Source organism: Ranitomeya variabilis, chromosome 5, assembly GCF_051348905.1.
Source record: "Ranitomeya variabilis isolate aRanVar5 chromosome 5, aRanVar5.hap1, whole genome shotgun sequence".
Lineage (NCBI taxonomy): Eukaryota > Metazoa > Chordata > Amphibia > Anura > Dendrobatidae > Ranitomeya > Ranitomeya variabilis.
The window spans coordinates 99,334,994-99,407,082 of NC_135236.1; the positions used below are offsets into that span (position 1 = coordinate 99,334,994).

Sequence of the window (72,089 nt, forward strand, 5' to 3'; positions counted from 1 at the left end):
CAAAGGGACCAGGACGACTGATCCCTTTACACAAAAGAATGAATGGGGCCATGTATTGTGAGATTTTGAGTGCAAACCTCCTAACATTAGCAAGGGCATTGAAGATGAAACGTGGATGGGTCTTTCAGCATGATAATGATCCCAAGCACACCGCCAGGGCAACATACGAGTGGCTTCGTAAGAAGCATATGAAGGTCCTGGAGTGGTCTAGCCAGTCTCCAGATCTCAACCCCATACAAAACCTTTGGAGGGAGTTGAAAGTCTGTGTTGCCGAGCAACAGGCCCAAAACATCACTGCTCTAGAGGAGATCTGCATGGTAAATACAATGCACACAACATGTTCACACTCCAGGCCAGAAGGGGGAGCTCTGAACCCAGATTAAGGGTGAACTTCCCTGATATAGATTCTGGTCTGAAGGGAAAGTCAGACAGTTCGTGCCAGACAGCAGACTGGAGCAGTCTGAGGCAGAGAGACATGGGGGCCATGCAGCCAGGGTTTCTGCAGCTCCGGGATTGAGAGATAACGAAGGAAGAACAGTGTTAGTGAGCGTGCAGGAGAGTGGAGCACAGGAGAGAGACACCAGGGGAGAATAGCAGCGTTTGGACTACCTCCCTGGCAGAGCGCAGATTTCGGTAGCCGGAAGACCGAGGTTGTGTCGGACTCTAGGAGACACAGCAGAAACCGGCAGGACAGCTGGATTACATATCACCTCTCTGCCCCAATACCCAGCAGGCACAATGGCACATAGAGCCCGGGTCATGATAGAGACCATGTAAAAAGGCTCGAGCCACCTGTCATATGGGTTTGTGTCCCACCTTTATGGAGGACAGAGAGAACTGTGAGGACCTTGCCAGAAGCCATTGGCAATAAGGGACTCCAACATCACTGAGCTAATAGGAAGGCTTCTAACTCCACCTGGTAAAGGGGACTCTGGATGCGCTTCCAAGCCGGCCGGACCCTGCCTGTACCTGTGATCTGGTGCCCTGGACTTCGATTGCCTGAAGCTTCAGTAAACCAGGTAAATAGAATACAAACCTGTGTCCTCCGTTCTTACTGCACCCCTCACCATCTCCAGCTACACACCGGGAGCCCTGGAGACCACCTTCACCTATGGGAAGATATACCATCTAGCTGCCATAACATCACCCCAGAGGACCCCTTTAGGCAGCGTCGGTCCCCTCTGACCGAATACCACAGGTGGCATCACGAACACAAACTTTATTCACCAATTCCCTTTTACATGGGGCCAAGGGCCACAGACCAGGTTGCTGCCGTGACACATCCCCTTAAGTACCGGACCCGGTACCGAGTATCCCCACTGCCCTGGCGGGCATTTCACTTGCAGCAATCCATAACTTGTCAGAAAATGTGATACATGGCTACGTTAATAAATTAATGTGCCATCTGACAAGTTAGGAGTTACTATATCTGTATTTATATAGACCATTATACAATTTTAATTATATAATTATAAAATTAAGCATTGTAGCTTGAACAATACAAACATCATGAAATATACTCATTGTCAGGATCTGGCTCTGCATGCCTGTCCAGAGGTGTTTAAATGATCACTCATATGTCATTTTCATTCTTACAGCAACAAGACAACTAGCTTCTCTACCTGCTTCTCTCATTAAAGCAGGCGCTACAGTTTTTCACTTAATGTAGAGAGAATTCGGAAGGGCAGCTAGTCGGCACATGACTGTAAGTATGCAAATGGCATATGAGTGGTCACATAACTACTCAAACCGCTTAAGCTGTGTTAGTGGAAGGCACCAAACTAAATTTTTGTCTCGGGTGCAGGAAAACTTAAGATTAATCTATGTGTTCTGTCTTCATACACGTTGATACGGTGTGTGATCCAACATACAGCATAAACCACTTCTGTCTTCCAAATAAGCAGACTGTTCTCTGTAGTCTAACTTGTTTATTGATAACAGGTATTGAAATACGGTAAAACTATAAGAATATAAATGATACGTATAAGTATTGAGCCAAATAATAATACAGCTGATACTTTACAACTAATAGAAAAGTATACAGGATGATGTAACTTCTACATATAACTACATACAGCAAGTGACTGGTAATAGATTTCCTAAGTACTAGCTGCTATGCAATAATCACATTGATGAAACATCGGAGTGCATTTATAAACCCTGAAGTGTCCATGGACTCAATTACTTCGATGTGGACTGCTCTGATGGACATACAGGTGAACATAACCGCCCAGCGTTTGGCGTTGGCCTGGACTCTTCTAGTGTTCCGTGCAACCACAGACCATGGCCCGAATATGTCCAGTCCGATGTTGGTAAAGGGAGGTTCTGTACTAAGTCTGTCCGATGGGAGATTGGCCATCTTCGGCTTTGGAGTCCCGCCACGGAGTTTGCGACAAATCACGCAATTGTAAATGAGTTTACTCACGCATCGCTTTGCTCCGACTATCCATAGTCCAGCAGTTCATAGATTTCCTTCGGTAAACAGTCGGCCCTGATGTTTCACCAAGACGTGGTGGTGTTGCACAAGCAGGGTCGTGACATGATGATGTCCAGGAATTATTATAGGGTGTTTCTCCCCAAATTCCACTTCAGCTTCTTGAAGACGACCTCCAATTCTTAACAGCCCATCCTGGTCAATGATTGGATCAAGCTTCGTCAAGACACTATCTCTAGAAACAGGTTGGCCTTTATTGAGGTTATCTAATTCTTTGGCATAACACTCACGTTGTATGGTGCGAATTATAACGTTCTTGGCATTTTCCATGTTTGGAATGGTAAAGGCAAGCTTGCAGTGATGCCAAACCTTGCAAGGTTTCTGAATGGCGGGTGACGTTGACTTATAGGACCGAGCCACATAAATCAAACAAACGAGGGCACGAACAAGCGAGTTCCAAGTTGAGAACTTATTGAAATGGTGGGATTTGAGGTGATTGTCTTTAGTCACCGTACGTAGAATGGATAACTGAGGGCGGATTTCCTCATCTGTCTCTGGATCTACCAGTTCAAAGATGTTTGACTCGTCCACGTATGGCGTCGAACGGTATAAGAATGTAGGGCCAGTAAACCAGGTTGTGTCCTTAAGGTGTCTTGCTTCAACAGATCTGGTTGCGTGGTCCGCCAGATTGTGGTGCGTGGACACATAGTGCCGCTGTTTAGGGTCGGTGGATCTCCTGATCCTTAGCACCCGATTGCTGACATAGACATAAAAGCGACGAGTTTCATTGCAGATGTACCCCAGCACTACCTTGCTGTCAGTGTAGAACTCGACTTCTTTGACTTCCAGGTCCATTTCTGTAGAGATAAGCTCAGCTAACTCTACTGCTAGCACAGCTGCACAGAGTTCCAGTCTGGGTACTGTGTGTTCACGAAGTGGGGCCAGTTTTGTCCAGCTCATAACAAGCCTTACGTGGCATTGTTCGTTGATGTCAGTAGTTTTCAAATACGCCACTGCTGCAATTGCTTTGGTTGAGGCATCGCAGAAGATACAAAGCCTTTGCATCTTGATTTCTGTTGATGACACAGAAGTATATGGTCGAGCCACGTAGAGACTTGACAGGACTTCTAAAGAATTTTTCCATCTTTCCCACAATTCTCTTTTCTCGCTGGGAAGCGGGTCATCCCAATCGGACGTCTCTTGGGTGAAGTCTCTCAACATCATTTTACCTTGGATAGTTACAGGGGTTACAAATCCCAAAGGATCATACAAGCTGTTTACCACGGACAGGATGCCTCTACGCGTGAAGGGTTTCTCTTCTTCGCTGATCTGGAAGGTGAATGCATCCTTTTTCAAATCCCAGAGTAGACCCAGGCTCCGCTGCATGGGAAGAGAGTCCGTGCTTAAATCCAAGTCTTTTAAATCGGTTGAGTAATCTTGAGAGGGAAAGGCTGCCATTAGTTTTTGGCTGTTGGAAGCAATTTTGTGCAACCTCAAATTGGATGAAGCGAGCATTTCTTGTGCCCTTTTCAGGAGACTGACTGCCGACTCATCTGTGGGTGTGGATTTCAGGCAGTCATCTACATAGAAATCCTTTTCCACAAACGATCTTACATCCGATCCATACTTTGCTTCACCCTCTCTGGCTGAATGTCTAAGGCCATAGATAGTGACAGCAGGGGAAGGGCTGTTCCCGAAGATGTGTACCTTCATACGATATTCCGCGATGTCCTTGTAGGGGTCATTATCGCGGTACCAGAAGAACCTCAAGTAGTTTCTGTGTTCTTCTTTAACAAGGAAGCAGTGAAACATCTGTTGTATGTCGGCCATAAATGCTACTGCATCTTTGCGGAAACGAAGAAGTACTCCCAGAAGTCTGTTGTTGAGGTCTGGACAAGACAGGAAGACATCGTTTAAAGAAACACCTTTGTATCTGGCACTTGAGTCAAATAACACTCTTATCTGACCTGGTTTCTTCAGATGATACACGCCGAAAATAGGTAAGTACCAACATTCCTCGGAATCTTGAAGTACAGGTGCAATTTCCGCATGGCCACTCTGGAATATTCTCTCCATGAAGGTAAAGAAGTGTTCTTTTGTTTCTGGTGCCTTCCGCAGTTTGCATGTAAGGGAGACAAATCGACTGTAGACAAGTTCTCTGTTGTTGGGTAAGCGTTGCCTCTGTGGTTTGAATGGTAAAGTGCGACCCAACTCTTTGATTCATCTCTTACTATCTCTCGCTCCATGATGTCCAAGAACAGTCTGTCCTCTATGGACGTTGCTACCTGGTTGTCTTCTCTTGTCCTGTGGAAAACTGTGCACCCTATATGATCTTGCTCACCGTCGCATGCATGGTCTTCACAGGAAGGATCAGCTAATGGACAAGGTGGAGGGGCATGGTGTGGCAATTCTTTAATCAGGAAACTGCTCTCGCATGGCTGGAAGAGAGACGGACGTCCATTCACGAGGGTATTGGTGAGCATGCTGTTGACTGAAGTTGGCCTGTGTGCTCCACCCAAACAGACGTCTCCCACAATGACCCATCCTAGGTCAAGTCTCTGAGCATATGGGGCATTTTGTGGGCCGTTAATCTGTCCTCTAGCCTTGTGGACCTGTAGTATGTCTCTTCCGAGGAGTAAGACGATAGGAGCTCCTTGGTCAAGCTCCGGTATCAGGTGAGCTATACATCTCAAGTGGGTGTGATGAGCTGCTACCTCTGGTGTAGGTATCTCAGACCTGTTGTCGGGAATCTGGTTGCACTCCAGTATTGATGGCAAGGATAAGCAGGTTTGACCATCTATAGACTCTACTTTGAATCTGGTCGCTTTTCTCCCCGCCATCTCGACAGTACCTGCACATGTCTTCAAGGAGTATGGAGAGCCGGGACCAGCAATGTTGAAGGTGTCGAAGAGAAAGGACTTAGCTAGAGACCTGTTGCTCTGATCATCCAAGATTGCATATACCTTGATTGCCTTATCCCGTTGGCTCGCTGGGAATACTCTGACAAGACAGATCTTTGAGCAGGATCTTCCTGCTACGAGTTCCTTGCAGATCTCTGTACACTGAGAAGTGACCACTGGGGTGTCCATGTCAGTGTCCATCTGTTTTTCGGCAGTCTCTTCTAATCTCAACAATACCCCTGAGGGTGGTCCAGGATGTAAGGCCGTGCTGTGCTCCACACTACTACATTCTGTGCATTTCACACTGGTTTCACAGTTCTTGGCGAAGTGTGAGGTCGTCGCCCAGCATCTGAAGCATATCTTGTTTTCCTTTAGGAAACTCTTACGGTCTTCTAGAGAATTCTCCCTGAAGGCTCTACATTTTAGTAGAGGATGAGGTTTCTTGTGTAGGGGGCAGTGTTTACTGAGATCCTGCGGTTTGTCCTCTTCTGGAGAGGACTTACTTGCCCTGTAAGGAAAACCTGTGGAGGTAACATTAGTTTTGTGGATTGCCACTGGTGTTTTACTGGGTTTTACACCGGAGGCAGTGGTACATGACATAGTGAAAAAGAAACTGGGGTCATTTCTAACTTTAGCTTGCTGAGCAACAAAGTCTACAAACACCCTGAAAGGAGGAAATGGTACCTTATGAGCCTGTTTGTAACAGGACCCGTGACTGACCCTCTTTTCTTGTAAGTTGTAAGGGAGCTTTTGGACAATCGGGTTGACACCCCTGGCAGTGTCAAGGAATGCCAACCCCGGTAGGTCACCTTCTGCCTGAGCAGCATGTACCTCCATTAACAAGTCGCTCAGTTCCCTGAGCTTTTGATAACCCTTATTTGCTATCTTGGGAAAATCATCAATTCTCTTATACAAAGCGTTTTCTATAGCTTCTATTGACCCATAACATTCTTCGAGTCTCTCCCACACCATGCGAAGTCCTGTGTGTGGGTACTTTATGTTAATGTTCCTGATTCTTTTGGCGTGTTCAGCTGACTCGCTCCCAAGCCACTTAACCAGTAGATCTAACTCTTCACTACTGGAAAGATGCAAGTCTCTGATGGCATTCTGGAAAGAGGCTCGCCATGCTCTGTAGCTTTCAGCTCGATCAGTGAACTTTACAAGTCCCTTGGTCACCAGCTCCCGGCAGGTAAAGAACCTTGCAAAGTTCATAGTGGCTGAGTCAGTGCCAACGTGAGCTGGTGTGCTGTTGTCATGCGGTGTGTGTGGTGCATCCTCATACCTGGTAGGAGCTTCTGGCTTAGGAAAGTCTGTATAAAACCGTTTCGAAGCGAAGGGTGTCCCTGTCAGTCTGGGAGGAGGCCGTACCTTCTGTTCCGTAGGACGGTATTGGTGGTCGACGTCGTTTCGCAGTATACCTTCCTGCTTCCAGTACGGTGTTTGGAGGAAAGATCTCTGGTAATCTGCATAGGCTGGTTGGTGTAACGGATCAGAGTTATCGTCAATTTTAGGATGTTGGTGGACATATTCTGAGACACGTTGGGCTGGGTCCTGTCGATCAAGGTCTGGTCCACGTACGTCGCTGCCTCGCTCGGATCCAGGAAACTCCACGGCTTCTAAGAACTCAGCTTTGGCTATTGCGGCTGCTGCTTCTTTTTCAGCGGAAAGCCTTTCTAAGGTCGCTCGCAGGCGTGCTGTATCTGCGTCTCTATCGGCTTGCAGGCGAGCTCTTTCTGCTTCTTGCTCTGCTTGCAGGCGGGCTCTTTCAGCTTCTTGGCGGGCTCTCTCTGCTTCTCTATCTGCTTGCAGGCGAGCTCTTTCTGCTTCTTGCTCTGCTTGTCTTAACTTTAACTGCATCTCTTGTGCAGCGAAGGAGGACCTTACTTTCGCTGCCTCAGCTTCTGCTCGGGCGAGGGTGACAGACCTTTTCGAGGAAGACTTGCTAGAGCGGCTTGTTTGGGACCTCGTCCTGAGTGAATATGCTCGACTTGCAGACATTTTATGTCCGTTTGCAGGCTGTAGGACGTCTCAGAGTGGGTAGGGATGACTTCAGCGTGGACTGAGACGTGTGGTGTTTGGTGGGCTGCACTCTCGGTACTTGTGACTGTATGGCGGCCGCTGCAGTATCTGCAGGCAGTGCGGTGTGGTACAAGCGGCTGCGTAAGTGGTATTTGCTATCGCTGGCATCTAGCCTCCTTTACTGTCATCACCGGCGTCTAGCATCCGTTTTACTAGCCTCCGCTGGTATTTAGCCTCCGTTTTACTGGCCTCTGCTGGTATTAAGCCCCCGTTTTACTGTTCTGTTTTCATACACGTTGATACGGTGTGTGATCCAACATACAGCATAAACCACTTCTGTCTTCCAAATAAGCAGACTGTTCTCTGTAGTCTAACTTGTTTATTGGTAACAGGTATTGAAATGCGGTGAAACTATAAGAATATAAATGATACGTATAAGTATTGAGCCAAATAACAATACAGCTGATACTTTACAACTAATAGAAAAGTATACAGGATGATGCAACTTCTACATATAACTACATACAGCAAGTGACTGGTAATAGATTTCCTAAGTACTAGCTGCTATGCAATAATCACATTAGTAGAACACTATATTGCAAGAACAGGGATAACAATCTTACCGGATAAACTTAACCCGGGTGGCAAGTAAGTGAAGTAGTTCCAACACAGCAGATTAACACGAGTGTACAGGAAAATACACAGAGAGAAAATGGGGGATTCCCCTATCCCATGATGCTTTGGTGCAATCCCATAATGCAACACTCTAATAATCACTAAGAAAAACACAGGTAATAAATTTATCCACCACTGGGTGGTGCTATAACACAGCAAAAAACCAGAACTATGGTACTAAAACTCTTTAATGGATATATGAACCACGCTGTCCTATTAGGACAGAACACTATGCCATGAGAAATTCCTCTTTACATTGAAATTGCACAGGGAGTCATGGACATTTAGAATGTCAGCGAGGGTAAGTAGAGCGCCCTGCCAGGGCCGTGGGGATACTCGGTACAAGGCCGATTCTTAAAGGGATGTGTTATGTCAGCAGTGACCTGGTCCTTGACCCTGGGCGTCCAATAAAAGAGTGATGATGAAAATGGGAATAAAGTTTATGGGAAAAGGGGAATTGTTTGTGACACCACCTGTGGTATTCGGCAAATAGGATATGTTAGCCGACGCTGCTTGAAGAGACCGCTGGTGCTGATGGTGGTGCAGCAGTGTTGTTACAGCTCTCCACAGGCAGAGCTACAACCCAGGGCAGTGATGGTGTTAAAGGTGATGATGGTGGTTGGAGTGCAGGGCAGGTGATGCAGTAATAATTCAGAGGACACAGCAGGGTGCAGTCTTCACACGTTTACTCACAGTTCTTAGTTGCAGTCCCCAGCTGGAGTGCTGTGTCTTCCGGGTCTGTAGTCCAGCAAGCTTTCAAGTAAATTGGGTACACCTTCCAGAACCCCCTTTCTATGAGCTTTCCTGGCCGTCTTGCTGCACTGGCTCTCACCCTTCTGCCCTGCACCTTCACACAGAGTGTCCCAATCCAGCAGCCTCAGATCTTGTCGGGTGACACTCTGGATCCTATGTGGCTGCCTTATCAGCAAATGTGTTGGATTTGTTTGCAGCACATGCAGATGCTGCAGCCTCCGACTGGCTAGCTGAATCTTGTAGTCCTCCACTAGTCTTGGGGGCCGGTTCCCCACTGCGACCTGATCCCTCCACCTGGCGATGGTCAGCGTGTATGCGGGCCTCACGGGTGGATTGCTCACTACCCGTGCCCCTAAGACCCCTTCTTTCTCTTCTGAAGCTTCTTTTCCTCTACTCTTCTTTCTCTAGCTCCCTCTGACAGGGAGCTTCTTTCTGCACGTCTTACTCCATTCAGCTCCTCTCACAATCTGACTTACTTTCCCTCCTAATTAGCTCCTCCCCTTTTCCTACCTACCCCACCCACTCCCCAATACCCTTTCCGATCCAGTCTGGGATGAGGCCTTCCTCTCTAAGAGTACACCTAGATGCCCCGACTGAACTGGTGTGTGTTGGATGTGAGTGCTAGAGTCATGGATAGTGCTCCCTCCTTACCTGAAAGTGGGATACCACACCTCTGGGTGAAGTACAGTACCTCTGTGGCGACTGGACCCGAGGAGCGCAATATTAGCAATGTGTATGCATTTTTATTGTTTTTATTGTTTTCATCTTAGGAAGAAGGTTCTCAATTAGTGTCCAAGCAGTAATAAATGTATACAGAATATCAGTGGATGCACTTTTTCTCTAATGAGAGATAGATGGAAAAACACAATCCGCTTGTGCAATGCCCCAAATTTAGGGATTACATTAATATTTTTATAGTGTGAATTGTTCTTGAAATATGCCTTCAAATATGATTTGAAGTATTTTAATGTGTAGTATGCAAAAAACACTAAGGGTTACCCCCCACACACACACACACTTAGCTGACACACAAAAAATAGTTATATGGATGGAGATTAGTTAATAAAAAAACGCAAGAACCGTGGTTGCTAATTATAGTAGAGTAGCTGGAGGAGCATCAGTGAAACAGCCACTAAAAGATAAAATTTCGAAGGGCCCTGACGAAGAAGGAGTACCTCCTTCGAAACGCGTTGGATTGGTTCCCCTGACACGCACCCGCCCATCCTGTGATGTCACTTTTTTAGCCATGCCCCCCGCACACACCGCCGGGGCACGCTAGGAGTTGGCGGTATTTGCTCATCCGGACACCCAGCGGTGAGCCATCCATCTGGGGATAGCAGCCGTGGACAATTCCCCTTCCCAGCCGCAGGGTGCAGTACAGTGCGCTTAGCAAGAAGCATTTTTTGGACATTCTCCGATCTCTACAGCCATCTACATCATCAATACTAGTAAGTGTGTATGCACCTACAGGCACTGTTTTATAGGCAGTTCATGCTATATAACGGACATAATCTGCCGATTACATACACATTACCGCGCATGCAGGTGTGTTATTGCTAGGTCTCTTTTGTACAGCTTTCTTATTGTACCTTTGTCATCAACTAGAGCGCAGGTGTGTTATTTTTAAATTTTATACTTATTTAGACAGGGTATAGCACAGACTTTGTCACCTCACCAGCAGCTACCACTTCCCTTTCTTTCCCCCTCCCTTGTTGTCCTATTGCCGGAGTAGTGCAGCGCCAGTGTTTTCTACTGTTTTTAGCCACTAAAAGATGTAGGTGACCAGTTCTTTCCCTATTCCAGTAGGCTGACACAGCACAACTATCTGAAGAAAATTTAGTTAAAGGGAACCTATCACCCCGTTTTTTAAAGATTAGATAAAAATAGTGTGAAATAGGGGCAGAGCTGGGCTTTACATTACTGCCTTTTTGGTGCCTTTACACCCCCGTTAGGCTGCCGAAATACCTTTGTGAAGTGGCCGTTTTCTGCTGTCACTCAAGTTGGTCAGGTCGGATGGGCGTGGTCACAGCGCTGTTTCTCCCCCAGATCAGGCTCATCATTACGTTGGTGGCGTAGTGGTGTGCGCATGTCCAAAGCGAAGATCCACTGCCCAGGAGATTCAAAACAGCGCGGTCTTTGCTATTCGCTGTTTACCGGTGGGTGCGGCCATCTTTCCTGTGGCCGCGCGTGCGCAGATGGAGCGCTCTGCTGCCCGGGGCTTCAGGAAAATGGCCGCCGCGATCTCCATCTGCGCACGCGCGGAATCCCGCGGCCATTTTCCTGAAGCCCCGGGCAGCAGAGCGCTCCATCTGCGCACGCGCGGCCACTGGAAAGATGGCCGCGCCCACCGGTAAACGGCGAATAGCAAAGACCGCGCTGTTTTGAATCTCCTGGGCAGTGGATCTTCGCTTTGGACATGCGCACACCACTACACCACCAACGTAATGATGAGCCTGATCTGGGGGAGAAACAGCGCTGTGACCACGCCCATCCGACCTGACCAACTTGAGTGACAGCAGAAAACGGCCACTTCACAAAGGTATTTCGGCAGCCTAACGGGGGTGTAAAGGCTCCAAAAAGGCAGTAATGTAAAGCCCAGCTCTGCCCCTATTTCACACTATTTTTATCTAATCTTTAAAAAACGGGGTGATAGGTTCCCTTTAAGTATGCCTGTTTTACTCTTAATAGGAGGAATCCCCTGATTTACAGAAGCATTGAAGTATGTCAGGTACACAAGGAGGTCCTTGTGGCAAAGCTGAGGATGACCAACCATAAAGCAAATGATGAAACTGTTCACCAAATATATGTAATGACTAGGGATGAGCGGACTCGTGGATATTCTGGTTTGACCAAACTTTAGTCCAAAGTTCGGTTTGGGTACCAGAATGCTACCTGAACTTGAACCCATACCCAATAGAAGTCAATGGGTACTTGAACTTTGGCACTGTAAAAAGGCTGTAAAATGGCCTTAACATGGGCTAGGGAACTGGCAAGGAAAGCAGAGTCTTTCTCTCTCCTCTGAACTCTGAAATGGACTTCCAGGAGTGTTCTGAGCTTAGCACCAGACACTTGTTCCGGTTTACTCATCTCTAGTAATAATGACTAGAATGTAGGGTTTTCTAGGGTTAATACTTTGTTATTCAGGTCCTGCCAATGTGTGATGTCACCTACTGTAATTAGTGGGCTTTATGTGTTTTTATACTAGTAATTGTGTGCTTTCTTTAACTACAGCACAGAGCAAATGTTTGGACACACCTTCTCATTTACAGATTTTTCTGTATTTTCATGACTATGAAACTAAAGGCATCAAAACTATGAATTAACACATGTGGAATTATATACTTAACAAAAAAGTGTGAAACAACTGAAAATATGTCTTATATTCTAGGTTCTTCAAAGTAGCCACCTTTTGCTTTGATGACTGCTTTGCACACTCTTGGCATTCTCTTGATGAGCTTCAAGAGGTAGTCACCATAAATGGTCTTCCAACAATCTTGAAGGAGTTCCCAGAGATGCTTAGCACTTGTTGGCCCTTTTTGCCTTCACTCTGCGGTCCAGCTCACCCCAAACCATCTCGATTGGGTTCAGGTCTGGTGACTGTTTAGGCCAGGTCATCTGGCGTAGCACCCCATCACTCTCCTTGGTCAAGTAGCCCTTACACAGCCTGGAGGTGTGTTTGAGGTCATTGTCCTATCGAAAAAAAAATGATGGTCCAACAAAACACAAACCGGATGGAATAGCATGCCGCTGCAAGATGCTGTGGTAGCCATGCTGGTTCAATATGCCTTCAATTTTGAATAAATTCCCAACAGTGTCACCAGCAAAGCACCCCCACACCATCACACCTCCTCCTCCATGCTTCACGGTGGGAACCAGGCATGTAGAGTCTATCCGTTCACCTTTTCTTCGTCACACAAAAACACAGTGGTTGGAACCAAAGATCTTAAGTTTGGACTCATCAGACCAACCCACAGATTTCCACTGGTCTAATGTCCATTCCTTATGTTATTTAGCCTAAACAAGTCTCTTCTGCTTGTTGCCTGTCCTTAGCAGTGGTTTCCTAGCAGCTATTTTACCATGAAGGCCTGCTGCACAAAGTCTCCTCTTAACAGTTGTTGTAGAGATGTGTCTGCTGCTAGTACTCTGTGTGGCATTGACCTGGTCTCTAATCTGAGCTGCTGTTAACCTGCGATTTCTGAGGCTGGTGACTCGGATAAACTTATCCTCAGAAGCAGAGGTGACTCTTGGTCTTCCTTTCCTGGGGCGGTCCTCATGTGAGCCAGTTTCTTTGTAGCGCTTGATGGTTTTTGCAACTGCACTTGGGGACACTTTCAAAGTTTTCCCAATTTTTCGGACTGACTGACCTTCATTTCTTAAAGTAATGATGGCCACTCGTTTTTCTTTACTTAGCTGCTTTTTTCTTGCCATAATACAAATTTCAACAGTCTATTCAGTAGGACTATCAGCTGTGTATCCACGAGATTTCTGCACAACACAACTGATGGTCCCAACCCCATTTATAAAGCAAGAAATCCCACTTATTAAACCTGACAGGGCACACCTGTGAAGTGAAAACCATTTCCAGTGACTACCTCTTGAAGCTCATCAAGAGAATGCCAAGAGTGTACAAAGCAGTCATCAAAGCAAAAGGTGGCTACTTTGAAGAACCTAGAATATAAGACATATTTTCAGTTGTTTCACACTTCTTTGTTAAGTATATAATTCCACATGTGTTAATTCATAGTTTTGATGCCTTCAGTGTGAATTTACAATTTTCATAGTCATGAAAATATAGAAAAATCTTTTAATGAGAAGGTGTGTCCAAACTTTTGCTCTGTACTGTATGTCTACGATTAAGAGTCAGCTGTACTCAAAAGGCATCTGATATATATTTTTTATGCCTCCTTCATCCATGACTTACTGAAACCTGGATCCAGCAGTCAGACACCACCGCTGCTGCTGCTCTTTCATATGGAGGACTACACTTTTCTCATACCCCAAGATCGGACAACAGAGCAGGTGGAGGCGTTGGTCTGCTCCTATCAACCAAATGTATCTTCCAAGTTATCCCCCAAGTACCCTCACTTGTCTTCTCTTCTTTTGAGGTCCATGCTGTCAGACTCTACATCACCTTTCGCATGCGAGGTGCGGTGGTGTATCATCCTCCGGGCCCATCCCAACAGTTCCTGGATCACTTTGCCACCTGGCTTCCACATTTTCTCTCCTGTGATATCCCCACCCTCATCATGGGTGATTTCAACATCCCCATTGCTTTTCCCCTCTCCCCATCTGCTTCTCACCTTTTATCTCTAACCTCTTTTGGCCTCTTGCAGCATACTAACTCTCCAACTCATGAAGACGGAAACTCCCTTGACTTGGTCTTCTCCCGGCTTTGCTCAGTTAATGATTTCACAACTTCCCCTCTCCCACTCTCTGACATAACCTTCTTCCATTCTCTATCAAGAACTGCCATCCCGGTCAAGTCACCCCCACTTTCCACACTTTTAGAAACATCCAGGCCATTAACACCTAGAAACTTATGAAGAACTTGCAGTCCTCATTGGCCTCTATCTCCTCCATTTCATGTCCTGATTCTGCACTGAAGCATTACAATGAAACCCTGCAGAGTGCCCTGGATGAAATTGCACCTCCTATATGCAGCGCTCCAGAGTCCTGGTTGTTGCAGTAATGTCGCTCTGCCACTAAGGGGAGTGATGGTACGTCTGATTGCACTAAAGGAGTTCACCTGACCAGGTATCACAGTCACACATTACACTTCACACTCTGGCCACCAGGGGGAGCAAAGGGTTCTATGCATTAGGCCACTCCTCACAATCTGGTAAAACTGGGGACTGGATAGAAAGTTAGGGAGAAGCTGACTGGGTTTTGCCCAGGCAACTGTTATGGACTGGTGATTTAGGAACGACATGCGACTACCTCTGAGCAGGTGGTAACTATACGGACCGCAGTTCCTGATCTTAACACAACACTAGAAGTAGCCGTGGGATGTTCCTGTCACTCCCTGGACACCTCATCACAGCCGGAGAACTAGCTACCCCTAAAGGTAGAAACAGGAAAGCTATCTTGCCTCAGAGAGAATCCCCAAAGGATAGACAGCCCCCCACAAATAATGACTGTGAGTGGAGAAGGAAATGACATACATAGAATTAAACAAGATTTAGCAAAGGAGGCCACTTCTAGCTAGATAGATAGTACAGGATAGAACACTGTGCGGTCAGTAATAAAAACTAGAAAAAGTCCACCGCAGAGAAATGCAAAAATCTCCACACCTGACTAAAGGTGTGGAGGGCAAAATCTGCTGCCCAGAGCTTCCAGCTTAGCTGAATAGATCCATACTGATAAGCTGGACAAATGAGCAAAACATAGAATGTGCTGAACAATAAAGTCCACAACAAGAGGACTGCAAAAGGACAAGCAAGGACTTATCTTTGCTGAACAGGTCAGAGTGTCAGGGAAATCCAAAAGAGCCGTGACTCCAAGAAGGAACAATTGACAACTGGCATTGATTGAGGGATAAGGCCAGACTAAAATAGCCGAGTCAGAAAGACGATCAGTGGAAGCAGCTGCTGATGCTAAATCCAAGAAGCAGCCATACCACTCAAAACCACCGGAGGGAGCCCAAGAGCAGAACTCACAAAAGTGCTACTTACAACCACCGGAGGGAGCCCAAGAGCGGAATTCACAACAGGCTACATCCTATGAGAGGGGGAGTTCCTGGGAAAATTCAGGGGGGTCTCTGTCAGGGGTGGGATCCTGACAGCGGCCTAGCGAGAAGGACAGATCGTTACGGAGCCGCGCCTGCACCCGTTGCGGCGGCATCTTAAGAAAGGACACGAAGCGAGGTTTATTGTGGAGAAGTGAGAAACGAGATCACAGCACAAAGGAGAATAGAACCAGTAGGAGTTGTGCCCTAAGATCGTGGCAACATCCTATTGAGGCACGTAGCCAGTGGCCGGAACGCCGAGGAAGTATTGGGCTCCAAGCATTACTTCAAACCAACAGCAGGACAGTTAACTTTAGGTTGGCTGTCTCACCTAATTCACCTAAGCAGACAACGGAGGCAATTGTGGGAGAGGGGCATCTCTAGGGTCCTTATAAAATAACTCCAGGCCTACCCCGTCATACAGGTGCGTCCAAGCCATATCATCTGGGGGATGGAGAGAGAAAGAACATCAGAAACAGACACAACAGTTGTGAGGACTATCCCGTGGTGCTCAGCAGGGAAGTACTACAACACACAGGCGCTAGTAGGTAGGCACTGATTTCCACCTGCAAAGGGAACTCTGGATGTGCCTTCGGACCGGCCAGTCTCAGCCAGCCCTGTTAGCAGTGCTCTGGATTGCGGATTCCGAAGCCTTCAGTAAAGAGGTAAAGAGACTGCAACCCTGTGTCCTTGTTATTCATCGCGCCTTGCACCACGCACCATCATCACCCCTTTTATTGGACGCCCCTTAGCAGGGTCACGGACCGGGTCTAGCCACCGTGACAACCCCAGGACCTAGACAGAGAGGCCCGGTACCGAGTACCCCGCAGCCCTGCGTCTGGGGGCGCTCCATATACATAGGACAACTTGGCACAGACGGCGACAACCGTGGCACACGCTGCAAACACGTTTCCTGCAGCGGTGCTCCAGGTGCGCCGAACGTCTCTGGAGAAAATCTAATCTACCCGAAGATTTCATCCATTATAAGTTCATGCTTAAAACATACAACTCTGCCCTTCACCTCTCCAAACAAACCTATTTTAACTGTCTCATCACCTCACTGTCCAATAACCCTAAACGACTCTTTCACACTTTTTATTCCCTACTCAACCCCAGAGTGCAGGCCCCAACCACGGATCTCCATGCTGACGATCTGGCCGATTACTTCAAATAAAAAATTGACCACATCCGACAGGAAATCATCTCCCAGTCCCCTCATACCATGCACTGTCCTCCCTCCCCCACTGCATCTATCTAACTCTCTAACTTTGAACCAGTCACAGAAGATGAAGTAATCAGGCTCCTTGCATCTTCTCGCCCGACCACTTGCACCAGTGACCCCATTCCGTCACATCTCCTCCAGGCCCTTTCCCCTGCTGTCGCCTCTCACCTAACGAAAATATTCAACCTCTCTCTCTCTCTTCCGGTATCTTTCCCTCCTCATTTAAGCATGCCATCATGCATCCATTACTTAAAAAACCAACGCTCGACCAAAACTGTGCTGCTAACTATAGGCCTGTCTTTAATCTTCCCTTCATCTCCAAACTCCTCGACCGCCTGGTCCACTCTCGTCTTATCCACTATCTCTCAGGTAACTCCCTTCTCAACCCTCTTCAATCTGGTTTCCGCTCTTTACACTCTACTGGAACTGCCCTCACTAAAGTTTCTAATGATCTACTAACAGCTAAATCTAATGGTCACTACTTCATGCTAATTCTATTGGATCTCTCCGCATCATTTGACACTGTGAATCATCAGCTCCTCCTCTCTATGCTCCACTCCATGGGCCTCAAGGACAACTTTTTCTCCTGGTTCTCCTCATATCCCTCTGACCGTTCTTTCACTGTATCTTTTGCTGGTTCCTCCTCCTCTCACCTTCCCCTTACTGTTGGGGTTCCTCAAGGATCAGTCCTAGGCCCCCTCCTCTTCTCTTTGTATACCGCCCCTATTGGTCAAACAATTAGTAGATTTGGTTTCCAGTAGCATCTCTATGCTGACGACTCCCAATTATACACCTCTGCTCCTGTTATCACGCCGACCTTTTTAGAAAACACCAGTGATTGTCTTTCCGCTGTCTCTAACATCATGTCTTCCCTCTATCTGAAACTGAACCTGTCAAAAACTGAACTCCTCGTGTTCACTCCCTCTACTAACCTACCTTTGCCCGACATTGCCATTTCCGTGTGTGGTTCCACCATTACTCCCAAGCAACATGCCCGCTGCCTTGGAGTTATACTTGATTCTGAGCTTTCATTCACCTCCCACATCCGATCACTGGCTCGCTCTTGTTACCTGCACCTCAAAAACATTTCTAGAATTCGCCCTTTTCATACTTTCGACTCTGCAAAAACTCTGTTTCTCTTATTCATTCTCATCTGGACTATTGTATCTCTCTACTAACCGGCCTCCCTCTTACCAAACTCTCCCCTCTCCAATCTGTCCTGAATGCTGCAGCCAGGATCATATTCCTCACCAACCGTTTTTCCGATGCCTCTACCTTGTGCCAGTCATTACACTGGTTACCCATCCACTCCAGAATCCAGTACAAAACTATTACCCTCACCCACAAAGCACTCCATGGCTCAGCTCCCTACATCTCATCCCTGGTCTCAGCCTGCCATCCTACCCATGCCCTCCATTCTGCTAATGACCTGAGGTTAACATCTTCAATGATTAGAACCTCCCACTCCCGTCTCCAAGACTTTTCACGTGCTGCGCAAATTCTTTGGAATGCACTACCCAGATTAATACGATTAATCCCCAATCCACACAGTTTTAAGTGTGTCCTAAAAATGCATTTGTTCAGACTGGCCTACCGCCTCAACGCATTAACCTAAATATCCCTTGGTGGCCCATTCAAAAAACTTAAACCATAATCAGGTTCCTCACATCATGTTCTCATACGCTTTATGCATTTAATAGCCCTCTGTGTCTGTACTGTTACACACAGTACTTAGGCTGATAACCAGTTCATGCAGCATTACATGAACGTCCAAACAACTATAGCAATTGTTACCATCCACCTCTCGTGTCTCCCCTCTTTCCTCATAGATTGTAAGCTTGCGAGCAGGGCCCTCACTCCTCTTGGTATCTGTTTTGATCTGTGTTTATTGTTATGCTGTAATGTCTATTGTCTGTACAAATCCCCTCTATAATGTAAAGTGCTGCGGAATATGTTGGCGCTATATACTGTAAATAAAAATTATTATTATTATTGGAGCGCCCCCAGACGCAGGGCCGCGGGGTACTCGGTACCGGGCCTCTTCTGTCTCGGTTCTGGGGTTGTCACGGTGGCTAGACCCAGTCCGTGACCCTGCTAAGGGGCATCCAATGAAAGGTGTGATGATGGTGCATGGTGTAGGTCGCGGTGAATAACGAGGACACAGGGTTGCAGTCTCTTTACTGAAGGCTTCAGGGTCCTCAATCCAGAGTACTGTTAACAGGGCTGGCTGAGACCGGCCGGTCCGAAGGCACCTCCAGAGTTCACTTTGCAGGTGGAAATCTATGCCTACCTTCTAGCGCCTGTGTGTTGTAGTACTTCCCTGCTGAGCACCACGCGATAGTCCTCACAACTGTTGTGTCTGTTTCTGATGTTCTTTCTCACAACTTATATCTGTTCTGATGTTCTTCTCCGTCCCCCAGATGATATGGCTAGGACGCACCCGTATGACGGGTAGGCCTGGAGTTCTTCCACTCCCCGGGATGACGACTCCATGTGCATTGCTACAAAACTGAGCAGACACATGGATGCGATCACCGCATGATGTACCCAGTACATGTAAGGTCGGTAAGTACTTGCCGACCAAGATCTACTGGGTACGTCTAAGGTCGTGAAGGGGTTAACCAGGGTTTATGTGTTTACACCGAGCTTTAATATGCATTTAAAAATAATTTGAAAGAATATAAAAGTACAAAAAAAAGTGTTAGGATACAGGACAGTGATGGCGATACTTGCATGCGTCACTCCAGCATCCAGTGATGTAATGATCATGGTTGCAGTGGAAGTGATGGGACCCAGGCAGGAGGGATGCCCGCTGATGCCAATTTCATACTGATGGGTGTCTGAGGAAGCACATTCAGGTGAACTGTATTGCTGTGCATAGATCTTCCAGTTCCCTACGTTGCAATACACACCACTGGCCAATCAGAGGCCAACACCAGATGTCGTCTTGCCAGTGACGCGTGCCATATGGCAGTGACGTAATGCACTGCCCATACCAGCACACCGATGTCTGCTGCCAGATCCTGCGCCGGCTACAGAAGAAGACACTGCATGGTGTGAGAGCAGAGAATGGAAGGCGCTCAGATTGGGACATTATACCAAAATGGGAACATTTTCCCAAGATGGGAAATATTATACCATGATGGGGCATTACCGTATATCAAGATGGGGACATTATACCGGAATGGGGAAAAAACCTCAGTATTCAGGTTAAATTGCATTGTTGGCACTTTGCGATAAGTACAGTAAGTGGGTTTTGGGTTGGGCACTTGGTTTTTAAAATGTTCACCATCAGTTATATAGGACTTATTGTAGTAATAATTTGAAATCAATTGCTATCTTATATCCACAGATACAACCTTACAAAATGTAAAATTCTCTTTCCAGTTTTGGAAAAACCCTAAAAAAAGGACAATTTGTTTTTGCCTGTGGAAGAAGTAAAGCATGGAAGCATTGGTGGGAATGTCCCCTGCCTTGCAAATTAACCTGTCAACTTTCCCTTAACCACAAGATGAATAATGCATAGCCTTTAATCCCTCTCACTTCCATTTAGGCGGATGTTAGATCCATTTTAGCACACACATAACACAATCCTTCCCTCCTCATATGGAAGAGATCTGCCCACTCCTCCCAACCCCCTCGCTGTGAACACTGAGTCCTCAGTACCAGCCTTGGGGACAGTCATACATACAGAAGAGATCTGCCTCTCCTCTCCTTGTAGCTAAGGTAAACTCACTAAAGCCTTTCCTTAAAACCTCTTTGTAAGAAGGTGCATTGAACCTTTTTAGCATCGTTTCCTTTAGATTGCTTTTTTACAGCAAGCGAGACCAGGAAACCATCTCAGCACCCTCTATAAAGCCCGCACATGGCGAAATATACTGCATCTGTTCCCCTACCTAATGCAGTGTTATTATAGGAAGAGCTCAGCAGTTGAACAGCATGATTCAGACTCATGATTCATTTATTAGGTCGATGTATTGTGTGTTTGTTTAGTGTGTCATTGCAACGAGGTTTCTCGAAGGGCTTTATTTTATACATTGACCATTTTGGAATGAGGCATAGAGAAGGGATCTGTCTCTGCTTGCTTCGGAAGGATTAGGCTATTAATGGGAGCATCATTAGGCCTGACGGGTAAGAAAAGACTGTTATGCATGTGGTTTATATGTTTTAGGGCTATTATTTGTCATCTGCGTTTTAGATGAGACTGGAGGTGGAACTATTGCATTATCCCAATTCATAGAAGAAACAAAAATGTCGGGAGTCCTAAAGTGTGTGTGTCTATCAGGATACGAATTTGCGTTGAAATGCTAAAATTCATATGTACATTGCCATGGGTGTAGTTTGGGGTGTATGGGTGCTGGACGCCAGGTTGTCACAATATACTCTGTCCTGGATAAGGTGTTTAGATACAAGGCTGGGGCATCAGAGGAAGCTTTGTTCTGCAATGGCTGCATCCTCTGATGTGGATGTGATGTCCTTAATGGCTTGGCTTTGCTGCTTTACATTGGCGTAGGTATGGTGATGATGACTGCACCTGTCATTCATGGAGGGTTAATTTGCATCAGTGTCTCCAGGTAAATACAATGTGTTTATATTCCATTGAGTATGCATCTGGCAAAGGCGGAGGACATAAGATGACATCCTATAGCCTCGGGTGTACGGTATTCCTTGATTTCCATAATGTCGGGAAAATAAATGGTTTAATCATATATGTAATGTCATTAACAACAAATGAAACCATTTTTAATCTGGACATATTGTGCTCTAGCGGTGATGCATCTAGACATCATTACGCAGGCTAGTGAAATGCTCGGTATTTCCTGACTAACCTAATTCAGACTGGATTTATAATTTATGTAACAGGAAAACTGGTGTATAACTTAATGTCAGTGTGTGTTATGTTATTGGCATTTTCATGGATTAGTAAGCCATCACTAATGGATTCCATCTTTTAGAATTTAGAGATAAAAGCTCGTTGTTGTCATGTAATAATATGAGGCCTTTAAGTTGTTGGTATACATTGGACAAGATTTTATTTGTTGCCCACAGCAACCAATCAGAGATAGCCTTTAATTTCTTAAACTGCTCAGTTTAAATGTAAGCTGTGATGTAATTGGCCGATAGGGGCAACAAAGACAGTTTCATTGTTAGGCTGCTAAAATACTCTCTTGGCAGCGACTTATACACAGAAACCAAAATGATCGTATGTTAAAGCTATAATGAAACTGTCTAATCCTTCTCTCCACCATCCTCATTTCAGAGGAGATCTGGGAGGCCATCATACACATCAAAGAAACGGCAGTTCCCCGCGGGTTTGGCCCACTTTTGTCTACCATTTATGGAGCCTTTAGTCCATTTTGATAAATGAGGCCCCAAATTTTTCACAGTTATCGTGAATACAGAAGGGTTTTAGATTTTACATGCCCAGGGCATTTATGCCTTAGGGTTCATTTACATAGCCAAAGTGCTTGAAGAGGGCAATTTATCAAATCAAAAATGTATCAAGTCAATCAGTGGTCATTTAATTATGTATACATGTTTTAACTATTGGGAGTGTTTCACACAGTCATTGAAATCTTTAACAATATTATCGGCAACGCATTTTCTGTTTAAGAGAGTGGATATACTGCTGGCCAACGAGGACTTTTTGTTTGGCATAAAAGTGTAATCAACGATAATCAATCGAATTATCGCTAATCATTTGGTTGAATCTATTTGAATGAGCAATGAGCAGGTATGATTGTTCCTACAAATGATCATGTGAGCATTGAAACATTCCCTTTAGGTCAGGGTTTCTTATTTCTAGTCCTCAGGTACGCCCAATAATGCTATATGACTTGGGCTTTGTGGTAGATGCTAATTTGGGAGAAATTTTGGTTTAAAATATTGTTCTAGGGTAATAAAGTCATACTCGATGCTCTGTATAACTTATTTTGTCCATCTGTGCTGAGAAAAGTCTAGATGAATGATAGCAGTTTCTCAGTCTTGTGTCACATTTACACGTTCAGTATTTGGTCAGTATTTTACATCAGTATTTGTAAGCCAAAACTAGGAGTGGGTGAGAAATATAGAAGTGGTGACGTGTTTCTATTAAAGTTTTCCTATGATGTGTCCCTCCTGATTTTGGCTAACAAATACTGAGTTAAAATACTGACCAATACTGAATGTGTGCACATGGCCTTAAAGTCACAAAATTGCACTTTAAAATAGCGCAAGAGCAGTTGCAACATGGTGTACCATATTTTTCGGACTATAAGATGCATGGCCCCCTCATCCCTTTCCTGGTGTGCATGGCCCCCTCATCTCTATCCTGGTGTGCATGGCCCCCTCATCACTATCCTGGTGGGCATAGCCCCGTCATCCCTATCCTGGCAGGAATGAACACCCTCATAGCTATCCTAGTATGCATGGCCACATCCCTATCCTGATATGCAGATCCCCCATCTTGTCCTAGTATGCATGGACCCATCCCTATCCTGGTATGCAGGGCCCCCATCTTGTCCTAATATGCATGGCCCCATCCCTATCCTGGTAAGCAGGGCTCCCATTTCATCCTAGTATGCATGGCCCCGTCCCTATCCTTGCATGCAGGATCCCCATCTGGTCCTAGTATGCATGGCCTCCATCCTTATCCTGATATGCAGGGCCCCCATCTCTTTCTAGTATGTATGGCCCCATCCCTATTATTGTATGATTGGCTTCCATCCCAGTCCTGGTATGCATGGCCCCTTCCTTATAATTGGCCCCCACCCTCATCCTTGTATGTATGGCCCCATCAGAAAACACAAAAAAAACCATTACACTTACCTTCCCGGTGCTCCCTCACAGCATCTTGCTCCGGTGCCAGCAGCTGCTTGATGCTTGTAAGCAGCGCATGGTAGGGATGTCATGCACTGCTCACAAGCAATGCACAGCTGCCAGAATACTCACCAATCCCCACTGTGGGACTGTGTGCGTACAGAGCAGTGAGTATTCCTTGCTCTTCAGTAGCGCACAGTGTCAACCGGAGCCTTCCTGTAGCTGCCGGCAGTCACATGTGCCACTACTTAAGAGAAATTAATATTCACCTCTCTGGGGATGGAGAGAGGTGAATATTAATTTTTCTTAAGTAGCGCCTGACAATGTGCTCGCTACTGGAGAGCAATGAATATTCACTGCTGCTCTCTGTGCACACAGTCCCGGCGTGCAGAGCAGTGAGTATTCTGGCAGCTGGCCTTCGGCTTGCAAGCAGCGCATGACTTCCCTGCCATGTGCTGCTTACAAGCATAAAGCAGCTGCTGGCATCGGAGCAGGATGCTGTGAGGGAGCGTCGGGAAGGTAAGTGTAATGTTTTGGTTTTTTTCATGTTTTCTGATGGGGCCATGCATACCAGGATGGGGGTGGGTGGTGGCCATTCATAAGGATGGGGCCATGCATACCAGGACCGGGGTTTGGGGCCAATTATACCAACACGCTATTAAAGAGAAATGAATATTCATTGCCCTCCACGCCCATGTGGAATGCAGTGAATATTCACTTCTCTTTAGCAGTGGGCACATGGGTTATCCGCAGCTGCCGGCTCCAGCCTCCTGTGACCCGCTGATCCACCGATGCCACTTCCCCACCTCCCCACCACAGCCAATGCAGTACATCCGGACTATACGACGCACCACCCATTTTCCTCCACATTTTTGGAGGAAAAAAAGTGCGTTTTATAGTCTGAAAAAATACAGTAACTTTATATTGTACATTTTATCTGCATACTGCTTCTTTGTACTAGATGGCGAGATGTAAAAAACACATTAGGGACATCTTGTTCATGAATTCTTCCCCTGTGTAGAGCAGCACTATAATTCCATTATGTATTACTACTGCACAAAGCAGACTACTTTTCCACTGTTCTTTGTTATACCATCCAATTAAGGACCCAAAAGAGAGTCTGAAATTACATTGTTGTGGCAATACTTTCCCCATCAAGTCTAGACATATAATGTAAGCCCTCACATATTTATTCCAAAGTTCCATTTCACTTTCCAACTTACGTCTCCTCCATTAGGGGAGCAAAATACTCACTTCTCCCATTCTCCATCTACCTTAGACTCATAATCTGTGATATTCACATTCTCTTCTCTGGAGTCAATGTTTTATAGTGGTTGCACCACCCCATTATTATTATTATTAAACCACGTAATGAAAATGCATAAACTGTATCTCAAGCCATGGCGACTTGAAGGATGAACGATCTGTAGGAATATCGATTTTGTGTATATAAGCCTAGATAGGTCCACCAGAGTCTTTATGGTATCAAGCCATTGAATTGCTGGTCTTCCTTTTCGGCATGATCCTTCTATTCTTCCGACCATGATGTCCTTCTTCAGTGATTGTTCTCTCTAATTTTAGTGTCACCTGTTACTATATCATGTAATGGATCTCTGAAGATATGTGCACAGGGAGTTTTTTGTGGATCTTGAAGCAGATTCACTTCAAAATGACCATAAAAAATTCTTGGTGAACTAACGCTTTAGATTGAATCTACAGAAAAAAACGTTTGGTATTCCATGTGTTGAGTACTTACACATGCATTAAATACCAAATAATGAGGTATCTACTGTATTTTGCATCTGACCAAATTATTGTAGTTTTCGTTGTAGTACTTGCTTTTCTGGTTTACAATTAGAATACATTAGTTAATCGATCTATAAAGGGTCCAATTTTTGAGGGGAAAACGAGAAAATAAGAAGTGAATCCATGTTCTCATTGTATTCTGTAAAACAGAGGTTTATGTAACTGGGTCAAAACTACTGAGGTTCTGTAATGATTATCAATAACTGAGAATGTCCCTCTCTGAGGTGCCTGCTCTGAAGGCAATTAGTTGTATCGAACTCGGGCTGTGGCCACGATGACGTTCCCTTTTTCAGCTTGTTTGTGTAAATGGAGCAGACTGAAGACGAGGCAGCAGATGGCTAGGTCTGTGGTTGCTATGGAGCTGCCTCTTATGGAAAGCTCTTTAGCTAGGAACACTTGCAGTGAGGAGGAGAAAGGCCTTTTTACAATGTCGGGAACCCACAGTACCTCATCTATACATTTGTCTGATAGTTTTACATTATCGTCCACTTTGTAGTCAGCATTGAATAAAGTTGAGATAAATAGAAAAAAAAGTATAAAAACAAATCGAGATACATTAGTGGGGCTCCACAAAGAGCCAAAAATGGGAAGTAATCTTGAATGAACCTCAAAATGGTAAGACATCATCCTAAGGCCTCATTCAATGATTTATTTCTCGTATGCAAAAATAGTTTGAGTTTTACCAGTTTTTTGGATCATCAGTGATCGGTCAGTGGGTCAGTTTTTACAATCAGCGCTTCACTAGTTCTTCTCATGCAGAAAAAAAAGGTGGAGGTTTCAAACAGCTTCAAACAGTGTGTGACAAACTGGCAGCACACAGATGGCATTTGACTGCTGACCAATTTATTTTTCACTGAGCTATCGACTTGCATTGATGAGTTTTGGATCCATGATTCAGATCAAAATCGGACAGATCGTCACATAAAAATACATGGATGTGTGAATAGCCCCATGTACTATAATCGGTACAAGTTCTGTCCATGAAAAACAAAGGTAGAATTCATACAACTGATATCTGAATGAGCTCAAAGGTATCATACAGAAGTCCATGTTCTAACCCTGATTGATACAGATAGAACATGTACCCACTGTAATAATTATAGGGGATAACTCAGGAGACTCTTTGCGTGGAACAAGACAACTACAGGACACAGTTTTATAAGTGGTAAAGTCTATATTATCACACGGTGATTCAAACAGGTGCAGAGAGAAACTCAAGTCCACAACACTTGGTGCAAATATCAAATGCAGCTCAGCAGTCTATAGGAAACTTCAGAGGAAAATGCAATCAAGCAGAAAGTCTATGAAGCACAGTTATTCTTGAGGATACTTGACACGAATAAATCCTTGTCTTAGTCCAAACACAGATAGATATGCTTATAAGGCAGTTCAAATCATATCTTAGCTCAACCAGGGAGGCCTGGTTAATAGTCTCAGGTTTTTGCAGAGCAGAAACAGCTTACATGTCCAGCAAATGCAGATGGAAGTAACATGAGCAGCAGATGAAGGAGGATTACTGGAAACTGGTATATGCAGCAGGAACTCAGAGCAGAGTAGCAGGATCACCACACAGGTTCACAGGAGCAGGTATATAGCCAGGGAGTAATCAGAGGTCAGGAGCTGGATGCAAGGCAGAATACTCTAGCACAGACTGAAGGCTGGGGTGGAGCTTTATAGCAGGAAGACACAGTGCACATGAGACCAAAGACGCTATCTTGGAAAAGGGCAGTAATGCACAAAAGGTAAAATATGTTCAGAGTCCTGACACCCACATGGTCTATCGCGCAGTTCACATGTCCATGTTTTTCTGCACATTGAGTGTCTGCAAAAACATCACAGTTACATGATCTGAGTCACCCTAAGGCCGGGATCACACATGTGAGAAACATGGCCGAGTCTCACATTTTAATACCCGGCACTGCCACCGGAACTCAGGAGCATAGCGTGTGGCTGCATAGCAATACATGCAGCCGCACGCTCCACTCCCGAGTGCCGGGTGCAGTGCCGGATATTAATATGCGAGACTCGCCGTGTTTCTTGCATGTGTGATCCCGGCCTTACACGTCTATGGGTCTATGAAAATCACAGGTGTCTATGTGCTGTCCATTTTTAGCATTGTAATGAGTAGGAGAGACCTTGATACTTTTCTTTTTTTATCTTTTTTTGGCATTTAAGTAAATCGCCAATGGAACACTAATGGTAAAAATAGGGATACTGACCAACTACTGATGAAAATCTGATCCAAAATGATGAAAAAAAAATGGTCCTCTTTTATGTGTACAAAAAAATGGAATTCTGAGTGAGGGCTAAGGACAAGTATAACAACAGAGTAGTGAAATGAGAAAAGGCGCATTTACACTGGTCGACCACTGGAGTTAAATGATCGCCAGTAGGCAACATGTTTGTCAGTTAAAAGTCTGTTTCAAGAGGACAACTGCACGTCTGTTGCACACAGGCAAATAGGCTTCCAATGGTTTTTTTAGCCCTGGTCCTGTTTAACCCCTTAATGACCGCCAATACGTCTTTTAACTGACCTGAGATATTAGAGAATATCCTCCCCATACAGGTGACAATCCAGCAGCTGTCGGCTCTACACTGTAGCTGACAACTTTCTGCATTAGCCACGATCAGTGTTTGCACCGTCCATATCTGTTTAACCCCTTAGATGCTGCTGTCAATAGTAACTACATCATATAAATGGTTAACAGAGTGTGGGGGCTTCCTCTTTATCCCAATTGGTGCCCTGAGATCATGATATTGTGGTTCTGATGTTTGCCGTGGCAATTCATGACCAAATAGTGGCCTTAGAGTCTGCCGGCTATAATAACCTGTTCAGAAGTCATTTAGGTGGTAAAAATACACATTTTGATTTGTCATGCCTCTTTGCATTAATTCCTGAAAATCACCTGAAGGGTTAATAAACTACCTGACTGCAGTTTTCAATATGTCAGGGGGTTCCGTTTTTAAAATGTAATAACTTTTGGGGGTTTCCCAATATATGTGACCCCTAAAGTCACTTCAAACATGGATAGGTCCCTAAAAAAATACATGTTGTAAATTTCCTTGAAAAAATGAAAAATTACTGTTACATTTTTAAACCTCATAAAATGCTAACAAAATAAAAGAACATTTTGCAATTGGTGCTGATGCAAAGCAGGCATGAGGGAAATGTTATTTATTAATGTTTTGCTGTGGTATGACTATCTGGAATAAAGGGATAATCATTCAAATTTTGAAAATTGCTAATTTTTAAAAATTTCTCAAATTTCTGATATTTTTTATAAATAAAACAAAACATATCGACCTAAATTTACAATTATCATAAAGTATAATATGTCACGAAAAAACAATCTCAAAATCACTGGGATTTGTTGAAGCGTTCCAGAGTTATTAACACATAAAGTGACACTGGTCAGATTTCAAAAATTTGGCTACGTCACTAAGGGGTTAAACAGGATGATGTACTGCCAAGAACGATGAGTTTTTTCAGGCAATCCAAAAGATCATTTCACCTGATGAACCAGTGTTTTCCTCTTTCGTTGAGTGATTCGCAGCCTGTTTACACAGCACAATTATTGGGAATCAAGCCTTGTTTGGAACCCTTGTTTTCAATAATCTTGTAATGTAAATGTACCTTGAGATTGCTTCATCCACCATCTCCCTACGATGGAAGGTTAAACACTATCTTGAAAGCAATTTAGATATCCATAATAATGCCATTTTTTATGGTCCATATTATGGCTGCAATGCCTCAACTTGCCACACTGTTATTGGATGATATTTAAGGCCCCAATATGCATTAGATAAAAGTCGACCAAACTCTGATTTCGATGAGATAGGCTGACCATCCAATATGTACGGGGCCTCCCGATGATGTTAGGATTCAAAGATCTGGCATGTTAAATTTCTACAGCCGATCCTTTTGCTTGTGACAGAAATAATAATAATCTTTATTTATATAGCACCAACATATTCCGCAGCGCTTTACAGTTTAACAGTTTCAAACAAAACAGTCATAAGTAACAGCGTTAACAATCCAATAAATTAAAGCAACATAGGACGACCTTGCTCGTGAGAGCTTACAATCTACAATGAGGTGGGGAGATACAAAGTACAGGTGTGCATTTACAATGATGGTCCAGCCGTCTTGAGGGAGTGGGGGATAGACAGAGATAGTGAATGGGCTACACACACACACGTACACATAAAATGACTTTGATTAGGGAGCGTGATAGGCCGCTCTGAACAAATGTGTTTTGAGGGAACGCCTAAAACTGTGTAAGTTGTGGATGGTCCTAATATCTTGAGGTAGAGCATTCCAGAGGATTGGCGCAGCGCGGGAGAAGTCTTGGAGTCGGGAGTGGGAGTGGGAGGTACGGATTAGTGCAGAGGTTAGTCGAAAGTCATTTGCAGAGCGCAGCGATCGGCTAGGCAAATAAACAGAAATGAGGGAGGAGATGTAAGGGGGTGCTGCACTGTGGAGAGCTTTGTGAGAACAAGTACTTTGAATTGAATCCTGTAGTGAATGGGCAGCCAGTGTAACAACTGGCGAAGAGCGGCACGTCTGAGTACCGATTGGCCAGATGGACGACGCTGGCTGCTGCACTAAGGATAGACTGGAGAGGGGAAAGTTGAGTAAGGGGGAAGCCAGTTAATAGTGTGTTACAGTAGTCCAGGCAGGAGTGGATCAAGGCGACAGTGAGGGTTTTTGTTGTTTCCGTGGTGAGAAAAGGGCGGATTCTAGATTGGTGACATGCGTAACACCCAGACAGTGCATGGAGAGGGCAAATAAGCTGACAGTCATAAAGAATATACAGTGGCATGTAAAAATTTGGACACTCCTGGTCAAAATTACTGTTATTGTGAACAGTTAAGCAAGTTGAGGATGAAATGATCCCAAAAAGGCCTAAAAGTTGGGCACCCTTGGGAATTTGTGTGCCCACATAACTTTGACCAAAGTTTCAGACCTTAATTAGCCTGTTAAGGTCATGGCTTGTTCGCTATAATCATTCAGAAAGGCTAAGCGATTCAAATTTACCAGCTTTATAAAAACCTAGACTCCTCTAACTTTGTGCAAAACAACAACAGCCATAGATTCTTCTAAACAGAGGCCTAACACTCTAAAAATGAAAATGGTGGAGACCCACAAAGCAGGAGAGGGATAGATGAAGATAGTAAAGCGTTTTCAAGTTGCCTTTTCCTCAGTACATAATGTTATTAAGAAATGGCAGTTTACAGGACCAATGAAGGTAAAGTTAAGGTCTGGAAGACAAAACATAATTTCAGCTAGAGCTGCTCATAGGATTGCTAGAGAGGCTAATCAGAACCCCGCTTGACTGCAAAAAACCTTCAGAAAGATTTAGCAGACTCTGGAGTTGTGGTACAGTGTTATGCTGTTCAGAGACACCAGCACCAATATGGCCTTCATGGAAGAGTCATCAAAAGAAAACCTCTCCTGCATCTTCACCATAAAATTCAGTGACAAAAGTATGCATGGTAGGGTCTTTTTTCCAAAATAGTGTCACTTTTGGGCAGTTTCCACTGTTTAGGCACACGAAAGGCTTTACAATCGCGACATGACATCCACTAATTGTTTCAGCAAATATTACATTCAAAAAGTCAAATGGTGTTCCTTCCCTTCTGAACCCTGCTGTGTGCCCAAACAGTAGTTTTCCCACACATATGGGGTATCAGCATACTCAGGAGAAATTGTACAACATATTGTATGGTACAATTTCTCCTGTTACCCTTGTGAAAATGCAAAATTTGGGGGCTAAAAAACATTTTTGTGGGAAAAAATCGTCATAAATTTATGTGAAGCACCTGGGGATTCAAGGTGCACACCACACATCTATATAAGTTCCTTCAGTGGTTTAGTTTCCAAAATGGTGAGCGTTTTCCACTGTTTAGGCTTATCAGAGGATCTCCAAACACAACATGGCTCCCGCTATTCCGGCAAATCTTACATTCAAAAAGGTAAATGGCGTGCCCAAACAGTAGTTTACTGCCACATATTGGATATCAGCATGCTCAGTAGAGATTGCACAACAAATTTTTGGATCCATTTTTCCCTGATACCCTTGTGAAAATAAAACAAATGGGGTCTAAAGTCAAACTTTTGTGAAAAAAGTAAAATGTTCATTTTTTCCTTCCACATTCCATTAATTCCTCTAAAGAACTTGAAGGATAAACTTCTTGAATGTGGCTTTGAACACCTTGAGGGGTGCAGTTTTTTTTAAATTGGTGTCAATTTGGGGTATTTTCTGTCAAATAGGCCCCTCAAAGTCACTTCAAATGTGATGCGGTCTCTAAAAAAATAGTTTTGTAAATTTTGTTGGAAAAATGAGAAATCAGTGGTCAACTTTTAACCCATATATCTTCCTAACAAAAAAAAATATGTTTCAATAAATGTGCTGATGTAATATAGACATGTGGGAAATGTTATTTATGAACTACTTCGTGTGACAAACCTCTCTGATTTAAGGGCATAAAAATTGAAAGTTTGCAAATTGCTACATTTTTAACATTTTTGCCAAATTTCCATTTTTTTCACAAGTAAACGCAAGTCTTATCGACCAAGTTTTACCACTATCATGAAGTACACTATGTCACAAAAAAACAGTCGAAGAATCAGTGTGATCCGTTCAAGCATTGCAAAGTTATTACTACATAAAGTGACACTGGTCAGAATTCTTAAAATTGGCCTGGTCATGAAGGTTAAAACAGACTTGGAGGATGAAGGGGTTAAAAAAGAACTCTTTGACCACAATGTTCAAAGGTATGTGTGGAGAAAAAAGGCACAGAATTTCAGGAAAAGAACATCTAGCCAACATTAACCAAGGGGATGGATCAATCATGCTTTGGGGTTGTGTTGCAGCCTACCCTATTTCTCGGGTAGAGGGGAAAATGAATTCAATGAAATTTCAACAAATTCTTGATGCAAACATAACACCATCTGTAAAAAAGCTGAAGTTGAAAAGAGGATAGCTTTTTCAAATGGTTAATGATCCTAAACACACTTCAAAATCCACAATAGAGTACCTAAAAAAAGCTGAAGATTTTACAATGGCCCTCACAGTCCCCTGATCTGAAAATTATAAAAAATCTGTGGCTAGACCTCAAAATAGCAGTGCACGCAAGACGACCCAGGAATCTCACAAAACTGAAAGAATGGATGAATATCCATCAAACAAGAATTGAAAGACTGTTGGCTAGCTACAAAAAGTGTTTACAACCTGTGATACTTTCAAAAGAGGGTCCTACTAGGTACTAACCATGCAGTGTGTCATGAATCCCCAATGGCTAGGGATAGCACAGGACAAGCAAAGTACAAATAAATAACGGACGAGCTCTAGGGTGATGGAACCTGGGCTGACCGCTGCCCTACGCCTGACAAACGCAACTAGAGATAGCCAGGGAGCGTGCCTACGTTGGTTCTAGACGCCACGCACCAGCCTAAGAGCTAACTAGTACTGCAGAGAAAATAAGACCTCACTTGCCTCCAGAGGAATGAACCCCAAAAGATATAGTTGCCCCCTCACATGTATTGACGGTGAAATGAGAGGAAGGCACACACATAGAGATGATATATATAGCTTTAGCAAATTGAGGCCCGCTGTAAACTAGAAAGCAGAAAGATACAAAAGGGGACTGAGCGGTCAGCAAAAAACCCTAATCAAAAAAACCATCCTGAGATTACAAGAACCCATGTGCCAACTCATGGCACATGGGGAGAACCTCAGTCCACTAGAGCTACCAGCTAGCATAGAGACATAATAAGCAAGCTGGACAAAAAACCAAACAACTGAAAATCAGCACTTAGCTTATCCTGAAAGATCTGGGAGCAGGTAGGCAGGAACCAAACAGAGCACATCTGAATACATTGATAGCCGGCAAGGGAATGACAGAAAGGCCAGGTAAAATAGGAAACACCCAGCCTCTGATGGACAGGTGGAAACCAAAGGCCGCAACCCACCAAAGTCACCCAGTACCAGCAGTAACCACCAGAGGGAGCCCACAAACAGAATCCACAACAGTACCCCCCCCTTGAGGAGGGGTCACCGAACCCTCACGAGAACCCCCAGGGCGATCAGGGTGAGCTCTATGGAAGGCGCGGACCAAATTAGTCGCATGAACATCAGAGGCGACCACCCAGGAATTATCCTCCTGACCATAACCCTTCCACTTAACTAAATACTGGAGTTTGCGTCTGGAAACACGAGAATCCAAGATCTTCTCAACAACATACTCCAATTCTCCCTCCACCAGCACCGGAGCAGGAGGCTCAACCGAAGGAACAACGGGCACCTCATACCTCCGCAACAACGACCGATGGAACACATTATGAATAGCAAACGATGCTGGGAGATCCAAACGAAAAGATACAGGGTTAAGAATCTCCGAGATCCTATAAGGACCGATGAACCGAGGCTTGAACTTAGGAGAAGAGACCTTCATAGGGACAAAACGAGAAGACAACCACACCAAATCCCCAACAAGAAGTCGGGGACCCACGCGGCGACGGCGATTAGCAAACTGCTGAGTCTTCTCCTGAGATAACTTCAAATTGTCCACCACCTGATTCCAAATCTGATGTAGCCTGTCCACCACCACGTCCACTCCAGGACAATCCGAAGACTCCACCTGACCAGAGGAAAAACGAGGATGAAACCCCGAATTACAAAAAAAAGGAGAGACCAACGTGGCAGAACTAGCCCGATTATTAAGAGCAAATTCGGCCAGTGGCAAAAAAGCAACCCAGTCATCTTGATCAGCAGAAACAAAACACCTCAAATAAGTTTCCAAGGTCTGATTAGTTCGCTCCGTCTGGCCATTCGTCTGAGGATGGAATGCAGACGAGAAAGACAAATCAATGCCCATCTTGGCACAAAACGTCCGCCAAAATCTAGACACAAACTGGGATCCCCTGTCAGAAACGATATTCTCCGGAATCCCATGCAAACGAACCACGTTCTGAAAAAATAAAGGGACCAACTCAGAGGAGGAGGGCAACTTAAGCAAGGGCACCAAATGAACCATCTTGGAAAAGCGGTCACACACAACCCAGATAACGGACATTTTCTGTGAAACCGGGAGATCAGAAATAAAATCCATGGAAATGTGCGTCCAAGGCCTCTTCGGAATGGGCAAAGATAACAACAACCCACTGGCCCGAGAACAGCAAGGCTTAGCTCGAGCACACACTTCACAAGACTGCACAAAGGTACGCACATCCCTAGACAAGGAAGGCCACCAAAAAGACCTGACCACCAAGTCTCTAGTACCAAATATTCCAGGATGACCAGCCAACACAGAAGAATGGACCTCGGAGATGACTCTACTGGTCCAATCATCCGGGACAAACAGTCTTTCTGGGGGACAACGATCCGGTTTATCCACCTGAAACTCCTGCAATGCACGTCGCAAGTCTGGGGATACGGCGGACAATATTACCCCATCCCTAAGGATACCAGTAGGCCCAGAGTCTCCAGGAGAGTCAGGCACAAAACTCCTGGAAAGAGCATCTGCCTTCACATTCTTTGAACCTGGCAGGTATGAAACCACGAAATTGAAACGAGAAAAAAACAACGACCAACGAGCCTGTCTAGGATTCAAACGCCTGGCAGACTCAAAGTAAATGAGATTCTTGTGATCAGTCAAGACCACCACACGATGTTTAGCACCCTCAAGCCAATGACGCCACTCCTCAAATGCCCACTTCATGGCCAAAAGCTCCCGATTACCCACATCATAATTGCGCTCGGCGGGCGAGAATTTTCTAGAGAAGAATGCACATGGCTTCATCACCGAGCCATTAGAACTTCTCTGTGACAAAACCGCCCCCGCTCCAATCTTGGAAGCATCAACCTCAACCTGAAAAGGAAGTGAAACATCTGGTTGACACAACACAGGAGCAGAAGAAAACCGGCGCTTAAGTTCCTGAAAGGCCTCCACAGCCGCAGGAGACCAATCAGCAACATCAGCACCCTTTTTAGTCAAATCAGTCAAAGGTTTAACAATACTGGAAAAATTAGCAATGAACCGACGATAAAAATTAGCAAACCCCAAGAACTTCTGAATGAAGGCTCTTAACAGATGTAGGTTGTGTCCAGTCACAAATAGCCTGAACCTTGACGGGATCCATCTCAATAGTAGAAGGAGAAAAAATGTACCCCAAAAAAGAAATCTTCTGGACTCCGAAGAGACACTTTGAGCCCTTCACAAACAGAGAATTGGCCCGCAGAACCTGAAACACCTTCCTGACCTGTAGAACATGAGACTCCCAGTCATCAGAAAACACCAAAATATCATCCAAATACACAATCATAAACTTATCCAGATATTCACGGAAAATATTGTGCATAAAGGACTGAAAGACTGACGGAGCATTGGAGAGTCCAAAAGGCATTACCAAATACTCAAAATGGCCCTCAGGCGTATTAAATGCGGTTTTCCACTCATCACCCTGTTTTATCCGCACCAGATTATACGCACCGCGAAGATCTATCTTAGTGAACCACCTGGCCCCCTTAATGCGAGCAAACAAATCAGTTAATAATGGCAATGGATACTGATATTTGACTGTAATCTTATTTAGAAGGCGATAATCTATACAAGGCCTCAGGGAACCATCTTTTTTTGCCACGAAAAAAAAACCTGCTCCCAGAGGGGACGAAGATGGACGAATATGTCCCTTTTCCAAGGACTCCTTAATATAATTCCGCATAGCAGTATGCTCTGGTTGTGACAGATTAAATAAACGACCCTTAGGGAACTTACTGCCAGGAATCAATTCTATAGCACAGTCACACTCTCTATGAGGAGGGAGCGAATTGAGCTTAGGCTCCTCAAAAACATCCCTATAGTCAGACAAAAACGCAGGGATCTCAGAAGGAGTAGATGAAGCGATTGAAATCGGAGGTGCATCACCATGAACCCCCTGACATCCCCAGCTTAACACAGACATTGTTTTCCAGTCCAGGACAGGATTATGAGTTTGTAACCATGGCAGACCAAGCACTAGTACATCATGTAAATTATACAGTACAAGGAAGCGAATCACCTCCTGATGAACGGGAGTCATGCGCATGGTCACTTGTGTCCAGTACTGCGGTTTATTCATAGCCAATGGTGTAGAGTCAATTCCCTTCAGAGGAATAGGAACTTCCAGAGGCTCCAGACTAAAACCGCAGCGTTTAGCAAATGACCAATCCATAAGACTCAGGGCAGCGCCCGAATCCACATAGGCATCGACGGAAATGGAAGACAGTGAAAAAATCAGAGTCACAGACAAAATGAACTTAGGCTGCAGAGTACCAATGGCAAAAGATTTATCAACCCTTTTTGTGCGTTTAGAGCATGCTGATATAACATGAGCTGAATCACCACAATAAAAACACAATCCATTTTTCCGCCTATAATTTTGCCGTTCACTTCTGGACTGAATTCTATCACATTGCATAGTCTCAGGTGCCTGTTCAGAAGACACCGCCAACTGGTGCACGGGTTTGCGCTCCCGTAAACGCCGATCAATCTGAATGGCCATAGCCATAGACTCATTCAGACCTGTAGGCGTAGGGAACCCCACCATAATATCCTTAATGGCCTCAGAAAGACCATTTCTGAAGTTTGCAGCCAGGGCGCACTCATTCCACTGAGTAAGCACCGACCATTTCCGAAATTTTTGACAATATATTTCCGCTTCATCATGCCCCTGAGAGAGGGCTAATAAAGCCTTTTCAGCCTTAATCTCCAGGTTAGGTTCCTCATAGAGCAATCCCAATGCCAGAAAAAACGCATCCACACTGAGCAATGCAGGATCCCCTGGTGCCAATGCAAATGCCCAATTCTGAGGGTCGCCCCGCAGGAAAGATATTACAATCTTGACCTGTTGAGCAGGGTCTCCAGAGGAGCGAGATTTTAAAGAAAGAAACAATTTACAATTGTTCCTGAAATTCAGGAAGGTAGATCTATCTCCAGAAAAGAACTCTGGAATAGGAATTCTAGGTTCAGACATGGGAGTGTGAACAACAAAATCCTGTATGTTTTGAACTTTTGCCGCGAGATTACTCAGGCTGGAAGCCAAACTCTGGACATCCATGTTAAACAGCTAAGATCAGAGCCATTCAAGGGTTAAGAGGAGGTAAGAAGCAGCTAGACAGCAATTAAGGGCTAGGCAGCAAAACTCTGAAGGAAAAAAAAAAAAAAATTTCCCTTAAACACTTCATTTTCTCCTGCTTCAGCCCAAACAATTAACACTTTGTGGGCCGGCTATACTGTCATGAATCCCCAATGGCTAGGGATAGCACAGGACAAGCAAAGTACAAATAAATAACGGACGAGCTCTAGGGTGATGGAACCTGGGCTGACCGCTGCCCTACGCCTGACAAACGCAACTAGAGATAGCCAGGGAGCGTGCCTACGTTGGTTCTAGACGCCACGCACCAGCCTAAGAGCTAACTAGTACTGCAGAGAAAATAAGACCTCACTTGCCTCCAGAGGAATGAACCCCAAAAGATATAGTTGCCCCCTCACATGTATTGACGGTGAAATGAGAGGAAGGCACACACATAGAGATGATATATATAGCTTTAGCAAATTGAGGCCCGCTGTAAACTAGAAAGCAGAAAGATACAAAAGGGGACTGAGCGGTCAGCAAAAAACCCTAATCAAAAAAAACATCCTGAGATTACAAGAACCCATGTGCCAACTCATGGCACATGGGGAGAACCTCAGTCCACTAGAGCTACCAGCTAGCATAGAGACATAATAAGCAAGCTGGACAAAAAACCAAACAACTGAAAATCAGCACTTAGCTTATCCTGAAAGATCTGGGAGCAGGTAGGCAGGAACCAAACAGAGCACATCTGAATACATTGATAGCCGGCAAGGGAATGACAGAAAGGCCAGGTAAAATAGGAAACACCCAGCCTCTGATGGACAGGTGGAAACCAAAGGCCGCAACCCACCAAAGTCACCCAGTACCAGCAGTAACCACCAGAGGGAGCCCACAAACAGAATCCACAACAGCAGTGTGCCCAATTTTTGCATCAGCCCATTTCCCTTTTTGTAAATTTTAAAATGTAAAAGATGAAAATATATTTTTTTGCCTAAAATATGAAGGAAATTTTGGCCTTTTAGAGATCATTTCATCTTCAACTTGCTTAACTGTTCACAATAACAGTAATTTTGACCAGGGGTGCCCAAACATTTACCACTGTAGGAGCATGTTGCCGAGCATTTTTGTTTATGGGAAAGATAGGAGAAATAGCTAATGTTATCTAATGTGTATGGCCAGTTTCAGAACACCATAGAACTCTTTGATTATCTAAGTTCACTTCTTGAGAACCACCATATTTGGCAACTATTCTAAATCTTTTTCAGAGAATTTTGGAATTTCTATTTTCATAGCAACACCACTTTTCTGCCCTTTGAATTAACTTCTCTTTGCAGGGATTTTGGGGTCCATTAAAGAACAATATGGGAAGCACTGCTTGCTGGGATGTTCCTAAAGGATTTTGCATTTACCACTTCTTCCAGGAATCAACGAGGTTGTGATTGCACCCAAAAAAATCAGCACCCAATACAGTATAAGAAATGTGCAGTAGCTGGATACATCGATAGCAAAAAAAAGATTGCAAGCAAGTCCAATAATTAATTTCCCCTTTGGGCAACATTGTCCTGACATTCACTGGAGTTTTATAGATTCTTATCTAGACAAATACGTCATAAAGCTGATTAGCGGCCATCCAAGTCACACAATTTCCTATGTCTTTTCTGGTAATAGCTTATGACAGTGCTAGTAAAGTGTGAAGTGTTCCAGCTTATGGTTGTGAGAAAAAGGAACTATTGTGACTGAGGCGAGCCGGGAGTGGGATGTGTCATGGGATGCATGACATTTCAGCTAAATATAGTCAGGATCCATTCTAAATATATGTCTGGGAGAAACGCCTGATGGTTTAATAGCTGATAGGATATTTCATTCTACCCTGAAAAAACACAGGGACAGCTAATAACCCCCATCTGCCATTCCAGCCATGACTTTTACTAGGTTATACATTATCCCCCTATTGATTGGATAGAAAATAACTTACAGATTACTGAAGGTTTCACTGCTGGGACCCCTAGCAATCCCGAGAACAGAGCGCTACGGAGCCCTGTGTGAATGAAGGCCGAGTGTGCACACCTCTTATCCGTTCATTCTTTGTTGCACTGGTGGAGGTAGCTGAGTTCTGTATTCGATCAGTTATCCTTATTGATAGGAGATAACTTAAAAACTTGGTAAAACCTTTTAAATTTCAATCTAGACCTTTCCTATCCCCTTCCCATTGTCAGGACCCCATGTATATAGCGGGAGCTGAACCCGCACCATACCCAACGATGAGGGCTTTGTTACACAGCGCTAATCACTTTTGTCAATTGTCATTGTCAATTTCAGTGGTATTGCAGTATATACAACAAGCGATCAGACAATCTCAATTTCTTGTCCTCCAAGGAGACAAAAATATTTTTTAAATTACACCCTTTTTCCCCATTAAAAATAAAGTAAAGAAAAACATGTGGTATTGCCACAACTGTAAAAGTCCAATATATTAGAGTATAAAATTAATTAACCTGCACAGTAAAACTATACAAATTTGCTATACACTGACCTGGAGAAATGTGTTTCCAGCAGTGTCATACCGCCAATGGCGGCAGACCACACTGCCACTATGGCACTGGCATCAGGCCCCCACCTGACATTGTACTTTCAATTGTATCAACATCCAGGTCCTGAATGTTGATACAATTGAACAGTGGTGGTAGAAGAGAGCTGTTAACTAACGCTCCCTTTTCCATCATTCCCCCTCTGATGTGTCAGCACAGAGGGCAGTGCAGAGGGTCAGAAGACACGCTGCAGAGATCGGAGTAGGGGGAATGGGGAGATATGAGGTTATTTTTAATGTGGGGCCCACAATAGTGTATGGAAGACTACATGGGGCACATAATATTGTATGGATGACTATATGGGGCCCATAATACTGTATAGAGGACTATGTGGGGCCCATAATATTGTATACAGAAATGTGTGGGGTCCATAATACTGTATGTAAGACTATGTGGAGCCCATTAGACTATATGTAGAACTATGTGGGGTCCATAATACTGTATGGAGGACCATCTAGGGCCCATTAGACTGTATTGATGAATATGTAGGGCCATTACACTGTCAATACTAGTTTGTTAATTGTAATTTCAATTTGTGTATTGTATGTTTCCCCTTCTCATGTACAGCACCATGGAATCAACGGTCCTTTAAAAATAAATAATAATAATAATAATATTATGCTGTTTTGAGGGCTGGGTGGGGGACATTATACTGTTTGGAGGGCTGGTGAGGCCCATTATACAGTGTGGATAGTTATGTTGGGGCCATCATACTGAGTGAAGGTGTGTGGGTGCCATTATACTAATTGGAGGGCTGTGTGGTAATCACAGTTAGTGCATCATACTGTGTTGTGGTCAACATACTCTGCGAAGATATATTTGACACGGAGGGTGGTACAGTAGTGTGGAGGGTTCTGTGGAAGAATTCACTGTGGGAATATCATACTTTGTGTTTTGAGGGAAGATTTGTTGCCATCTTACTTTTGGGGAAAAAGAAAGGGCAATCTAGGGGCTTCAATAGGAGTAAATTACTTTGTAGGGCTGCAAAGTTCTGAGATATGCTCTTCTGTGACCTCGACGAATAATTTTTTTTTTATGTTTGGGCTTCCCAAATTAGAACTTCTGCTATGGGGCCCCATAATTTCTATTTATGCCCCTAGTTTCCAGGTCATTTTTTTAACACACAATGAATTATATAAACCAAACCCCCCACCCAACATCCACACCAAAATGTGAGAAATACTATTTTTTTCATCACACTTGCCATCTGTTTCCTGTTTTCCAGCACATAGTACAGTACAGACCAAAAGTTTGGACACACCTTCTCATTTAAAGATTTTTCTGTATTTTCATGACTATGAAAATTGTAAATTCACACTGAATGCATCAAAACTATGAATTAACACATGTGGAATTATATACTTAACAAAAAAGTGTGAAACAACTGAAAATATGTCTTACATTCTAGTTTCTTCAAAGTAGCCACCTTTTGCTTTGATGACTGCTTTGCACACTCTTGGCATTCTCTTGATGAGCTTGAAGAGGTAGTCATCAGAAATGGTGTTCCAACAATCTTGAAGGAGTTCCCAGAGATGCTTAGCACTTGTTGGCCCTTTCGCCTTCACTCTGCGGTCCAGCTCACCCCAAACCATCTCGATTGGGTTCAGGTCTGGTGACTGTTTAGGCCAGGTCATCTGGCGTAGCACCCCATCACTCTCCTTCTTGGTCAAATAGCCCTTACACAGCCTGGAGGTGTTTTGGAGTCATAGTCCTGTTGAAAAATAAATGATGGTCCAACTAAAAGCAAACCGGATGGAATAGCATGCCGCTGCAAGATGCTGTGGTAGCCATGCTGGTTCAGTATGCCTTCAATTTTGAATAAATCCCCAACAGTGTCACCAGCAAAGCACCCCCACACCATCACATCTCCTCCTCCATGCTTCACAGTGGGAACCAGGCATGTAGAGTACATCCGTTCACCTTTTCTGCGTCGCACAAAGACATGGTGGTTGGAACCAAAGATCTCAAATTTGGACTCATCAGACCAAAGCACAGATTTCCACTGGTCTAATGTCCATTCCTTGTGTTCTTTAGCCCAAACAAGTCTCTTCTGCTTGTTGCCTGTCCTTAGCAGTGGTTTCCTAGCAGCTATTTTTCCATGAAGGCCTGCTGCACAAAGTCTCCTTTTAACAGTTGTTGTAGAGATATGTCTGGTGCTAGAACTCTGTGTGGCATTGACCTGGTCTCTAATCTGAGCTGCTGTTAACCTGTGATTTCTGAGGCTGGTGACTTGGATAATCCTCAGAAGCAGAGGTGACTCTTGGTCTTCCTTTCCTGGGGCAGTCCTGATGTGAGCCAGTTTCTTTGCAGCGCTTGATGGTTTTTGCAACTGCACTTGGGACACTTTCAAAGTTTTCCCAATTTTTCAGACAGACTGACCTTCATTTCTTAAAGTAATGATGCCCACTCATTTTTCTTTACTTAGCAGCTTTTTTCTTTCCATAATACAAATTCTAACAGTCTATTCAGTAGGACTTTCAGCTATGTATCCACCAGACTTCTGTCCAACACAACTGATGGTCCCAACCCCATTATAAGACAAGAAATCCCACTTATTAAACCGGACAGGGCACACCTGTGAAGTGAAAACCATTTCCGGTAACTACCTCTTGAAGCTCATCAAGAGTGTTAGGGCTAGCGGAACACACCAAATAATTAGAAAGATGGTATAAGGTGCGTTCACAGCCCTGGGTCCACTGTGCAGAGATGGAACCTGCTGCTGAGTAATGATGGACTATATGGCAGTTTAAAGTAGATACACACATGGGTTAGCTTCCCCCAGTATGAAGGAAGCAAACCCTGTTGCGTCACAGGGCCGCGGTACCGCACTAAGAGCGCAAGCAAGGAGTCACAGAACTCTGTCCCAAGACTCAGGGAAAGAGTTCCTCTAGACCTCTTGCACTCGACACCACTACTAGGGTGTCACAGTTTAACGGAAATAATAATTTAATGCACAAGAGTGCGTGCAGTGCCGCTCTGGCGGACGCCACTAACCACCTAGACTTGGGCCAGGAAAGTGCTCTATTAGCGCACCGCGCCGCACTGGCGGTCACTGCAATCAGACGCTGCATCGTGTGCTAGATATGCAGGTAGCACTTTCGGGCGCTTGATAGCATCCACCACTCGCGAGCAGTCAACACCACTAGGAAGGGGATGATTAATGAGCGACAGTCACACATCTACACACACGTTATCAAATATACACTAGCGCATGGCCGAGCGGCCATGCAAACCTTTTATAGCAGCAGTGCTACGGGACCTTCCAGGTCGTCCAATAGGAGCCGCAACAGGACCCGAGCATGTGACCCCCGACCTCCAATGGGAGGTCATCCCGTGGGCATGCTCAGTATGGGAAAAGCAGGACTTAGACCCAGAAAGACCTGCTTGCTGCTGATCAGTGCTGGCTACAAAGGCAGAGCCTGGAAGGGCAGCAGTAACCATTTGCACAGTATCAGCCTGAGCCAGATGCTGAGACCAACGTCTCCGCCGAGCAAGCTCCACTGCAGCTGGAGAAGAATGGGAGACCGCAGCGGAGATGGTTCGAGATTCCCCCTGTGCAGCGGTGGGAACTCGACTCCTAGCAAAGAGTATGCCAAGAGTGTGCAAAGCAAAAGGTGGCTACTATGAAGAACCTAGAATATAAGACATAATTTCAGTTGTTTCACACTTTTATGTTAAGTATATAATTCCACATGTGTTAATTCATAGTTTTGACGCCTTCAATGTGAATTTACAATTTTCATAGTCATGAAAATACAGAAAAATCTGTAAATGAGAAGGTGTGTCCAAACTTTTGGTCTGTACTGTATGTTAAAATAAATACTATCCTCCAAAAACTACCATTTGTCCCCCAAAATACAAGTTCTCATACAGTTATGTCAATGGAAAAAAAAGATATACCGTAGCTCTTGGAAGAAGCAGAGGAAAACATGAAAGATCAAAGATGAAAATTGGCCTTGGTAGAAAGGGATAGAAGGGTATTCCCAAGGGTGTCATAAAAGGGGATGGACAGAAAGCAGTTGCACCAAGTCGTTGTGCCTGGGAAAGGTACAAAGGCCTCTTTGCCACACGAGGAAACTCCAGTATTATAGTTTTTACTATATAAAATACCATTTTATATAGCTTGTAGTGATGAGAAGCTTCAAGTTACAAACCTGAGATCGCCCATTTAATAATATTATAGTGTAATCAGTGTCAAAGTACTTAATTTAGGATCAGACTGAAATCATGTGGTTTACAATTCATTAAGGTTTCTAATAGGTTTGACAGTGCAGTGGATAGATTAAATGCAGTATGCTGCCATGAGGTAATTGCACAAAAAACACTTTCTTCTGACCACTGAGGACAGGAGGCTTAGCTGATGGTGATTGCAGAAGAATGTAGGCTGCCAGAAGTATGTTGACTACAGGTATGCTTTTTTTGGGATCTCCCACAATTATGGGCCTATTTGGTGTACCAGGAATTTTGTGAGATCCTTTGGCAAACCAGTCAACAATGCGGAGACAGTTGCGATCCTTTTTCATGCCCTTTTCTAACCCTTAAAAAGGTGTCCAGTGTAAATGTGCAGGTTCACACCAAAGACAGCACACTCAAAGCAACTGGCAACTAAAAAGCTAATGTAAATGCCAAGCAAGCCGCGTTTCCCCTAAAAAAAACAACCCTCAAGGAATGGCAGTAGTTGTCCAGGAACTGAAGACAAGAGTGGATCTTACTATACTGGTAAAGCCTACAAGCCCTAACTCCAGAGGCTGAAATGAAAGAGTGGACAGAGAAAGGAGCAGGGTGTGATTTCTCAAAGATTTTCGGCAGCAAACAGTGTCAACAGTCAGGACGAGTACTGAAGCTGTCTAAGGGAGGATATTGTGAAGATTGTATTGTTGACCCAAGTAATTGGAAATATTAATGAATGGTAACGGGAATATGATTCTTTCTGCTTGCAATGTGGTATATGCTGTGCCCAGCAATAGGGTGTGGTTGCCCTTAAGGAAATGTTCGTAAATGAAATAAAACATTCCTGGTTCATCTCGTGGACTATTACAGTTTTTTTCGCATGCCGCCTCTGGTTGATGTAATCTGGCTGCCTGCCTGATATTCATAAGTCTGTTTCTTTTACATCACAAGCTGCTGGCTGGATTGAAATGATGCTACTTATCAAAAATGTTCTCCATGTTCTTATAATCATTTCCTTTGATGTTTGTCTTTTATCAAATAGTTTTATTGGATGTAAAAAAATATGGGTAATATGGAAGGCTTATTATGGAGGCTTGCCGCAACAAAGCGGATATGTTTCTTTACATTCCATTCAAAATGTAATGAAGATCTAGCCACCTTTAAGCATTTGATAGGACCATCCCCTCCCTGTTACTTGGAAGTGAGATTCTTTTTTGTAAAATAGATTTCAGGTATTGGCTGAAGAAAGCATTTGACACCCGATTCTGTCTTGCGCTACCGTGAATGGAGGTTAAACCCAGTGGTGCATGTCTCCATTTACATCTATTAGAGTCCTGAAAATAGTCAGGCAGGCATTTTTCTGGATATTCCATGAATATTTCACATCAAAATACACCTTTAAATAGAACCTGCCACTTGCCATAAATGTGTATTATTTCACCTGAGGTAACTGCAGCTGTTCCCTCTGAATCTTGCATAATATTTGTTCCTGTACCTATTCATTTCTGAGATTTAGCTCCGTCTTTCCTGCATGTTAGTTTAGTCTTTTAATCCAAATGATCATGGTCTTCAATAATACTCCCAGAGAGGAATTGATGACCTGAGCAATATCTCAGCAATGGAAAGGTGCAGAAGCAAAAAAATAAATTATGTAAGATTTTGGAGAACATCCGCATGTACACCAGGTGGGAAAAATACACATTTATATATTTATAGTCACTGGTAGAAAAAGGAAAAGCGGCACTCACCAATCCTTTTTAAAATGGTCAGTCCTTTATTGGTCAATTCATCGGGTCATCCATATGGTATGCAGGAGAATTCAGGGTGCAGGAGAGATTGTGGACTATGGCCATTTCGAGCCCATCTGACTCTTCTATCTGGACTCGTAGAAGTGCCAGACAAACGCGAAACACCCAAAGTCCACAATCTCTCCTGCACCCTGAATTATCCTGCGCACCATATGGATGTCCCGATGAATTGACCAATAAAGGACTGACAATTTTAAAAAGGATTGGTGAGTGCCGCTCTTCCTTTTTCTACCAGTGACTGTTACATTTTACTTTCAAGCTAGCACCACGATATTCTTTAATTTGTTGCAAAAACCCATGAACAGGGGCACAATTATATACGTGTGGCAGGTCGTTGTCTGATCCCTCAGCTCTCCTTGTTGTTATACATTTATAGCAAGTGACCGGTGCCATTAAAGGTGTATTTTAATCTCAAATATTCGAGGCATAGCTATGAGAACTCCTGCTTGGTTATTTTCAGGACTCTAATAGAAGTAAATGGAGCCCTTCCCCAATGGACCAACCTCCATTTATAGTCACCTGTTGTTGAGTTTGGTCTTTAAGAGGTGAGACAATAGATATGCCATAACTGTCGGGAATTGAAATAACCCTTTTAAGAAAAGATTGGAAATAGAATACATATTTAAGACTAGGCATTATGAGAAATAAGTGGAACCGTATAATGAAATAAGAAAATAACATTGGTTTCTTTTATTGCAGATTGATCAAGATGGCAAAAAGGTTTTGGATTCACCTTGCATTAATCTCCTTCTTTCTCATAATCACGGTAACTTCTAAGAAAGGGGGAAAAAGTAAAGGTGGTGGCTGGAGTTCTGGAACCAACCGAAATCCAAGTAACCCAGGCAACACTGGAAGCAATTGGAACCCAAGTCATACAGGCAACACTGGAGGCAATTGGAATCCCCATTACCCAGCCAATCCAGGGAGCAATTGGAATACTGGTGGCAACTGGGGAAATAACTATAATCCAGGAGGAAGCAACTATAATAAGCAGTTTAAGCCTCCTAAAAGTAAGACCAACATGAAAATGGTGGCCGCAGGAGCTGCTGCAGGAGCAGTTGGAGGTTTCATGTTGGGCAGCGCAGTTAGCAACATGAGGTATAACTTTGACAATGATAATGACTATCGTTATTACAACAGCTACCAAAACCAAATGCCCAGGCAGGTTTACCGACCAATGTACCAAGAAAATACAAATATTCCCCAAGAAAGATTTGTCACAGACTGCTACAACATGTCCATGACCGAATATGTGATGAAGCCAAATGAGGGGAAGAATGTCTCTGACATAGACCAAACAGAATTCAGAGTGAAGAGCAGCGTCATCCGGCAATTGTGTGTTACCGAATACAAGAGGGGAAATGAATATTATAGTGGTTATAATGGCTATCCTGGCTCTGGGATGAATCTCCTCTGTAGCCCAAGTCTCATCCTCTTCATCACACTTTTGGTATACTTTGTGGTGGAATGATGGGAGAAGTGGATGCTCACTAGTGGAAAAGGCTTCTGTACATATAGATGTAATCAGTACAGATCCTGCGCCGCTACTTAATCCAATATTCTTTCTTCTGATTCCCTGTATCATCGCTATGTTATGGGATCCCTTTACAACATATGCTGTGTCCTATATTAGTGTACACATCACACATCAGAGCCGTATAATAATTTTAATAAGGAGCAATCTGTCAGTCTCGCTTGGAATCAGGTCTTAACCGCCATGTTAGTAACATGAACTATTTTTTTATTATTGCAAAGAAAAAACTGCCTTCACTGTGTTTTAGTTTTTATGGGTTTTTGTATTTGTTTTCTCTTTTATTGTTCATCCACCCAGGTCACTTTTTTTCTTGCATGGATACTTCATTAATGTCTAACACTCATTGATCAGTTAAACAGTGATATTATACACATGAGCTCTGTATATAGTGTTTAATGTAGGCAGGGGATCACATGAGCTCTGTATATAGTGTGTAATGTACACAGGGGATAGGTAGACATTGATGCCACTTCCATATTGAGTTTCCTTACTATTACTATGAAAGTTCTTTTAGCAGTCGTCGTCATGAGTAGCAGTCGTTTAGTAAGACACAAAGGACTGTCATGAAATCCCTGCAACATAATGGAATGGACTGTAAAGATATCTCCAAGTGGTAAAAAGATGGACTATAGGTGAACCAAATAAAGTATCACTGACTGACCAACCATAAAATATTCGATTCTGAGCTCATTACAACATATTATTACAAAGATAGGAACTCTCCAAGGCCTTTAACATTGTTTTCGCCTATGTTGAATTCCTTATCATCGTCTTGTAAGAACTCCCCCTATAGATTTAGCTGCCTGATGTCGACCTGTCTGCCGTCGTATTATAAGAAGTGCATGAAATATCTTTATTGAAAAAACAGTCAGAAAATATTTTCAGAAGGTTCTCAGAAGGCCCGGTGTCATTGAGCAAGTATGGCCAGTGGGAATGACCAACAGCCAATGTGAACTAAAATGTGTATGACATTGATCACTCCCCAGAGGACCAGGGGCATAACTAAAATAGGTGCAGGGGCTGCAATCGCACCCGGGCTCTAAAGCCTAAGGGGCCAAAAAAGTCCCTTTGGCTTGTATGAGAAGACCAATACTATAACAGACTTGCAAAAATTGGGGGCCCCATTGGAGCTTTTGCATTGGTGCCCATGAGCTTCCACTGCAGATCACCATTCATGCAACGGTTCTTCAGCCTACTTTTATAGTGTATAACCATCTTTACAGCCTTAGGCTCCATCAGATATGTTGACTACATTGGTTTCCTCCTCCTCCTCTTTTGGTTGATGGCAGCTGATCTTTCCAATTAACCTCCTATCGATAAAGGGTTGATAAATGTAATATTTACCTGCCCAATCTTAACATCTTTTTCCTTATTTAGAGTGATTTTTGTGTGCCGTTGGCCATCCTACACCCAGTCAACAAAAAACCTGACCACATTATGGACCTCTATCAAATTCATATTGTCACTGAATTTTTTTATATTTCTCGCGCACAATTTAGATGCGCTAAATTTATCAAGAGGTTCAAGACTGTCGTATAAAGCACCACATTGTCCTTAAAGGGAATCTGTCAACAGGTTTTGCTTGGTAATCTGACTACTCGCTGAGCTAGGGACAGAGACCACAATTCGAGCAATGTATCACCTAGTTTACTGGGTGCAAAGGTTATGATAGTCACATTTTTCTCTGCTGCAGATCTAGCAGAGCTCAGTTGTTGAGCTGTGTATATAACCTCACCCATGCAAAAGATTTCTGTGTACATTGTATAATGACAGAGAGCTCCTAATCAGTGCTTGAGGCAGGGTTGGACTAGGAGGCACGAGGTCAGTTGTCCTATAGTAATAATATCCTGCTGATAAAACACTGATTGTATTGAAACAACAACACACAGCCCAGTAAGTGACACATCACTGGAATCAAGGTCTTTTTACCTATATCACGGTGCTCGCAGATTACATAGCAAAACTTGGTGACAGATTTCCTTTAACCCATTACTAGCTAAATTAGCAATTTTCTTTTTTCTTTTTTTTTTTTAAATGACAGATTTTTAATGATTTGGGTCCTAATGAATCAGAAACATAATTTGCCAAATGTTTACAAGTACGGATTTTTCCTCTCTGGGTGGAAGAATATTCAATTAAAAATGACAATGACATGATTTCCTGTTTTGAAAACATTCATTTTACAAACACGACAGAAAAAAATTGGACCTAATTATAAAATCTTAGTTGCTAGAAGCAAAAAAATTAGGCGTCCCAAAAAAAGGACATTGATAGATAATGGGTTAATCTATACAATTTTACACTTTTTTCAATGTAGCACAAAAATGATATCACGCCTATTTAAAAACCTCTGAAAACGTATGGGAAATACCAGTGTATGTTATGAACCTGTACCCCGTGAGAGGGGACTTTGGTTTACTCTATAGCACATCTGGTTTCACATCCACGATTTTAAAGTCCCAATATGAAAGTCCAACTTTGCTTTCTTAGGGACATACGTTGTACAATTTGGAGGTCCTGCAAAGCGCTAAACTGCTTACAATGAAGTAAAATAGGTAACTGGCTTTGGCTATCCATTCCAATGAGACTCTGAGGTGCACGGATAATTCTGGGCCATGAAGTTAATCAATGTATAAACTGCTTACAGGGTACTACACTGCTACATTTGTAACACTTTTCATAGCTACGTCTAGACTATACATTTGCGTGCAAATAAGTATAGATGTGAACGACACGATGTGTACATATTCAGTATCTATGTGCACATTCGATACGCTGCATAATTCATAGATGTATCCAGAGTGTGAGCTCAACACTGCCAGTATCATATAGACACAAGAACCATTGTTCAGAGGCCCAAACAATGAAGCACGTGTCGCATTTGTGGATATATACAATAGTTTAGCACGAGGCTGATGCCACAGATGTCCCCCCGACTGTGCCCCCCAACACTGCCCCCAGATTGTACCCCCCACTGCTCATCTAGATATCAGAGGTCATCGCCTGCAGGGTATTGACAGCACTAAGACCACGTCTTGTAGATGTTTTTCTCACGAGCTTTGATGGTCTCCAGACTTTGTACAAGATGGGGTACCTTTACACCACAGAATTCAGTCTCGGCATTACAAAGGGTAAAATGCCCTGCAAAAATCCACAGCATTGATTGACATACTTAAAGGGACTCTGTCAGCCCAGAATGAGTGTTCAAACCAAGCGCTCGGCGCTTCACGGTGCGGCCAATCATTCACATACACCTTCCCACCTCCTTGGTCTCCATATACTTCCTTCTCTGGCTCCGTGAAGCAAGAGCTGTCAATCACAGAGGGAGGGTGGAGATAGAGGGAAACCAAGCAGGCGGGAACATGTATGTAAATGATTGGCCCCGCCGTCAATCACCGAGCGTCAGTGCGTAGTATGAACGGTCATTCTGTGTGGATGGAGTCCCTTCTGTGTCAGCACTAAACGACTCTTCAAACCAAGCATGAGGGCTTGGTGCATCCTTGGAGTAGCCAAACAGTTCAGTCCCGTCTACTTGTTTTCCAACTATCTCCACCCTCCTCTGCTTCCTGTGAAGCCTGGTTTGTCAGTCAAGAAATAGGGTGAGGAATTAGATGGAAAACAAGTAGGTGGGAGGGTGTATGTAATTGATTGCCCCCACCATGAATCACCAAGCGTCGGTATGAACGGTCATTCTGTGTGGATGGAGTCCCTTCTGTGTCAGCACTAAATGACGGTTCAAACCAAGCACGAGGGCTTGGTACACCATTGGAGTAGAGAAACAGTTCAGTCCTGCCAACTTTTTTTCCCACTATCTCCATCCTCCTCTGCTTCCTGTGAAGCCTGGTCAATCAAGAAATAGGGTGAGGAATAAGTCTACGTTCACATTTGCGGTCGGCGCCGCAACGTCGGGCGCCGCAGCGTCGCCGCATGCGTCATGCGCCCCTATATTTAACATGGGGGCGCATGGACATGCGTCGCACTTGCGTTTTGCGCCGCATGCGTCCCTGCGGCGCCCGTGTCCGGGCGCATAGGACGCAGCAAGTTGCATTTTTGCTGTGTCCAAAATCAATGAAAAAAAGGACGCATGCGGCGCAAAACGCAGCGTTGTGCATGCGTTTTGCTGCGTTTTTGTTTGCGTTGTGCGTTGCGGCGCCGACGCTGCGGCGCACAACGCAAATGTGAATGTAGCCTTAGATGGAAAGCAAGTAGGTGAGCAGATGTGCGAAAGAGCTTGGTGATGCCAAGGGTGCACTGCAGTCGTTTCAAGGCTCTTTTTAAAATCTGCACTGCAGTTCAATTTCCATTGTAGATTTTTTTTTTATTTGCAGCACTTGAATATGATTTTATAAAATCTCATCCACTTTGCAGCGAAGATATTACGGTACATTGTTGATTTCCCTCCTGCAAATCAGGATAGAATATCCATAGAGTATTCACCCCATGTGAACATACCCCTATGGATCAGGCACTCATGCAGCAAGATGGCAGTGCAGTTCGCATCCATGCTTGTCTGCAGATTGTACAGCGTCAGTATAGGTATTTATACGGGCATTTGCCACTGTGTTCCTTCCTATGTTTAAAGCAATGTATTGAACTGTGTTCTTGTATCCTCGGAGAACGTCTCTCACCTCATATATATCCTGCATTCTGTTTCGCACGTTGTATGGAATGGTTTATAATAAACTACTGTGGATTGTACAGATACTGGGTCGGTTGTCACATTTATCTAGGACAAATGACTACATAGAAAGCCACTGAAATCCTCTTACAGAAATCACTGTACAGATCCCTTAAATAGCCAAAGCGTCTTAATGGTCAGGTATGACAGAAGCCATTAGTGTTATTGAATGCAAGGAAGAAGCATTATGTACCTGCTCAAAACTAAATATTATGACTTTACTCTACCAGGCCGTTAATAGATTGATATTTATCTGAAAGGACTAATTTATGTGAGATTCTATCTGTCAGCGTATGAGGTAAACTGCTTAATACACTTAAAGAAGTGCTTCTCCTCCACCTCCTTCTCCTCCCATCAAGGTTGTATCCTCATAATATATCGCAGTCATCAAATTATATAGCAGTGAGTACTGACAATTGCTCATTTTACCTTTCTGCCCAGCTAATTCTTCTCGTATCCCTGCTCTGTGTAGAAATAGGAAGTGTCTTATCCCTGCATTTATCATTACTTTATTCCACTTTTGACCCAGCTGCTTCCTCCACCCCCCTTCCAGGGACTTTTGCAGAGACTCATGACTTATACAGGGAAAATTGACCTCCTATTTCTACAAAGAGCTTACAAAGGAATCAGCTTTGTTGTAAACTTTGCAGATGAGTCTTGACTGGAAGAAATTGTGATGCTGATCTGAGCCAGATGGAAAAGACAAGAAAAGTGAACAACTGCATCAGAAAGAACATCAGTGCAAGTTGTCACACTGTACGCAACTATAGTATAATCTCTTAGGGTACGTGCCCACGGTCAGGAACTACTGCAGGTTTGACGCTGCGTATTTATGCAGCATCACACCCGCAGCGTCCAGCTGTGACAGCATAGTGGATGGGATTTCTATAAATCCCATGTCCACTATGCATCCATAGTCACCTGCTACTGTGGACACTGACATGCGGCGTGTCTATCAGGACTGCAACATGTTAATTTCTAGCGTCTCCGAAAATGAATTTCACCGATAGAATGTATTGAATACGTTAAATCCGCACGGTTCAGTGAACACATGACGTGACGTGACGCCCTGACGTGCGCCCAAACAATGGTTTACCCCCACATATGGGGTACCAGCATACTCAGGACAAACTGGGCAACAACTATTGGGGTCCAATTTCTCCTGTTACCCTTGTGAAAATAAAAAATTGCTTACTAAAACATAATTTTTGAGGAAAGAAAAATGATTTTTTATTTTCACGGCTCTGCGTTGTAAACTTCTGTGAAGCACTTGGGGGTTCAAAGTGCTCACCCCACATCTAGATAAGTTCCTTGGGGGGTCTAGTTTCCAAAATGGGGTCACTTGTGGGGGGTTTCTACTGTTTAGGCACATCAGGGGCTCTGCAAACGCAACGTGACGCCCGCAGACCATTCCATCAAAGTCTGCATTTCAAAACATCACTACTTCCCTTCTGAGCCCCGACGTGTGCCCAAACAGTGGTTTTCCCCACATATGGGGTACCATAGTACTCAGAACAAACTGCACAACAACTTTTGGGGTCCAATTTCTCCTGTTACTCTTGTGAAAATAAAAAATTGAGGTCTAAAAAATAATTTTTGAGGAAAGAAAAATTATTTTTGATTTTCACGGCTCTGCGTTATAAACTTCTGTGAAGCACTTGGGGGTTTAAAGTGGTCACCGCACATCGAGATTAGTTCCATGGGAGGTCTAGTTTCCAAAATGGGGTCACATATGGGGGAGCTCCAATGTTTAGGCACACAGGGGCTCTCCAAACGCGACATGGTATCCGCTAACGATTGGAGCTAATTTTTCATTCAAAAGGTCAGATGGGGCTCCTTCCCTTCCGAGCCCTGCCATGCGCCCAAACAGTGGTTTACCCCCACATGTGAGGTATCAGTGTACTCAGGAGAAATTGCCCAATAAATTTTAGGATCCATTTTATCCTATTGCCCATGTGGAAATGAACAAATTGAGGGTAAAAGAAATTTTTTGTGAAAAAAGTACTTTTTCATTTTTACGGATCAATTTGTGAAGCACCTGGGGGTTCAAAGTGCTCACTATGCATCTAGATAAGCTCCTTGGGGGGGGTCTAGTTTCCCAAATGGGGTCACATATGGGGGAGCTCCAATCTTTAGGCACACAGGGGCTCTCCAAACGCGACATGGTGTCCGCTAAAGATTGGAGCCAATTTTTCATTGAAAAAGTCAAATGGCGCTCCTTCCCTTCTGAGCCCTGTCGTGCGCCCAAACAGTGGTTCCCCCCCATATGGGGTATCGGCGTACTCAGGACAAATTGTACAATAACTTTTGGGGTCCAGTTTCTCTTTTTACCCTTGGTTAAATAAAAAAAATGTTGCTAAAAGATCATTTTTGTGACTAAAAAGTTAAATGTTCATTTTTTCCTTCCACGTTGCTTCTGCTGCTGTGAAGCACCTAGAGGGTTAATAAACTTTTTGAATGTGGTTTTTAGAATGGTGTCACTTTTGGGTATTTTCAGCCATATAGACCCCTCAAACTGACTTTAAATGTGAGGTGGTCTCTAAAAAAATGGTTTTGAAAAATTTCGTTGTAAAAATGAGAAATCGCTGGTCAAATTTTAACCCTTATAAATTCCTAGAAAAAAAAATTTTGTTTACAAAATTGTGCTGATGTAAAGTAGACATGTGGGTAATGTTATTTATTAACTATTTTATGTCACATAACTCTCTCGTTTAACAGAATAAAAATTACAAATTTTAAAATTGCAAAATTTTAAAGATTTTCGCCAAATTTCCATTTTTTCACAAATAAACGCAAAAATTATCGACCTAAATTTACCACTAACATGAAGCCCAATATGTCATGAAAAAACAATCTCAGAACCACTAGGATCCGTTGAAGCGTTCCTGAGTTATTACCTCATAAAGGGACACTGGTCAGAATTGCAAAAAACGGCCAGGTCATTAACCCCTTCATGACCTTGGGATTTTCCGTTTTTCCGTGTTCGTTTTTCACTCCCCTCCTTCCCAGAGCCATAACTTTTTTATTTTTCAGTCAATTTGGCCATGTGAGGGCTTATTTTTTGCAGGATGAGTTGTACTTTTGAACGACATCATTGGTTTTAGCATGTCGTGTACTAGAAAATGGTAAAAAAATTCCAAGTGCAGTGAAATTGCAAAAAAAGTGCAGTCCCACACTTGTTTTTTGGTTGGCTTTTTTGCTAGGTTCACTAAATGCTAAAACTGACCTGCCATTATGATTCTCCAGGTCAGTATGAGTTCATAAACACCTAACATGACTAGGTTATTTTTTACCTAAGTGGTGAAAAAAAAATCCAAACTTTGCTTAAAACAAAATTTGCGCCATTTTCCGATACTCATAGCGTCTCCATTTTTCATGATCTGGGGTCGGTTGAGGGCTTATTTTTTGCGTGCCGAGCTGGCGTTTGTAATGATTCCAATTCTGGGCATTTTAATGCAATGTTGCTGTGACCAAAAAAACATAATTCTGGCGTTTCAATTTTTTTTCTCGCTACGCTGTTTAGCGCTTTTTTTTATTGATAGATTGGGCGATTCTGAACGCGGCGATACAAAATATGTGTAGGTTTGATTTTTTTTTATTGATTTATTTTGATTGAGGCGAAAGGGAGGTGATTTAAACTTTTATATTTTTTTTATTTTTTTCACATTTTTTTTACTTTTTTTTTTTACTTTTGCCATGCTTCAATAGCCTCCATGGAAGGCTAGAAGCAGGTACAGCGTGATCGCCTCTGCTACATAGGAGCGATCTGCTGTTCTCTGCTATGTAGCAGAAAATCAGGTGTGCTGTGAGCGCCGACCACAGGGTGGTGCTCACAGCTGCCGGGGATCAGTAACCATAGAGGTCTCAAGGACCTCTATGGTTACTATTCTGCAGCATCGCCAACCTCCGATCATGTGACGGGGGTCGGCGATGCCATCATTTCCGGCCGCCCGGCCCGATGCGGTAGTTAAATGCCGCTGTCTGCGTTTGACAGCGGCATTTAACTAGTTAATAGGCTCGGGCAGATCGCGATTCTGCCCGCGCCTATTACGGGCACATGTCAGCTGCTCAAAACAGCTGACATGTCCCGGCTTTGATGCGGGCTCACCGCCGGAGCCCGCATCAAAGCGGGGCTTCTGACCTCGGACGTACTATCCCGTACGAGGTCAGAAAGGGGTTATGGTCAAAATAGGCTGGGTCATGAAGGGGTTAACACTAAGGTTGAGATACGGCTTTAAATAAGGCTAATACTAGCAATTAGAGTTGAGCGAAACGGATCAGTCATTTTCATAAATCGCCGACTTTTAGGCAAAGTCGGGTTTCATGAAACCCGAACCGATCCTAGTGTGGGATCGGCCATGCGGTCGGCGATCTTCGCGCCAAAGTCGCGTTTCGTATGACGCTGTTACTGCCGTTTTTCATCCAATGAAGGAGGATGCAGAGTGTGGGCAGCGTGATGACATAGGTCTCTGTCCCCACCATCTTAGACAAGGGCATGGCAGTGATTGGCTTGCTGTCTGCGGCGTCACAGGGGCTATAAAGGGGCGTGCACGCCGACCGCCATCTTACTTCTGCCGATCTGAGCATAGGGAGAGTTTGCTGCAGTTAGTCAGAAGCAGGGACAGAGCTAGGGAGGAAATATAAACCCCCAAACCGCTTGTGCTGGAGCGATTTTCACTGTCCCACACCACCTTTTTGTGCAGGGACAGTGGAGGTCGCATTTTAGTGCAGCAGCTGCATAGCTGTGTGCACGGTGCTGTGCAAACCATCTGCTTTTTTCAAAGCAAAAATCCTGTTGCTCCTTTCTGCACAGTTACCTGTCTTGTTTATTTGTCTACCAATTTTTTTGTTCAGCAGTCCTTTTTATTGCTGCCATACTTGTCCTGAGATCATTGTAGGAAGCTTGTTATTGCAGTAATTTTTTTTTTTTTTTAAATAATTACAGCCACTTTCTGCCACGTTCATAGTGTTGTGTTATACCACTGGGCCAGAGTTCTGGTTCAGTGTCTCCCCCCAAAAGTGAGATAGTAATTCTCACACAGTTTATATTCTGCTGTACTGTTAGTGTGTCGTATATCAGGCAGCCACTTTCTGCCACGTTCATAGTGTTGTGTTATACCACTGGGCCAGAGTTGTGGTTCAGTGTCTCCCCCCAAAAGTGAGATAGTAATTCTCACACAGTTTATATTCTGCTGTACTGCTAGTGTGTCATATATCAGGCAGCAACTTTCTGCCACGTTCATAGTGTTGTGTTATACCACTGGGACAGAGTTGTGGTTCAGTGTCTCCCCCCAAAAAATGAGGAAGTCTGGTGGAAGAGGCCATGGGCGGGGGTTGCCAGCTAGTATTGATGGTGGTGGTGGTGCTGCATCTGGTGGTAGTGGCAAAAGCACAGTAGCACCTAAGGCTGGAGGTGTTGAGCCTGCGTCATCGTCTGGCTACACAAGGCCTCGAAGGCTCCCTTACCTGGGAGTAGGAAAACAGCTTTTAAAGCCGGAGCAGCAGGAAAAAGTTTTGTCTTTCCTTGCTGGCTCAGCCTCTAGCTCTTTCGCCTCCTCTTCCCAAAGTTCAAAATCTAAGAGCAGCCAGTCGTCAGTGGATGCTTCCGGTCCGGAAAAAGACGTTTCCTTGTGTCCTTCTCCCAAACCAAAAGTGAACGATGCGTCAGGCGACACTACAGGTTACTCCAGGGAGCTCTTTACCCATACCGTGCCAGGGTTAGAAAGGGAAATTGTACACTGCCCATTACAAGAAGAATCGGACATGGAGTGCACTGATGCACAGCCACAGCAAGATTATGATGCTGTTCCATTGACTCAGATCACTACATTGACCTCGCAGTTTCCTGAGCCAGAATCTGACCCAGATGAGACTATGGTGCCCTGTCCCGAACGCTATAGCACCGGCTTACACGGTGACACTGAGGAAGGTGTACATGACATTGTGGAGGAGGAGGTGATAGATGACCCAGTTCTTGACCCAGATTGGCAGCCATTGGGGGAAGAGGGTGCCGCTGGCACTAGCTCACAAGCGGAGGAGGGTTATCCGCAGCAACACCAATCTACATCGCAACAGCTGTCATCAGCCAGGCCCGTATCAGGCTGAAAACGTGTGCCAAAAACAGTTTTAGGACAGCGTGGCCAACCGCTGAAAGTTGCACAGCGTGCAATGCCTGAAAAGGAATTCCATAGTAGGAAGAGTGCAGTGTGGCATATTTTTGACCAAGATCCCAATGATCAGTCTAAAGTGATCTGTAAGAAATGCTCAAAGACCTTTAGCAGAGGGAAGAAGCTTCTAAATTTAAATACAACGTGCATGCATAGACATTTAACCAGCATGCACTTGCAAGCCTGGACTAATTACCAAACGTCCTGTACTGTTGGTGCACCTGGTCAGAATGAAGGTAGTCAGCAACGCTGCATTGCTTCCCTCACTGTAAAGGTACCTTCACACTAAACGATTTACCAACGATCAAGACCAGCGATACGACCTGGCCGTGATCGTTGGTAAGTCGTTGTGTGGTCGCTGGGGAGCTGTCACACAGACAGCTCTCCAGCGACCAACGATGCCAAGGTCCCCGGGTAACCAGGGTAAACATCGGGTTACTAAGCGCAGGGCCGCGCTTAGTAACCCGATGTTTAACCTGGTTACCATTGTAAATGTAAAAAAAACAAACACTACATACTCACCTTCTGCTATCTGTCACACGTCCCTCGCCGTCTCCTTCCCGCACTGACTGTGAGTGTCGGCCGTAAAGTAAAAGCACAGCGGTGACGTCACCGCTGTGCTGTACTTTACGGCCGGCAATCACAGTCAGTGCGGGAAGGAGACGGCGAGGGACGTGTGACAGACAGAAGAAGGTGAGTATGTACTGTTTGTTTTTTTTACATTTACAATGGTAACCAGGGTAAACATTGGGTTACTAAGCGCGGCCCTGCGCTTAGTAACCCGATGTTTACCCTGGTTACCACTGTAAAACATCGCTGGCATTGTTGCTTTGGCTGTCAAACACGACGATACACGCCGATCTGACGACCAAATAAAGTTCTGAACTTTCAGCAACGACCAGCGATATCACAGCAGGATCCAGATCGCTGCTGCGTGTCAAACACAACGATATCGCTATCCAAGACGATGCAACGTCACGGATCGCTATCGTTATCGTTGCAAAGTCGATTAGTGTGAAGGTACCTTAAGCCCACCGGTTCGGACACCACCAGCAGCAAATGTGGAGGGATCGTTGCAAGGCCAAAGCAGGCAGGGAATCAGAAGGTTATTGGTAGGAAGCACTGTATGTAGGCCAACATCACCAACTGTCTCTCAATCCGCCATGTCCACCACCACCGATAGTTCCACCATCTGCAGGTCTCCTGTCCAGCTCACCCTAGAAGAGACTCTCGTGAGGAAAAGAAAGTACTCATCCTCTAATCAGCGTACACAGGGTTTGAACGTCCACATTGCCAGATTAATCTCGTTAGAGATGATGCCCTACCGGTTGGTCGAAAGCAAAGCTTTCAAAGACCTGATGGCCTACGCAGTACCACGCTATGACCTACCCAGTCGCCACTTCTTTGCGAGAAAAGCCATCCCAGCCCTCCACCAGCATGTCAAAGACCGCAATGTCCATGCACTGAGGCAGTCTGTCAGTGGAAAGGTGCACCTCACCACAGATGCATGGACCAGTAGGCATGGCCAAGGACGTTACGTGTCCATCATGGCGCACTGGGTTAATGTGGTGGATGCAGGGTCCACAGGGGACAGCCATAGTGGGACAGTTCTGCCTAGCCCACGGTCTAGGAAACAGTTGGCAGTAGGCGTTCGACACCCCTCCTCCTCCAGAAGCGACAGCTCGTCCACAGAGCGCAGTCGCCTGGCAACTCCATCAGCAGCTGCCAGTGTTGCACACGAGGTGTCTCATTATGGAACAGCTAGTGGTAAGCGTCAGCAGGCTGTGTTGGAAATTAAGTGTTTGGGCGATAACAGACACACCGCGGAAGTACTGGCCGAGTTCTTGCAGCAAGAAAGTGAGTCATGGCTGGGCAGTGTACATCTTGAGGCAGGCAAGGTAGTCAGTGATAACGGAAGGAATTTTATGGCTGCCATAGCCCTTTCACAACTTAAACACGTACCTTGCTTGGCTCACACTTTGAACCTGGTGGTGCAGTGCTTCCTGAAAAATTAACTGGAGTTACCAGCCCTGCTCCTGAAGGTGCGAAAACTTTGTTCACACATCCGCCAGTCGCCCGTACACTCCAGCCGTATGCTGAACCATCAGCGATCGCTAAATCTTCCACAGCAACGCCTAATTATAGATGTTGCAACAAGGTGGAACTCCACACTGCACATGGTTCAGAGGCTGTGTGAACAGAGGCGTGCTGTCATTTATTTGTGGGAGGATACACATACACGGGCAGGCAGTTGGATGGCAGACATGGAGTTGTCTATTGTGCAGTGGTCGAAGCTAAAAGACCTCTGTCAAGTCCTCCTTCAGTGTTTTGAGGAATGCACACGGCTGGTAAGTGCAGACGACGCCATCATAAGCATGAGCATCCCACTTATGCGTCTGCTGATGCAAAGTTTGACGCACATTAAGGAGCAGTCATCTGCAGCCGAGAAGGAGGGAAGCCTTGATGACAGTCAGCCATTGTCTGGTCAGGGAACTGTCCAGGACGAGGTGGCGGACGAAGAGAATGAGGAGGAGGATGATGGGGATGAATATCTATGGGAGGAGGGAGCTTCTCAGGGGGCAATAGAAACTGGTGGCATTGAAAGGTCTGGTACAGGTTTCTTGCGGGACAATTGTGATGTAGATTTGCAAGAAAGTGCTCCTCAACCCAGCCGAAGCAGTAAATTGACACCTGGAACATTGGCCCACATGGCTGAGTATGCCTTGCGTATCCTAAAAAGGGACCCCCGCATTGTCAAAATGATGACCGATGACGATTACTGGTTGGCCTGCCTACTGGATCCACGCTACAAAGCGAAATTGCAAAATATCATGCCACATGAGAACCTAGAGCAAATATTGGCTACCAAACAAGCAACTCTTGTAGACCGTTTGGTTCTGGCATTCCCAGCACACAGTGGCGGTGATGGTTCGCACACGAGCCGTAGGGGGCAACATGGCAGAGGTGCCTGCGGTGCAGAAGTCCGAAGTGGCGTTGGACAGAGGGGTTTTATGACAAGGTTGTGGAGTGATTTTTCAATGACCGCTGACACGACAGGTACTGCTGCATCGATTCAAAGTGACAGGAGACAGCATTTGTCCAGTATGGTTACAAACTACTTTTCCTCCCTTATCGATGTTCTCCCTCACAGGTCATTCCCCTGTGATTATTGGGCATCTAAACTAGACAACTGGCCTGAATTGGCAGAATATGCATTACAGGAGCTCGCTTGCCCTGCTGCCAGTGTGCTATCAGAAAGAGTATTCAGTGCTGCTGGTTCAATACTGACCGAAAAAAGGACACGTCTGGCTACCCAAAATGTTGATGATCTAACCTTCATTAAAATGAACCAATCATGGATTTCAAATTCTTTTGCCCCACCTTCCCCTGCTGACACGTAGCTTTCCTGTAAAAAGGTCTTGCTTTTGGACTCCTCTTACTGACTGCTCCAACTCCTCCATTTGCTGCTGCTGAATGTCCACCATAGGCCATTTTTAACACCTCCCTAAATGGGCTGACTCCCCCCACAGGCCCGTGGTCACCACTTGGCGCAAGCACCCGTGCGAGTGCCGTTTGCCTGGACAGGTGGGTGTGCCCACTTTTGGCCGACGGCACTGGAACAGGGTCCCTCATAGTCCAATTAAGTGTCTCTGGCGGTGGGGGTGCACACCCAACGTCAGACACACCGTCGTAATATGAGGGGCCCTGGGCCAGTACTGCCGCCCACGAGAGAGTGTTCCCCCCCCAGCTCAAACAGTGCTCCACCGCTGTTTAGTCGGTGCTGTTAAATCCTTCAATGGCACTGCCAATACAAATTGAGAGATGATAGTAAATATATACAGGGACCATGCCCTTCATTTTGACCTGTGAATACTGTGCGCGAACTACCACTATCCGGTACTCAGCAGAGGAACCCACCCCTGTACGTTGCTTTGCCACTTGTTTATTTACGAACATTTTTTTTGCAGACATTTAGCCCTCTTTACTATTTAGGCCAACGTACTGTGTCAGCCACTTATTCCAGTTGTCCTCCACCGAACAAAGCAGTGCCACCAGTTTACTCCTGTTACCAGTTTAGAACTGCATTGAGCCAACTTTTTTATTTTAGGCCTAGTACGTCTGTCTGCGCCACTCCTACTAATCGTCCTCCGCTGACCAAAACAATGCTGCCTGTGTACCCGTTACCCATTTTGAACTGCATTGAGCCTACTTTTTTATTTTAGGCCTAGTAAGTCTGTCTGCGCCACTCCTAGCAATCGTCCTCCGCTGACCAAACTAGTGCTGCCTGTGTATCCGTTACCCATTTTAAACTGCATTGAGCCAACTTTTTTATTTTAGGCCTAGTAAGTCTGTCTGGGCCACTCCAGTCCTGACAATCGTCCACCGCTTAAAAACGCTCTGCCGCCTGTGTACCCCTGTAACCAATTTTAAACTGCATTGAGCCAACTTTTTTAATTTAGGCCTACTACCTGTGTCTGTCTGCGCCACTCAATACAGCTGTCCTTCACTGCACAAAGCAGAGCCTCAATTTGCAGCCGATATCACATATTAAAGTGCATTTGGCCTACTAGTTTGGTTGGGCCTACTAACGGTGTCTGCCGCTCCTTGGTATTCTCCTGTGTTTTTCTCCTGAGTTTCAATCTTCAGGCTTTCGGCCTATAGGAATTTTAAAACTGCATTTGGCCTACTTTGGTAGGTTTGGTTTGGTTGGGCCTACTAACGGTGTCTGTTCTCCTCCACTGAACAAAGCAGTGCTGCCTGTTTACTCCTGTTACCAATTTTGAACTGCATTTAGCCTACTTTATTCTTTGGGCCTATATCTGTGTTTCCTCCTCATCCTGCCCATTGCCCATGCTGCGCCCCAGAGTCCTGGTCGTTGCAGTAATGTCGCTCTGCCACTAAGGGGAGTGATGTTACGTCTGACTGCACTAAAGGAGTTCACCTGACCAGGTAACACACACACTACACTTCACACTCCGGCCACCAGGGGGAGTGGTTCTATCTAGTAGGCCACTCCTCACACTCTGGTAAAACTGGGGGTTGGACAGGAAGAGAGAGAGAAATAACTGGGAAGAGCTAGAGAGAGGACCTGTCAGGGATGGGATCCTGACAGAGCCCTAAGAAAGGACAAGAAGCGAGGTTTATTGTGCTGAGTGAGAAAACGGGAATACAGCAAAGAGGCGATAGGACCAGAAGGAGTCGTGCTGTAAGATCGAGGCAACATCCTTCTGAGGCACAAACAGTCGGTGGCCGGAACGCCGAGAAAGTAAGAGACTTTAAGCATACTTCAAACCACGGCAGGACAGCCAATTATAGGTTGGCTGTCTCACTTAAACACCTAAGCAGACAACGGAGGCAGCTGTGGGAGAGGGGCGACTCTAGAGTCCCGGAAGAACTCCAGGCCTACCCCGTCATACGGGTGCGTCCTAACCATATCATCTGGGGGATGGAGAGAACGAACATCAGAGACAGACAGAATCAGTTGTGAGGACTATCCTGGGGTGCGCAGCAAGGAAGGACTACAACACACACAGGCGCTAGAAGGTAGACACTGATTCCCACCTGCAAAAGGGAACTCCGGATGTGCTGTTGGACCGGCCGGTCTCAGCCAGCCCTGTTAACAGTGCTTTGGATTGGGTATCTCCAAACCTTCAGTAAAAAGGTAAAGAGACTGCAACCTGGTGTCATTGTTATTTACTGTGACCTGCACCGCACCATAACATCATCACCATACGTACACCTTCATTGTACGCCCCTCAGCAGGGTCATGGACCGGGTCTAGCCACCGTGACAATCCCAGAACAGAGACTGAGAGGCCCGGTACCGGGTACCCCTCGGCCCTGCGGCAGTGGGGGCGCTACAAACTGGCGTCACGAACAGGATCTACTTAAGCCTGAAGAATCAGGTCATGTGTGCCTTGGAACTGTGACTTATTGCAAAGACTGTGTATTGCCAATTGCCGTCAGGAGTTCCCGCCACAATTCGCCATTGCCGCGCACGGAGGGAGGAGCCTTAGCTTCGTGGGCGGAACCGGTCAGAAGAAGCGCGGAACGAGAAAGCGCGGTAAAGTGCCAACCCCGGAAGAGAAACTCCAACCTCCAGCAGGTTAGTGGGAGGAAGGGACAGCCATGTCCGAGTCGGGAGGAGCGGAGGTGGCGGTCGCAGCCGTGGACGCAGGGGCAGCTCCGGTCCCCGCAGCGGGCGAAGCCGCGGCCCTAATACCACCACCGGTTGCTGCAGAACCCGCTGCCCCCCTCAGCCAGTCGGACGCTGCCGCTACCACAAAAGCCATAATGCCCTTCTCTATGCCATACCTGCCCGGAGCGGCCTGGCTCCCACGATACTCCGGGGAGTCGCATACATTCACTGACTTTAAAGAAGGGATCTGCAGCCTGCTCGAGTTCTATCCCCTGACAGAGCCTCAGAAGGTTCATATGATAATCGGCCAACTCTTTGGGGCGGCTCTGAGAGAAGTGAAGTCCTGGCCCACCGCGGATTTGGGAACGGCACAACAGGTTTTTGCAAAGCTTAAAGCCACCTTCGATACCCGTACTGCTACAGAAATTAAATTGACTTTCTATGGATGCAAACAGAGACCGCAGGATAGCTTACGTGACTATGCCCTTAATCTCCAGGAGGCGCTGCGGGCCATTAAGCAGAGTGACCCCGGCAGCATGCAAGATGAGGATAAGCTCCTGAAGGAGTGGTTCATTGAGGGGCTCCTGTGCAGTCACCAAAGGGGCCAACTACACTTTCTGGCCATGCAGAATCCAAACTTGACTTTTGCGCAGTTCAAGGATAAAGCTATCCAGGCGCTGCAGGAGCGACAACCCAGCCGCGCAATACCACCCAGGCGTCCCGCTCTCACATACCACCAGGAGGTGGCGTCGGATGCCCCAGTCGCCGCCGAGGCCGACGCCCAGAGCCTAGAGGACGACTCCCCTGCAGGACTCCGCCTCCAGATGCAGGAGCTGACCAAGAGCGTTGCTGCCCTAGCCCGGACGGTGCAGTCCCTACAAGAGGCCCCCAAGGAAAAGATCCAGCTGGCCTCCAGACCAGAAGATGTCCCCTGGATGCGACAGAGGAGGACTCCACCGACCAGAGGCCGGGACAACGATCGCTTCCATCAGGACGGACGACCCATCTGCCGCCGCTGTCATCAGGTGGGCCACCTTGCAAGGTACTGTCCTTTAAACGAGCAACCCCTGGGGCAAAGGGCCAACCCCCAGGAGTAGGACGATCAGGCCCGCAGCATTGGAGAGCCAAATACATTGGAGGGCGACCAGTTCTTCCTGTAGTGGTTGACGGTATCCCCATGAACGCTTTGCTGGACACCGGTTCTCAGGTGACGACTATGCCTTACGTGCTTTATAAACGGTATTGGGAGGACACCGACATTACTCGTGGCCCCGATGACGATTTCACCATAATAGCCAGTAATGGTCAGCCATTGCCACAAGTGGGGTATAAAGAGGTCACCATCAAGGTGGGGCGGGTGGAATTGAAAGCCCAAGGGATTGTAATTGTTGATATTGACCGCCGAGAATGTAATCCCATGATGACTATCGGTACTAATGTTATAGAAAATTGTCTTGCAGAAGTTATTGTTTTGTTGCAACAGGTAGCAGAAACCGCTGGCCACAGTGAACAACGCGCCCTGCAAAAAGAAATTAGAGCTCTGATGCAGAGACAGCAGGTAGAGCTGACTGGTGGTGAGATTGGTCGTGTCACTGTGAGTGATTCAAACCCCATCGCGATACCCCCCAGGAGTGAGATGTTAATATGGTGTCGGGCAGCCATAGGCCTCAGGGGTAAGGACTACCAGGCCTTGGTAGAACCCGTATATTCAGAAAATAGGCCTACTATCCTGACAGCCCGGGGGGTGGTCGACGTCTGCCAGGGGAGGGTGCCCGTACGTGTCCTCAATTGTGGGGAGGAAGAGGTTCACCTCACCAAGTATGCCACGCTCGCCAAACTGTTCGCTGTCAACAATAGTGTGATACAGACACCTGAACCCTTGGTCCCGTCAAACGTGGCGGAGGACAACGGTTCTGCAGGGCACCCGAAAGATTGGTGTCAGGAATTGCATGTGGGCACTGACTCTACCCCATCCCATCAGAAACAAGGGGCATACAGGGTGGTTCACGATTACGAGCGGGTATTCAGCAAACACCCCTTAGATTTTGGACAGGTGAAAGGGATCCAACATCACATCCCCACGGGAGATCACCGACCCATAAAAGAGAGATACCCCCCTGTACCCCCAGCTCATTACCAGTGTGCCAAGGACATGTTGCGAGAAATGAAGGAGGCTGGGGTGGTGAGAGACAGTTGTAGCCCCTGGGCAGCTCCATTAGTCCTTGTTAAAAAGAAAGATGGTACAATGAGGATGTGCGTTGATTACAGGCAGTTGAATCGCATTACACATAAGGATGCATACCCACTGCCCAGGATAGAGGAGTCTCTGGCTGCCTTAAAATCTGCTAACTACTTCTCTACATTAGATCTCACCAGTGGGTACTGGCAGGTTCCCGTGGCGGAGGCGGACAAAGAGAAGACGGCCTTCACGACACCGATGGGTCTCTGCGAATTCAACTATATGCCCTTCGGATTGTGCAACGCTCCGGGAACGTTCCAGAGGATGATGGAGTGCTGTCTGGGGCACAAGAACTTTGAAACCGTACTGCTGTATTTGGATGATGTCATTGTCTTCTCTAAGACCTACGAAGACCATCTGAAACACCTGGCTGAGGTGTTTGAAGCCCTGTCCAACTTTGGCTTAAAGGTGAAACCGTCCAAATGTCATCTGCTGAAACCCAAAGTGCAGTACCTGGGCCATGTGGTGAGCGCTGAAGGAGTGGCCCCAGACCCCGACAAGGTCACGGTGATCCAGGACTGGCCGAAACCCAGCAACCTCCACGAAGTCCGGCAGTTCCTCGGGCTGGTGGGCTACTACCGGAGGTTCATTAAGGACTTCACCAAGAAGGCAGCGCCCTTGCAAGACCTGTTGGTGGGCCAATCCAAGAAGACCAAGGGGAAGAACACCCCATTTGATTGGAACGAGGGGCTGGAAGGATCCTTCACTTGCTTGAAGTCGGCACTGACGGGAGAAGAGGTACTGGCCTACCCTGAATACGACCAACCGTTTGTGCTGTATACGGATGCCAGCAATGTAGGATTGGGGGCCGTGCTGTCCCAGGTCCAGAAAGGCAAGGAGAGGGTAATCGCTTACGCCAGCAGGAAACTTCGCCCCACGGAAAGGAACCCTGACAACTACAGTTCCTTTAAGCTGGAATTCCTTGCCATCGTCTGGGCAGTGACAGAGAGGTTCAAACATTACCTGGCCTCAGCGAAATTCACCGTCTTCACGGATAACAACCCGCTAACGCATCTGGATACCGCCAAACTCGGGGCCTTGGAACAGCGGTGGATGGCCCGGCTGTCCAACTACGACTTCACCATCAAATACCGGGCAGGACGCAAGAATGCAAATGCCGATGCCTTGTCTCGAATGCCCAATTTGCCAGAAACGGGGGAAGACCCGGAAGCACTTGAAGAGGTGGAGCTGCCTGCATTCCATCGCCCATGTGAAGAACAGGCACAAGAACCAACCGGATGCCACGCTGAATCCCCTTCCCCATCGATGGGCGGAAACCCAGGATGGTGACCCTGTGGTCCGTCGGGTGAAAGAGCTCTTGACGCAGGTAGGGTTGCACCCCGGCCCAGATGATCCACAGGAGACCCAACAGCTGTGGAAGGGGAGAAGCAAACTGTTTATCCATGATGGCAAGCTGTGCCGGAGAAGCATCGACCCACGTACTCACGAATTGGTGTGGCAGATAGTAGTGCCAAGGCGAGATGCGCCCATGGTTCTGGGAGCCTACCACGATGGAGCCGGACACTTCGGATTGAAGAAGCTGGAGAGGCTACTCCGAGGGAGGTTCTATTGGATTGGCATGAAGAGAGCCATTGAGAAGTGGTGTCAGGGAGTGCAGTCCATGTAGCCTATGCAGGAAGGACCATGACAGCCAACGGGCTCCCTTGCAGCCCATCATCACCAAACGGCCGCTCGAACTGGTCGCGCTGGATCATGTGAAACTGACACCTAGCCGGTCGGGCTATATCTACGCTCTTACCATCGTAGATCACTACTCCAGATTTTTAGTGGTTGTACCTGTCAAGGACCTAACGGCCAGGACGGCCGCCAAGGCCTTCCAGCAGTACTTTTGTAGGCCCCATGGCTACCCGGAGAAGGTACTGACCGATCAGGGACCAGCATTCGAGGCAGAAGTGTTCCAAGAGTTTTGCCAACTGTACGGGTGTAAGAAGATCAGAACCACACCGTACCATCCTCAAACCAATGGGATGTGCGAAAAGATGAACCAAGTAGTGATCGACTTATTGATGACCTTACCCGTAGAAGAACGGAACCTGTGGCCGACAAAGTTGCCTGACTTGGTGGATATATACAATCACATCCCAGTAAACTCCACCAACTGCACCCCAGCGTACCTGATGCGAGGAAGGTCTAACCAGTTACCCGTTGATCTGGACATGGGGGTCCTAGTCCCCGAAGATACCTCGCCGGATACAGATTGGGATGCAGAAAGGCAGCGAAGGTACCGCAAAGTACAGGAGTGCGTGGAAAGAAGTCTCGCCCAGGCTAGGCAAAAACAAGAAAGGGACTACAACCAGCACGCTCCCGCGATTCCCCTGTCACCTGGTGAGCAAGTACTCAAACGATAGAGGAGACTACACAAGCTCGATGACCAATGGGAAGCGGAACCGTATACCATACTGCCATCCGATTTCGACAACACGAAGGTCTGTCTCATCAGCAAGGACGGAGGGGAGACCTCGACAGCGATATCCAGGGATCACCTTAAGGTCTGCCCCGATAAGTTGAGAGAGAGGGAAATGGATCCAGGAACCTCCCCACCTGTAGAAAAGGAGAAGATGATTCACACTGTCCTTGGTGACTTTCCCCAGTCCTGGACTCAGATAAATCAGGCCGTCGTGGTACCTGTTCTAACGTTCCACCAGCCGAACCCACCGGAACCAATGGTGGTACCAGATCATCCGGCCCAGCAACCTCAACAAGCCCTACCTGAAGATGCCGTACCGACCGTTGAACTGGCAAATCCTCCCTCTGCTATCGCCGAGCCTGCCGTACCCACTGTTGCTGGCAGCAGCAGCCCTGAGAGCTCCAGCCCGCCAGTGCTACCCAGACTCACTAGAAGTGTAGCTAGAAGGCAGTGCACTACACCAGCGGTAGCAAGTATAGTGGGCCCGGTTAGGCCAGTAGCAACCCCTGCGCAGCGAAGGTCTACGCGCAGCACTCAGAATCAAACTCCCCTCCGCTACAAAACTTGGAGGTATTAGTGAGGGCTGCTATTTAGTTGAAAATATTTGTGTGCATATCTTCTGTTACAGGTTTAAAAAAAAAATGGACAACAGAGTAATGGACAGTGAATTGCTCCAAAAACTTCTAAAAGGGGACCCCTTTGTTTACCCGGGGTCCCCGCTGTTTCAACCACTGAACTGAGAGTCATAAACTGTGCATGACCTAACTTTCGCAACGTTCAAGAAGTCCTCACCTCCCATAAAGGGAAGCACTGTTATGTTTAATTGTTTATGATATTTCAAATTGTTGTGTGTTTCCTGTTAACATGTATTGTTGTTCTTATTTTCCCAGTCCGGGAGTACTGGATTTAACCGGGGGGAGTGCAGCGCCCCAGAGTCCTGGTCGTTGCAGTAATGTCGCTCTGCCACTAAGGGGAGTGATGTTACGTCTGACTGCACTAAAGGAGTTCACCTGACCAGGTAACACACACACTACACTTCACACTCCGGCCACCAGGGGGAGTGGTTCTATCTAGTAGGCCACTCCTCACACTCTGGTAAAACTGGGGGTTGGACAGGAAGAGAGAGAGAAATAACTGGGAAGAGCTAGAGAGAGGACCTGTCAGGGATGGGATCCTGACAGAGCCCTAAGAAAGGACAAGAAGCGAGGTTTATTGTGCTGAGTGAGAAAACGGGAATACAGCAAAGAGGCGATAGGACCAGAAGGAGTCGTGCTGTAAGATCGAGGCAACATCCTTCTGAGGCACAAACAGTCGGTGGCCGGAACGCCGAGAAAGTAAGAGACTTTAAGCATACTTCAAACCACGGCAGGACAGCCAATTATAGGTTGGCTGTCTCACTTAAACACCTAAGCAGACAACGGAGGCAGCTGTGGGAGAGGGGCGACTCTAGAGTCCCGGAAGAACTCCAGGCCTACCCCGTCATACGGGTGCGTCCTAACCATATCATCTGGGGGATGGAGAGAACGAACATCAGAGACAGACAGAATCAGTTGTGAGGACTATCCTGGGGTGCACAGCAAGGAAGGACTACAACACACACAGGCGCTAGAAGGTAGACACTGATTCCCACCTGCAAAAGGGAACTCCGGATGTGCTGTTGGACCGGCCGGTCTCAGCCAGCCCTGTTAACAGTGCTTTGGATTGGGTATCTCCAAACCTTCAGTAAAAAGGTAAAGAGACTGCAACCTGGTGTCATTGTTATTTACTGTGACCTGCACCGCACCATAACATCATCACCATACCTCCACCTTCATTGTACGCCCCTCAGCAGGGTCACGGACCGGGTCTAGCCACCGTGACAATCCCAGAGCAGAGACTGAGAGGCCCGGTACCGGGTACCCCTCGGCCCTGCGGCAGTGGGGGCGCTACACCCAGCCACTGCTAGATGAGTCTGCTGGTACATTGACCCAGACCACTACATTCCCCTTGCACTCTACATAGCCAGTATCTGACCCTGCAGAAAGTCTGGTTCCCCTTCCCGCATACTATACCACCTTACACGGGGACAAAGAGGAAGGTGCAGATGAAAGTGCAGGTTCCTTCAACAGGTGGGGGGCATACTCATTGGCGACGTCACTGGCACAGGGCCCCTCATAGTACGCAAAAGTGTCTGTGCCGGTGGGAGGCGCCCCCGCCGTCAATCACAACGCCGTACTTTTAGGGGCCCTGTGCCAGTGGCAATGTGAACGAGTGTGCTCCCCCTGCTTGCTCAGGATCACAGCACTTGCAAAGTTGAAATACTTACCTCTCCCTGCTCCACCGCCATGACGTAGTCCGCGTTTCCTGGGCCCACGAAAAACTTGAGCCAGCCCTACTCCCCCCACAACTGTTGCCAAATGACACCCAAATTTTCAATGGCTAACTATTATTATAAGGTAAATTAAGATTGACAAGCTTAAGTAACAAGAATTGATGTTTTTGGTGTTAAAATGGGCTCTGTTGGTGTTTTCCTGTCCTCCACTCACTGCCGAATTTGATTCTCCATTGACTTGCGTTGGGTTTCGTGTTTCGGTCGGATCCCCGACTTTTCGAAATAATCGGACGATTTCACCCGACCCGACTTTTGACAAAGTCGGGTTTCGCGAAACCTGACTTGATCCTGAAAAAGTAAAAGTCGCTCAACCCTAATCACCACCATGTGTTGCAAGTGACTTGCATGCAGACTTAAGCGGCTGGCCTCTGATTGCCAGCAGCATGTATGGCAGTGCAGGGACCCAGTCTGTGCGCCACAATACATTTCACCTAAATGTGCATCCTCTGACGTACATCCTGCTGAAATACTTGCTGGCGTCGGCGGGCCCCCTTCCAGCACCGGCCTGATCGCTGCTGC

General features: G+C 45.6%; 1 protein-coding gene across 2 annotated transcripts; it reads left to right on the forward strand.

Annotated features, from left to right (window-relative positions):
- The first annotated feature begins 20,320 nt into the window (after positions 1-20,320).
- Positions 20,321-52,253, forward strand: PRNP (prion protein (Kanno blood group)). Of its 2 annotated transcripts, none has more exons than XM_077263031.1 (2): positions 20,321-20,453; positions 46,715-52,253. In XM_077263031.1, the coding sequence occupies exon 2, from the start codon at positions 46,725-46,727 to the stop codon at positions 47,484-47,486; it is 762 nt and encodes a 253-aa protein (XP_077119146.1). In that variant the 5' UTR covers positions 20,321-20,453; positions 46,715-46,724; the 3' UTR covers positions 47,487-52,253. The 2 variants fall into 2 exon arrangements, with proteins under 2 accessions (XP_077119146.1, XP_077119147.1); XM_077263032.1 differs by lacking the exon at positions 20,321-20,453 and adding an exon at positions 20,722-20,858.
- Positions 52,254-72,089: the final 19,836 nt, after the last annotated feature.

What these genes read in the sequence shown, in the direction of transcription:
- PRNP (XM_077263031.1), top strand. Translation starts at nt 46,725, where the DNA reads ATGGCAAAAAGGTTTTGGATTCACCTTGCATTAATCTCCTTCTTTCTC.